Source organism: Rutidosis leptorrhynchoides, chromosome 1 (assembly GCF_046630445.1).
Source record: "Rutidosis leptorrhynchoides isolate AG116_Rl617_1_P2 chromosome 1, CSIRO_AGI_Rlap_v1, whole genome shotgun sequence".
In the NCBI taxonomy this organism is placed as follows: Eukaryota; Viridiplantae; Streptophyta; class Magnoliopsida; order Asterales; family Asteraceae; genus Rutidosis; species Rutidosis leptorrhynchoides.
This window is the reverse complement of record NC_092333.1, coordinates 108,352,207-108,424,295: the sequence shown is the minus strand read 5'-3', so window position 1 is coordinate 108,424,295 and position 72,089 is coordinate 108,352,207. Positions and strand designations below refer to the sequence as shown.

At 36.4% G+C, this 72,089-nt stretch overlaps 3 protein-coding genes across 3 annotated transcripts; all 3 read right to left on the bottom strand.

The window, feature by feature from the left end:
- Nucleotides 1–5,198: 5,198 nt before the first annotated feature.
- Nucleotides 5,199–6,908, bottom strand: LOC139888073 (uncharacterized). Its single transcript, XM_071871109.1, has one exon. The coding sequence runs from the start codon at nt 6,906–6,908 to the stop codon at nt 5,199–5,201; it is 1,710 nt and encodes a 569-aa protein (XP_071727210.1).
- A 27,055-nt stretch (nt 6,909–33,963) lies between these two features.
- Nucleotides 33,964–38,466, bottom strand: LOC139863913 (uncharacterized). The gene is made up of 3 exons (XM_071852516.1): nt 38,007–38,466; nt 36,970–37,332; nt 33,964–34,408 (listed from the first exon to the last, which is right to left on the bottom strand). The coding sequence occupies exons 1-3, from the start codon at nt 38,368–38,370 to the stop codon at nt 34,017–34,019; spliced, it is 1,119 nt and encodes a 372-aa protein (XP_071708617.1). The 5' UTR covers nt 38,371–38,466; the 3' UTR covers nt 33,964–34,016.
- A 2,694-nt stretch (nt 38,467–41,160) lies between these two features.
- Nucleotides 41,161–46,657, bottom strand: LOC139863908 (importin subunit alpha-2-like). Its single transcript, XM_071852511.1, has 11 exons — nt 46,274–46,657; nt 45,610–45,706; nt 45,426–45,517; nt 45,194–45,325; nt 44,939–45,124; nt 44,016–44,179; nt 43,852–43,930; nt 43,043–43,171; nt 42,807–42,934; nt 41,822–42,189; nt 41,161–41,735 (listed from the first exon to the last, which is right to left on the bottom strand). Exons 1-10 carry the CDS (start codon nt 46,487–46,489, stop codon nt 41,838–41,840), a joined length of 1,575 nt encoding a protein of 524 aa, XP_071708612.1. The 5' UTR covers nt 46,490–46,657; the 3' UTR covers nt 41,161–41,735; nt 41,822–41,837.
- Nucleotides 46,658–72,089: the final 25,432 nt, after the last annotated feature.

Below are 72,089 nucleotides of genomic sequence, written 5' to 3'. Positions count from 1 at the left end.
GGGTAGGTTAGAATCCCACCGGAGCAACAACTTACATTTTGTGAGAATTCGACTTCTGTGATTGTTTTGGGAGAATCCCCACTTTAGCAACACGAAAGTATGGATGTTTTTTTTTTTTTTTTTTTTTTTTTGATTGGTGTGTGTTTTCACAAACAAAACTCTCACTCACTAATTTATTTAATTAACTACTGTATTTAATTTTTTATCAAAGAAAAATAAAATGTCGTGTCAACTACATGTCTACTCCATACCTAGTATAATACAACGTTTTCAACTCACACTCCTATGTTGTAAAAAATACTTCTAACTCACACCATCATTCTCATAACAAAATGATCTAAGACCGGTCCCAACGGTTTCTTTTTCACTCGCCACTGGCCCACATGGCCTTCGTTACCTTGTTTGTGCCATAGGAACGAATTCGCCACCCCGCCGGGTTCGTTACTAGCTTTCACTATCGATTTGGCGAACTCTTTAAACTCACTTGGGAACCACTAGATCAGATTATGTTTGAAACGGCTATGCCACATCAGCTATAAATATTCAAATTGGATGGATATATATTTATGGGCAAATTTCACTAAAAGTTAACATATTTACCTCAATTTCTTATTTTATGTAATACATATTTATTTCAACGATTAATAATTGTTTTATTACAAGTTAATCAAAAATAGGAGTATCGTTATTTTAAGCTAAAACTTCATAAAAAAATTAAAGATACTCCATTTTTTTTAAGTAAGTCATATACAAGTTTGTTCATTGACACTTACTTGAGGATAACGAACATATGCAAGTCTGATAATTGATGCATACATGTGCCATTAATCTTCTACGATCATATTACGAACATAACGGAAAATTAAGTAACTATCTAGTTCGTAAAAATCATCATTCACGGGGTCTTTCATATCCTCAGGTAAGTGCTAATGATCACGTTTGCTTATGATTTACTTAAAAATTGGAGTATTATTAATTATTTGACGTAGTCCTAACTTAAAAATAACAATAACGATACTTCTCTTTTTGATTAGTATTTGATAAAAACAATTCTTTAAACGTTAATATAAACATAGATTATTGAGTTATAAATGTTACCTTTTAATAAAATTTGTCCTATATTTATATATATATATATATATGAAAGATGTAATATTATTTTTTAAATAATAATCAAACTCATTTTACACTATATAAATATAAAAACTTTTAATCATAATTAACAAAAACTTTTTAAATACTACCTACATCTAATATATATATATATATATATATATATATATATATATATATATATATATATATATATATATATATATATATATATATATATATATATATATATATATATATATGAGAAAACTTAGCACACATATCTAATCTATGATGCAAAGAATATATACTCACATAAAATTTCCCACACATAATTTGAAAATAATACATAATATTTGATACAACTACAACTCATGGTCGGATATTAGGACGAGTAACCTGTTACACATCACCCAATATATCCAATATATATATAGGGGTTCAAAAAATTTTGTTTAATATTACATACTTAGAGGAATATTCATTTCAATCCATAAATTAAGTTGAGATCAAAGGGACCAATGAGAGCGTGACATGTGACGCGAAATCACATGTGATTGAAAAAAAATTCCAAAAAATATTTTTTTTAGAAAAAAAATATTTTTTAAAAAAAAAAATTTTTGGGAATTTTTTTTTTTGAAAATTTTTTTTCCTCAAATTTTTTTCTACAATTACATGTGATTTACCTGCACAATCACATGTGATTGAATTGTATAATCACATGTGATTGAATTGTACAATCACATGTGATTGACATGTATAATCACATGTGATTGGATTTAACATGTATAATCACATGTGATTTTTTTTTTTTCGAAAAAAAAAAATTTTAATTTTTTTCTCCAATCACATGTGATTTTCGCGCCACATGTCGCGCTCTCATTGGTTCCTTGGATTTCAAGCAAATTAATGGATGCAAGTGATTATAACTCTACATACTTAAGTTCATTTGTTAATTAAGAGTATAAAATATATAAAAATATAAAAAGATTAATATCGACTTTACATAGATGACTTTATTATTAAATTTTTTTTTTAAAAAAAGAAGGCAACAAGCAATTTTTATTAATAGAATAATGTACAAGATAGCAATACAAGCATAGAGGACATGCATTTGCTACTCAGAGAAGGGACTACACAAATAAGCTGCTATGGAAATACATCAGGACAACACGAGATTTCTGTTTGACAACATCTTGTTATGTATGAAAAAAATTTCGTATATAAAAGGTTCACTTTTATTTATTGAACATGAACTATAAATATAAAATGACGACCCTGTTAAACCCCATAATATTCGTGATTGATTGAACGGAGTAATTTGATTGATTCCTAAACGGTATACAAGTTACAAATATATAGAGATAGTAAACCTAACAGCTAGCAGGCACGCAGGCCCATAATACAAAGACAAAGACATGGGCTCGCAGGCCCGTAATATAATCTGCTAACATCCCCCGCAGTTGGAGCGGGAGTATTGCGAACGCTTAAACTGGACCGAAACTCATCAAAAAGTGCGGAAGGAAGCCCTTTGGTGAAGATATCCGCGAACTGATAGCGAGAAGGTACGTGTAGCACGCGAACGTGACCTTTGAGCACAAGGTCGCGAACAAAATGAATGTCAATCTCGATGTGTTTGGTGCGTTGGTGCTGAACAGGGTTGCCAGACATGTAGACGGCACTGACATTGTCACAGTAGACGAGAGTGGCGGTGGTGAGTGGACAATGGAGCTCACGAAGAAGGTTTCGGAGCCAACAAGTCTCTGCAACGGCGTTGGCAACGCCACGGTACTCTGCCTCGGCACTAGAGCGTGACGGAGTGAGCTGTCGTTTGGAAGACCATGAGAGTAGGTTGTCCCCTAAAAACACACAATACCCAGAAGTGGAACGCCGAGTAGTCGGACAGCCGGCCCAATCAGCATCCGAGTAGGCAACAAGAGAAGCGGTGGACGAGGCATAAAGCTGAAGCCCAAGATCCATAGTACCCTGAACATATCGAATGATCCGCCGGAGAGCAGCCATGTGAGGCTCGCGAGGGTCGTGCATAAAAAGGCATATCTGCTGGACAGCATAAGAAATGTCTGGCCTAGTAAAGGTGAGGTACTGAAGGGCACCTGCAAGACTACGATAAAGAGTGGGATCCTTAACAGGAGGACCACTGGCGGAAAGTTTGGTGCCCGTGTCAATGGGAACCCGACTGGAGTTACAACCAACCATATCAGCGCGCTCAATGATCTCAGACGCGTACTTTTTCTGGGAGAGGAAGATCCCGGAAGGAGTACGTGTGACGGAGATACCCAGAAAGTAGTGGAGAGGTCCCACATCGGTCATGGAGAACTCGCGGTGTAGGGAGTCAATAATGCGCTGCAGAAGATGAGTTGAAGAGGCAGTCAGAATAATGTCATCAACATATAACAGAAGATAAGTGGTATCGGTGCCCTGTTTGTAAATGAACAGGGAGGTATCACATCTGCTGTGTTGGAAACCAATACGCTGAGCATATCCAGCAAACCTCTGGAACCAGGCACGAGGAGCCTGCTTTAGCCCGTATAGAGATTTCTGTAGAAGACAGACATAATCCGGGTGAGTAGAATCACGGAATCCTGGTGGCTGATGCATGTATACTGTCTCAGATAGATGGCCATGAAGGAACGCATTCTTGACATCTAGCTGGTGAATGGGCCAATGTCGTGATGCAGCAAGGCTGAGAACAGTCCGAATCGTAGCCGGTTTGACAACCGGGCTAAAGGTCTCATCGCAATCAATACCGACCTGTTGGCTGCGGCCGTTAGCAACAAGTCGTGCCTTATACCTGCTCAAGGAACCGTCAGCATTGAACTTGTGTTTGAAAAGCCACATGGAGCGAACCATGTTCGTGTCCGAAGGGCGAGGCACAAGTTTCCAAGTATCGTTTTTAATTAAAGCATTGTATTCTTCGGTCATTGCGTTGTGCCAATTGAGGTCGTTGAGAGCGTGGGAGTAAGATTTAGGTATGGGAGTAGGGGTAGAGACATGGAGGTTAATACGATCGACCGGTTTAGTGGTACCAACACGGTGTCGAGTGATCATGGGATGAGTTGAAGTGGCGGTTGGTGGAGGCGGGGAATTTGCAGGAGGGGAGGTTGGAGGAGTTTGAACTGGTGGGGGAGGAGATTGAGGAGGTGGAGACTGTGGAGGAGTGGGAGTTGGGGGAGGTGGTGGAGCGGGAGTTGTGTCTGTGGTGGGATAAGTACGAGAGTAAAGGTTAGGGGGCGGATCAAGGAAGTCATAGGTGGGAGGAGCAGAGGTGGCTAGAGAGCTATAGGGAAAGGAAGTCTCGTCGAAGGTAACATGTCGAGATAAGATGATTTTGTGGGTGGTGAGATCGAGGCATCGATAACCCCGATGGTTGGATGGATATCCGAGGAAGATGCAAGGTGTGGAGCGTGGGGCAAGCTTGTTGGTGGTGTTTAAGTGAGGGTAGCAAAGGCATCCAAAGACACGTAAAGTGAAGTAATGCGGAGGGGTTTTAAAGAGACGTGTATGGGGGATTTCGTGGTTTATGGCGGAGGATGGTAGAAGGTTGAGTATGTATGTGGCCATGTGGAGGGCTTCGACCCAAAAGGTTGGAGGGAGATGAGCTTGAAAGAGGAGAGTGCGGATAAGATTATTAATGGTGCTGATCATGCGTTCGGATTTGCCATTTTGTTGGGAAGTTTGGGTGCACGAGAGTCGTATTTGAATGCCATTGTTACGAAAAAGTTGGTGTATTTTGTTATTATCGAATTCCCCACCCTGATCACATTGAAAGGCTTTGATTTCATGGTTGAATTGAGTTTTTATGTAAGTACGAAATTGCACGAAAATAGTGAATACATCAGATTTGTTACGTAAAGGAAACACCCGTAAATAATGCGAAAAATGATCTAAGAATATGACATAATATTTATAACCACCAAGACTCGGAACTGGAGAAGTCCATAGATCCGAGTGAACAATATCAAACAAAGAAGTAACATTAGAAGTAGAACTAGTAAATGGAAGTTAACTAGTAAATGGAAGTTTAACGTGTTTGCCAAGCTGGCACGCATGAAAAAGTACATTATTATTTTTATTATCACATGAAATTAATTGCTAGAACAAAGACGACGAAAAACATCAGTGCTGGGGTGTCCAAGACGCTGATGCCAAATGCTGGAAGTAGTGATGAGAGCATGATGAGGAGAAGTAGCTGATGGAGTGGTAATAGGGTAGAGATCTCCGGTGTTGTCACATCGGAGGAGCAGGCGGTGTGTCAAGTAATCCTTCACAGAAAAACCAAATTCATCAAATGTAACAGACACTTTATTATCACGAGTAAAACGACGTACAGAAATAAGATTTTTAACAATGTTGGGAGTGACAAGTACGTTTGATAGGTGTAATGGACGGTTAATATTTGGCAAAACGCTATGGCCAGAGTTGGTTACGGGAATTGGATTCCCGTCACCAACGGCAACCGAAGGATATATACAATAATTAAATACAGTACTTAGATTATTAATGCTAGATGAAAGATGTGTGGACGCACCCGTGTCCATAGTCCATCCTGCGTTGCTGTAATCCGGAAGAGTAGTGGTACTAAATGCATTTGGAATTAAAGTCTCCTGACCATAAGTGGGCTGAGGTTGTAAGCCCGAAAAACCAGGCGGAATAGACCCAAATTGAGGCACGTTTCCATGAGGACTGGGCTGTCCGATCTGCGCAGGCCCAACAGTGTTCGGAGAGGGTGAGTACGGGCCCAGTAAGCTGGGTTGTGTGATATGGGCCTGAGGGGAATAAGGCCCGATGGAGTGCTGAGCAGTAGGCCGAAATAAATGTGACTGGGCTGGGGTAAAACGTTGGGTCGTATGATTAAAGTTATTAATCAAGTTCTGTTGAGCCTCAATGATTTTTAATAGATGGGCTTGAGAATTACCAGTAGGCCGATTAGGTGAAGAGGAAGTGTGCCCAGTAGCCCAATTGTTGTGATTTGACCCCGTTGTACCACTGCCCTGGTTGCTTCGATTGTGCAGCCGATTAACCCCGTGGTGTAAGTATCGACAATGTTCCCCAAACCTGCAGTACCCACGTAAATAACCCCGACACACTTGTTGCGAGTTGTTCGATGGTGGAGTTGAACGAGTGTTTCCAGCGAGTAGGACCGTCGGACTCGATGGCGTGGAGTTTGTATCAATCGAAGTATGAGTGGACCGATTCGAACGCATCTCTTCCAATGTTATCATTGACCGAACAGTTTCCAAACTTGGAAACGGATTGCTGTGGAGAATTATGTGAACCGCATGAGGGAATTTGTCGTTCAAACCGTTAACCGCATATGTTACGAGATCGTCCTCTTCAATAGTGGATCCAAGATTGCGTAATAAGGAAGACAGGGAAGCAAGCTTTCGAAAATAGGCTTCAACCGTCTGATTACCGATGTCGAGGGCTTTGAGTTGAGCTGTGAGTTCAACGGTTTTGGCTCGTTTATTGTCTTGAAAAACTTTTGCTAAAAATTCCCAAGCTTCATGGGCTGTCTTTGGTTGTGCGTTTAACACGCGTTCAAGAAGTGACCCAGAGATAGTGAGGAAGATCCAAGAACGAACAACGGAGTCGGCCTTGGACCATTCGGCAGTTGCACGTTCTTCACTCGTGGACGTGCCTTCGATAAAAGGGAGGACATCAAAACCGGTACAATGGGTGGTAAAAAGGGTGCTCCAATGACTATAATTAAGTTTAGCAAGGTCGAGTTTAATGGGGATTAAATGACTAACGGATGTAACCGTATAGATTTTATCATATTTTGAGGTGTTAGCCATGAATAACAATGATGAAGGGAAGAAGAAGAGGAATAGCAGGCGGCTAGGGTTGTGTGGAGAAGAAGAAGCTTGTTAGAATTTAGGAGAGAATTGGGGGTTGGCATCTGATACCATGTTAAACCCCATAATATTCGTGATTGATTGAACGGAGTAATTTGATTGATTCCTAAACGGTATACAAGTTACAAATATATAGAGATAGTAAACCTAACAGCTAGCAGGCACGCAGGCCCATAATACAAAGACAAAGACATGGGCTCGCAGACCCGTAATATAATCTGCTAACAGACCCTACTAAGACTCAAGTGAAGAAGCTCATAAATTTGAGTGTACAATTTTAAAAATATATAGAACTAACACTAGAGTCCGAGAGATAAAGGCAAAGTCTCACATGCTTAAAATGACAAACATGACAAATCATTAGAGACTTCGTTTAATTACATATAAAAGTATGATTAGAAATAAAATGGCAAAACATATCACTTCAAGGAGACCTAGTCATTGATGCTACGTTGAATAAGAGGTGATTTTTTTTTCGTACAACGATATCGGCATCAACCAGAGGGATCTAACCACCTTTGCGATCATATGCCACCCACACACACGTTAAAATAAAACCCAATTCACGACGATGTTGATAGTACCATCGAAGGTTGGGAAAACTCTTCCGAAACCTTCCCAAATTCGCATTGATGTTGACAGTAGCATCAAATGTTGAAAAATCCCGCTTAGAGTGATAATCGAACCTGGGTTGTCAGTACCCCAAGTTGAATCCCGCCTCATACCACCCAATCCAAGGCTTCCTTGGTTGAATAAGAGGTGATTTGGTTGGAGATTCAACTATGAGACAGACTTCGTGACTAGATACAAGTCTCTCGTGTTGTCACATTGGTGAAGGAGTTGATGAGTTGAATCGTCTTTCAAAGAAAAATTAAATTCGTCAAATTTTAGTGAGATTTTGTTAAGACGTGTAAATTGAAGGGATATAAATATGGTTTTTGACAATAATAAGTGTAACAAGAACATTATGTTGATGTAGGACAGTAGGAGGCGATGAAGAATTGACACAGTACTAACTACGTTACAACTAACACTGATGGGTGTCCCGTAACCAAAAACGGATATGGAATTATTAAACATAGTACTGAGTACTAAGTTAAGTATAGATGATGCGAGATTAGAAGATTCACATGAACTCATATTCAGAGTCTGCATTTCCAAAGTCTTGCATAGTCAAACGTTAGACACACGTTGAAATTTGGTTTTTTGGTTCACTGTTATATAAAAGTGGTTAAAAGAGTTTGATGCATTTTTCCATTAAAAAAAAAAGTAAAAGAGGTTGATGCATTTGGCAGGACCGACTCAACATTTAAAAGCCCTAGACGAAAATAAAAATGAGCTCACATATACGTTAAAAATTTTTACTACGCGTTCCAATTTATCTATTTATTTACTTACATTGTCTTTAACTATTAAAAACAAGGTATTTTAACTTTAATTGACAATATTTTATTTAATTTAATTAAATATATTGAAAAAAAATATTCTAAATATTCAAAATTTAAGTCCTTCTAACTCTTTGGGCTCTAAGCAGTTGCTTATTTTGCCTATATTCGAAGACACCTATTGTTGATGAAGCACAAGGTTACACTTTGCACGTCCAGTGCATAATACTCTTTAAGAGGATGGGTATTTGACTATAACAGGCCATTGTCACGGACTTATCTCGATAAGCTCACGTGCGTCACTTAGTCTCTACTAAGTCAGCCTTACTCGGACCTTATAACGATTCAAGTAACCAAAAGAGAAAATATTATAGAACAAGTGGAATTGAAGAAAATACTTATATTGCTTGAGAATGTTTTACAAGAGAGAATGTTTGAGATTTGAGGTGTGGTGTACCAAATGAGGCCACCCCTATTTATACTACTCATATCACAAAATGGATGGCTAGGATTAAATACAATGGATGACTAAGATCTAAGAACTAGAAGCTTCATGTATCTAGATATTTCCATGAACATTCTATACCATTCCATGGAAGAACTCATGGGAAAGTTCTAGTGAACTTCCATGAGTGTAACACCCGCGTTTTGGGCCTAGATGAAATGACCATTGTACCCTTAGGGTATGGTGTAATTAGTGATTTTAATAATTATATGTTTATAATTATTTGGTTATTTAGTTGAGACCAGTTTGTGACAAGGGTCACAGAACAGGTTCGCTTGTTGAATTTGAACTCCGTTAGGGCCTCCTAACGATGTACGAAAGATATTAGATAACTGGTAAATACCCGTGTGTCGTGGGGTATGGGTTTTAAACCCCTTAAGTGTATGTATCTGCTTCTTTCACCCATTTTTCTAGACTTTTCCTAATTAAGAACGTACCTAACTCCTTCATCCTCTCAAACCCTAAAGATCAAAGCTTGTTAGTTTGTTGAATTCGAGTTAGTAATCTGTTACTTGTGTGTTGGTGATCATCACAAGGTAAATGCTTCGTCGATTCATGCTTTGATTCTTGTTGAAATTGGGTTTTTTTTGTGTTCTTGACTAAAAGTGTGAAATTGAGCTTGGATCTTCATGTTTGATGTTTGTTATGCTTAATTGATGTTAGAAATAGGTTGTATATATGTTTAGTAACTTTCTTGTGCTTAAAATTTGGTCAAAAACACTTAGAAATCGAGTTTTTGGGGAAGAAATCACAAAATCAGCGAAATTGGTTCGAAACCCAGTTTGCTACGGTACCCGAGTTGCTACAGTACCTCGAGTTGCTACAGTACCGAGTTGCTACAGTGTCACTATTTGCTACAGTAGCACTGTTTGCTACAGTGTCACTATTTGCTACAGTGCCCGAGTTGCTACAGTACCCGAGTTGCTACAGTGACCGAGTTGCTGCAGTGTCACTATTTGCTACAGTGTCACTGTTTGCTACAGTACCTTTTATGAAATTGAAACGGGCGTAACTTTCAAAACGTAACTCCGTTTTTGATGAATAAACTATCGTTAGAATCGTAATAAAGAATACTTTTCAATGATGAACTTTTAATAAACTAGATCAAACTGTTTTTGGTCGGAAAAGGAGTTTTAGTGTGTATGTCGTGTTTTGCATGCACCTGTATGCCATTATTGAATGGAGTCATGATGTAGACTCATAAAATTATGAATATATGGTGTTATGACCTAATTTATAGTATAATTTGATTATACTATTGATTGAGATATGTATATTGACTTCGTTGTGTTGTTCTCAGGTGATAAGAACAAGGAAGAAGCTCAGAAGTAAGATAACTGAGCTGTAGCTGGTAATCGGTGAGTGGGATTATCTCCGGGTGTAGTATAGAGTAGCAAGTTGTGCTACTATGTTATACTGTTTTAGTTGCTATGCTTAGTAGATATGTTGTAATAATGATCATCGTAGAGTTGCCATGCTAGTCGTAGGGACAGTTGTTCGTAGTGGTAGTTGCTTAACAGTTGTGTGCACAAGTTGTAGTTGCCTGTTAGAACCTATTGTTGTTAGGTTCAGCTCAGAGAGGTCAACCTTGTTGTGGTTGGGTCCAGTTGGCTACTGTTTGTTGAGTATAGTACTGAATGACGCATCACCTGCGTGTGGATTTACTATGCTGGAGATTCAGTAGTAAGGACTTTCGGTAGACGCTAAACTGATCAGCTAGTGGTCGTGTGCTCGTACAAGTCGCCGAGTCTCTAGTTGGAGCTTAGTTGCTAGTTGATTGTTGCCAGTTGCTAGTTATTAGTTGTCAGTTGCCTGTTATGAATTGCTGTAGTTGTACAAGTTGGTACTTTATGCTAGATCTGTTAGATGATTCCATTCACTTAGCCTCGTGCTAACCCCCCTCACCTCCTCCCTTGCAGGTTTTCGATCTTAGTGCTGGTAGGGACGGGAGTTGGGTTGACGATATGTTTGACAAGACGAACTCTGATGTCTTAACTTTTATAAATATGTAACTAGTTGTTTAACGTAACACCGGTTGTTTGTAATAAGTAACTAGCTAATGATTTGTGATAATCATGTTCGTAATTAACTAAAGGTATTTATGTGAATTAAGACTTCCGCTGTGATTTAAAAAAAAAAAGCAGGGTGTTACAACTTGGTATCAGAGCATAGGTTTGGCCGCATGTACATTGTGTTGAATGTCATGTTCCCAAACCTTGTGTTGTGTCAAACATATATGAGAGAACGGGTTAAGTGAATGTAGGGATTACATGTGTTAGTTGATAGGTACTAACCTGTTTTCCACTAAGAGTTTGTGTGAGATGTTGTGGTAGTGCAGATATGGCAGATAATACAGGAAACGCAACTGGTCCGTCAGCCCCCAGAACATTCAGAGCCCCAGATGAAGACGGATATGTGTCAGAAGAGGATCCGCAGGAACAAATTTTAGATTTGCAAAGTAAGTTAAAGGAAACACGTGATCAAATAAGGGAATTAGAACAATGCCAGGTAACCGTGAATCCAAGTGGTAGTGTACCGAATCAGACGATTAGTGGGTATCCGGTGCAGTCAAATAATTATCAGCAAATTGGAAGTGCTTTCCAACAACAGCAATGGTTACCACCTCAATATCAGTTTCCTCAACAGTTTCAGATGCCACCTCAGTTTAATCAACAGTTCCCAAATCAGATGTGGGGTCCGTATCAGACTCCGATGTTTCAACAACCAAAGAAATGTACCTTCAAACAGTTTCTGAATTGTAATCCACCAGAGTACTCAGGAAGTTTTAACCCAACGGTAACACTTAACTGGTTAAGAGAGATAGAAAAGGTTTTTGAGGCCTCTCAGTGCGAACCAGAATTACAGGTTATTTATGCTAGTCGTATGTTGAAAAATAGGGCAATGGTTTGGTGGGATACGGTTATTTCTAGTATACCAAAAGAGCAAGTGAACATGATTACTTGGGAACAATTTTATAGTAAAGTTTGTGAGCAGTATTGTTCGTCTTATGACCTCAATCGAATTAAGACGGAATTTCTGGCAATGAAAATGACACCTCAGATGACGATAGATGAGGTGATTGAGCAGTATATGGATAAATTAAGGTTTGTGCAACAGTGGGTTCCAGATGAGCAGTCCAGAATTCAGCACTTTGTTAATATAATTTTACCGGAGTACAGAACAATGGTTAGGATGGCGACGACGTTATCGCAAGCGTTTGTTATGGCAAAGATGGTAGAGGATGACGTCAGAGCAGCAAGGAATAGAATAGTAGGTTATGAGATGCCACAACAAGATCAGGTGATGAGTCATTCAGACTCTAGGTCAAAGAAGTCTGTTAAGTTAAAACAGAAGAGTGGGTCAGAACATAGTGGGTCAGCATCAAGTCAGAATTCTTGGTGCTATAGTTGCAGATCATCTCATAGTGGTCCTTGTTCAGATTCAACCAAAAGATGTTTGAGATGTGGTATTGTGGGGCACGAGATTCGAATGTGTTCATTCCAAGAGGATGTATGTTGGAAATGTCATCAAGTGGGGCATAGGTTAGCTCAGTGTCCGTATGTAAGAGGATCAGGTTCTGGGGCGGGGCCAGGAGCGCAGTCGGGATCAGTAGGTGGATCTTCTGGTTCTCCAGTTGGGCAGAAAAGAAAGAATCCACCTACGGCAACAGCAAGAGCTTATCAAATGGTTGCAGATGCAGATGTTGATTATGATGTGAATGCAGGTATGATTCAAAATCCTCGTACTGTTTAGTTGTATATATGTATAATTGTGTATATATACATATATGTGTGTTTTAGATTGATAAATCTTGTTGGTAGTGTAAGATTTATTTTGTTATGCTATGTTGTTGTATGCTTAGTTGCGACCCTTGTGTGTCTGGTTGGGTAAGGGAGACCTTTAGGTTAATTTTGAGATTGAAAACTGTGACTTTGATAGAGATGTGTTGGGTACCCTGATGTAGTGGACTTTTTGTCGACATGAGATTATATGATAGTAACACTGTTGTAACAGATATGATAGAAAGAGGACTGTGCTGATTGGATAATTCCTTTGCTTAAACAGATGTATGATACTGCTAGTTGAGCGTATTTTTGACATTAATGAACATATGTTGCGATTTCCTATGCTTGTTGGATGTGTAGTAATGTTGGTAGATTATATTTGAGTATTTGATGGACAATGTTTTGAGTAACTATGATTGGACAGATGTTGTGATTGATTAGTCATAAAGTAGTTAAATTAATTACCGATGCTTATTGAGGAGATTGATTGGACATAAGTTAGTGAATGAGACAAGTAGAATTTTTCCGTTACGAGCAACTCAGAATGAAGGTATGATTTAGGATAATATGCTTGTGTCTGGCCAATAGAAGTATATTGTGATAAATCATACGGAATTTCTGGGAAGCTGAAGGAAAATTAGGCGGCCTGTGCTATATTGGATTGTGATGTGACTGGATATGAGATGAATAACCTGTGAAGTTCTGTTGACTTACGAGGCAATTTCGTAGACATAGGTATAGATTTTAGCATGATGACTAATTCTATTGCCTAAGCTTTGGATAATTGGGAAAAGTGGACAGTATAAAGAGTTGAATTGGATGACAGATCGTGAAATTTATGATGCGGAATGGCGAAGAAACACGAATTTGACTCTGATTATTTGACTTGATCGTGTAATTTGTGGGCTTAAGTGGATTAACGGACGTTGATCGATGAAGATATGACAACTTATTTTGTACCGGGAGTGTATTGACGTCAAGAATCTCATTTCCCTATGCAATTGTGGTGGATATTGTCGGTATTAGGGATAAGATTGATAAAGTTAACCGTGTGTTTTGGCGGTTCGAGTAACAATTTTTGGGTTTGTTGACCATAGTTGACCCGATTCCGAGGACGGAATCTCTTTTAAGGAGGGTAGATTTGTAACACCCGCGTTTTGGGCCTAGATGAAATGACCATTGTACCCTTAGGGTATGGTGTAATTAGTGATTTTAATAATTATATGTTTATAATTATTTGGTTATTTAGTTGAGACCAGTTTGCGACAAGGGTCACAGAACAGGTTCGTTTGTTGAATTTGGACTCCGTTAGGGCCTCCTAACGATGTACGAAAGATATTAGATAACTGGTAAATACCCGTGTGTCGTGGGGTATGGGTTTTAAATCCCTTAAGTGTATGTATCTGCTTCTTTCACCCATTTTTTTAGACTTTTCCTAATTAAGAACGTACCTAACTCCTTCATCCTCTCAAACCCTAAAGATCAAAGCTTGTTAGTTTGTTGAATTCGAGCTAGTAATCTGTTACTTGTGTGTTGGTGATCATCACAAGGTAAGTGCTTCGTCGATTCATGCTTTGATTCTTGTTGAAATTGGGTTTTTTTTGTGTTCTTGACTAAAAGTGTGAAATTGGGCTTGGATCTTCATGTTTGATGTTTGTTATGCTTAATTGATGTTAGAAATAGGTTGTATATATGTTTAGTAACTTTCTTGTGCTTAAAATTTGGTCAAAAAAACTTAGTTATGTTAGAAATAGGTTGTATATATGTTGCTGCAGTGTCACTATTTGCTACAGCGTCACTATTTGCTACAGTACCTTTTATGAAATTGAAACGGGCGTAACTTTCAAAACGTAACTCCATTTTTGATGAATAAACTATAGTTAGAATCGTAATAAAGAATACTTTTCAATGGTGAACTTTTAAGAAACTAGATCAAACTATTTTTGGGTCGGAAAAGGAGTTTTAGTGTGTATGTCGTGTTTTGCACGCACCTGTATGCCATTATTGAATGGAGTCATGATGTAGACTCATAAAATTATGAATATATGGTGTTATGACCTAGTTTATAGTATAATTTGATTATACTATTGATTGAGATATGTTTATTGACTTCGTTGTGTTGTTCTCAGGTGATAAGAACAAGGAAGAAGCTCAGAAGTAAGATAACTGAGCTGTAGCTGGTAATCGGTAAGTGGGATTATCTCCGGGTGTAGTATAGAGTAGCAAGTTGTGCTACTATGTTATACTGTTTTAGTTGCTATGCTTAGTAGATATGTTGTAATAATGATCATCGTAGGGTTGCCATGCTAGTCGTAGGGACAGTTGTTCGTAGTGGTAGTTGCTTAACAGTTGTGTGCACAAGTTGTAGTTGTCTGTTAGAACCTATTGTTGTTAGGTTCAGCTCAGAGAGGTCAACCTTGTTGTGGTTGGGTCCAGTTGGCTACTGTTTGTTGAGTATAGTACTGAATGACGCATCACCTGCGTGTGGATTTACTATACTGGAGATTCAGTAGTAAGGACTTTCGGTAGACGCTAGACTGATCAGCTAGTGGTCGTGTGCTCGTACAAGCCGCCGAGTCTCTAGTTGGAGCTTAGTTGCTAGTTGATTGTTGCCAGTTGATAGTTGCTAGTTATTAGTTGTCAGTTGCCTGTTATGGATTGTTGTAGTTGCTGTAGTTGTACAAGTTAGTACTGTATGCTAGATCTGTTAGATGATTCCATTCACTTAGCCTCGTGCTAACCCCCTTCACCTCCTCCCTTGCAGGTTTTCGATCTTAGTGCTGGTAGGGACGGGAGTTGGGTTGACGATATGTTTGACAAGACGAACTCTGATGTCTTAACTTTTATAAATATGTAACTAGTTGTTTAACGTTACACCGGTTGTTTGTAATAAGTAACTAGCTAATGATTTGTGATAATCATGTTCGTAATTAACTAAAGGTATTTATGTGAATTAAGACTTCCGCTGTGATTTAAAAAAAAAAAGCAGTGTGTTACAATGAGGTTCTCGGGCCTTCTTTGATTTTCACATATTGGGCCATAAACTTAGTGGGTTGGGCCATAAAATTTTTGGATTGTGACATTCTCCCCCACCTAAGCTCACGACGTCCTCGTCGTGTGATCCTCGTGATACTTCTTGATTTTGTCTGTGAACTACCACAATAAGTCTTCGGCCTCCCAGCTTGCTTCACTATCGGGTAAGTTACGCCACTTAACTAGGTATTCTCTATAGCTCGGCATACCTCGTCTTTGTACCGTTCAATGTAACAAGATATCTTCCATCTCACGATCAAACGAAGTCGCAACTGCCATTGGTGCTCGTTTGGAAACTCCTCGTTCTGGTTCTTCCTCGTCCCCATGATAAGGTTTTAGAAAACTTACGTGGAAGACTGGATGAATCTTTAACTTGGGCGGTAGTTGGACTCGATAAGATACGTTCCCAACACGTCCAATTACTGGGAATGGGCCTTCATATCTCCGGATCAATCCTTTGTGCACCTTCCTAAATGTTTTGAATTGTTGAGGTAAAAGCTTCACCATCACTTGGTCCCCAACTTTGAACTCAACATGTCGTCTTTTCTCATCCGCCCATTTCTTCATTTTCTTGGCCGCCTTATCTAGTGATGCTCGCACCAAGTCGGCTTGTTCGTGCCACTCCTTCATCGTTCTATAAGCGGCTGGGCTGCTTCCATCATATGAAGCGGCCAAAGCATTCGGGGTCAAAGGTTGGCGTCCTGTCACCAACTCAAAAGGACTCTTCCCCGTGGACTCACTCCTTTGCATGTTATAAGAGAACTGAGCAATATCAAGGAGCTTAGCCCAATCATGTTGATTTGCACTTACATAGTGTCGAAGATAGAGCTCCAATAGTGCATTCACCCTTTCTGTTTGTCCGTCCGTTTGGGGATGAAAACTCGTGGAGAAATTCAAGTCCGTCCCCATGATCTTGAACAACTCTGTCCAAAAACGCCCTGTGAACCTCGGATCTCGATCACTTACTATCACATGTGGTATCCCCCAATACTTCACCACATTCTTGAAAAATAGTTTTGCGGTTTCATCCGCGGTAACTTCGGATGATGCGGCTATGAAGGTACCATACTTAGAAAACCGGTCTACCACGACTATAATACTCCCACACCCTTCCGACTTGGGTAAGTAAGTAATGAAGTCCATGGAAACACTCTCCCATGGTCCTTTCGGTGTAGGTAGCGGCTGTAATAGTCCTCCTGGTTGGCGTTGCTCTATCTTGTCTTGTTGGCATATTAGGCATGTCCGCACGTACGTCTCTACGTCGTCTTCCATCCTTGGCCAATAATAAGTGCCTTCTACTAATGCCAGCGTCCTCTTGATACCTGGATGACCAGCCCACTTTGAATCATGACACTCCTTCAAGATTGTCCGTCTAAGATCACCCCACCTAGGCACATATAACCGGTCTCCTTTGGTGAATAATAGATCACCCTTGAGCCAAAACCTTCGCGTTTTCCCATCTCGAGCCAATCCAACAAGGTTTTTGGCTATAGAATCATGCTCTAATCTCTCCTTTATACGATCTTGAAGGAAGAATTGTGGTTTTGTGATCGCTGCAAACTCCGCCTTACAACTTAGGGCATCAGCTACCACATTGGCTTTCCCAGGTTTATACTCCAACACATAGTCAAATTCGGCTAGGAAGTCTTGCCAACGAGCTTGTTTGGGACTCAACTTTTTTTGAGTTTGAAAATAACTCGTTGCCACATTATCCGTCTTAATCACGAACCTTGATCCCAAAAGATAATGCCTCCATGTCCTCAAACAATGAACCACTGCCGTCATCTCCTTCTCCTGCACAGTGTACTTCCTTTCCGCCTCGTTAAGTTTTCGGCTTTCGAACGCGATTGGGTGACCCTCTTGCATTAGAACTCCTCCAATAGCAAAGTCCGATGCGTCTGTGTGTAACTCGAACGGAATGGTCACATCTGGAAGTCTCAACACCGGTTCTTCCATGACCGCTCCTTTCAACTCTTCGAATGCTGCTTGACATTTCTCATCCCACAACCAAGCTTTGTTCTTCTTTAACAATTCTGTCAATGGAGCCGCTTTCGCCGAGTATCCCTTGATAAAACGACGATAGTAGTTTACTAAACCAAGAAAAGATCGTAAATCAGTCACCTTCGTTGGTGCCTCCCACTCTTGAATTGCCTTGACCTTAGCCCCGTCCATGAGTAACTTCCCATTTTTAATTCGATGTCCAAGAAAATCCACCTCCTCTAATCCGAATGAACATTTCTCTAGCTTCACATACAACTCGTTGTCCCTTAGTACTTGGAATACTTGCTTCAAGTGCCTCACATGATCTTCCATGGTATCGATATACACGACTATGTCATCCAAGTTCACCACGACGAACTGGTCGAGGAAGTGGTGAAATAATTTGTTCATCAAAGTACAAAATGTGGCAGGGGGATTGGTTAAGCCAAAGGGCATGACTAGGAATTCATAAGCGCCATACCTCGTCACGCATGTGGTCTTAGCCTCATCTCCTTCGGCAATTCGGACTTGATAATATCCCGATCTCAAGTCTAACTTGGAGAAGTATCTCACCTTCCCAAGTTGATCGAACAAATCAGCAATAAGTGGGATCGGGTATTTGTTCTTGATAGTTACTGTGATGACCCGGAAATTTCTGACCAAATTTAAACTTAATCTTTGTAGGATTAACATTTCTGACACGATAAGCAAAGTCTGTAAAACTGAATCTCAAAATTTTTGAACTACTTTCATATATTCAAATACCTTTCGGTTATTCTTGACGATTCGTGAACAATTATATGTATATAGATACATATACATATATATATATATACTATAACTTGAAAATGTAACAATGTATTAATTGTTTGATACCGTACATTAAACTTATTGGTTTAAATATTTATTTGAATATATATGATAAGTAGAATATTAATTATATGAATAACTTGCGACGTATATTTAAAACGTGTTTATAAATGTTGAAAATATATATTAACTTGGTCATAAAATGATTTGTTATTATATATATATATTAACAAATAGCGAGACAATGATTTATAGAAGTAAATGACCAAAACACTCGAAAGTTTAAGATATACTTTGAATGATATAGTTTATTGATAATTTAACACTATATTTTGACAAAGGTACGAGTCACAAAACGTAAATTGCAAGTTTTATAAGCGTACGAAAATGCGTTCGAGAAACCGGAACCGGGACATAAGTCGAGTGACAACGTACGAGTCATCGGAACGAAAATTACAAGTCAACTATGCACATGAATTTAATATAATATATAATTAATTATTTAAATTATATATTTTATATATATTATATAATAATATGTCGACAAACAAGAAAACAAAAACATTTTGAGCTGGATCAGGCGGCCATGCGATAGCATGGAAAATACACTAAAAACTCATGCGATCGCATGGGCATCAGATTCCAAAAAGTTGCCTATAAAAGGCCAGTTTCTGCTCGAGTTTAAATTTCACATATACTACTCCCTCTAATATTATTATTATTTATTATTTATATTAATATTATTAATATTATTATTATTAATATTATTATTATTAAGATTATTATTATTATTTATTTTATTATTATTATTAGTAGTATTATTATTATTACTAATTATATCACTTAAAATACTACGACGAGGTCATGAGGGTGTCACTTTCAAAATGGGTTTTCAAGCGGGATAGAGCTAAGAAAACTATGGGTTATTACTAAGGAGGTTTTGAGTATTGTTCAAGTGTTTTGCTCGTGAGTCAAACTAGTATTTATCATCTCCGTTGCGTCTACATACTTTCCTACAATATTGAATCACAATATTGATACGTTGAGATCTACGATTAATTTTGCATTCCGAGTTTCGGTCACTTTTTGGTAAATGACCTTATGTGCTGCTAAGGTGAGTTTCATTTGCCCTTTTTACCCTTTTACATTTTTGGGCTGAGAATACATGCAAATGCTTTATTAACTGTTTTACAATATTTATATGCGTAAGTTTCATTTGAATCCCTTTTACTCTTTACGTTTTTGGGCTGAGAATACATGCAAATGCTTCATTAACTGTTTTACAATATTTATATGCGTGAGTTTCATTTGCTCCCTTTTTAATTGCTTTTGCAATCTATATTTTTGGGCTGAGAATACATGCACTTTATTTTAAACGCAATGGATACAAGTACATACTAAATTCTACACCGAGTTTGAACCGAAAATCCCTTAGCTTTGGTAACTAGTAACTGCCGGTTATAAGAACTGGTGGGCGCGAGTAGTTATATATGGATCCATAGGGCTTGATATCCCCGTCCGAGCTAGAGCACTAGCCTTTTAACGAACGTATGCTATTTGAGAAGCTTACACGTTGGTTTGCATGTATTATTAAAATGATTATACAAAGGGTACAAAATATATATACGTTAAGTTTAGTTACCAGGGTGCTCAATTTCGTAGAATATTTTGATAAACGTTTCTGGATGAAACAACTGAAATCTTGTGATCCATCTTTATATACAGATTATGCGAAACATATAAACTATGAACTCACCAACCTTTGTGTTGACACTTGTTAGCATGTTTATTCTCAGGTTCCCTAGAAGTCTTCTGCTGTTTGCTTATATGTTAGACAAGCTATGTGCATGGAGTCATACAGGGCATATTTTTCAAGGAAACGTTGCATTCACTAAATCATCACCATGTATCTTATTTTGACTGCATTGTCAACGGAATTACTATTGTAAACTATTATTTACGGTGATTGTCTATATGTAGAAATCATCAGATGTCGAAAACCTTTGATTTAAATATTCATTTATGGTGTGCCTTTTCAAAAGAATGCAATGTTTAGAAAAAGTATCATATAGAGGTCAAATACCTCGCAATGAAATCGATGAATGACGTGTTCATCCATATGGATTTGGAGCGATCGTCACAGTTGGTATCAGAGCGTTGGTCCTAGCGAACCAGGTCTTGCATGAGTGTGTCTAACTGATAGTGGTTAGGATGCATTAGTAAGTCTGGACTTCGACCGTGTCTGCATGTTAAAAGTTTTGCTTATCATTTCTTGTCAGAAATTACATGCTTATCATTATTAAGTCTTGACACGTTTTCCTGCATTTATTGCATAAATAGTGTATAGACAAAAATTCATATCTTAGCGTATCTGTTACTGTAAACTTTTCCTGACATCTTCCGAAAATTCCTCCGTGATTTATGGAATTTTGGTATTATATATACATATGTAAATTATGTATTGAAGAGTACCAATCTAAATTCTATAATCTAATTCATATCAAAAATCATCTCCCTAATTACACAAGATGGATCCCGTATCTAGTTCAAATTCCTTAAACTCCGACAGCTATTCCGATATGGATATTCACCTGAATTCCGAAGACAGTGTAACCGGAATGGATCAACCAATTAGCCATCATCTATTCTGGATGAATTGGGGATGGGTTCGTAGCCTACTTAATTATTGGAGACAAGAAGAAGGCGATCCCTTCCATCCACCACATTCACCTCTTGGTGAAGAACCTGAAGCACTTACCGGCGAACCCGTTCGTAACACCATTTTCACCCTCATTTCCAGAACAGCTCGCAACGACTACGTAATATCCAATATTCTAAATCTTATTCATCCACTTGTCCAAACCACCAATCATCCCAGTATAATAGAAGAAGTCAACGAGCTTCACGCTCGGGTAGTGGCTTTGGAGAATATGGTGCAAGGATTACAAACACCAGCAGCATAACCAGTACCACCATCATCAACACCAACAGTATCATTACCACCACCAATAACAACATCCCCATCACACGCCTCAACATCACAATCTGTACCTCGGATATCAACATCATACTCACCATAGATACCAAGGGGTACCAACAATAATAAATAATGAAGTATTGATTTCATTAGTGAAATACTCAGCGAAGATTATGTAATATCTAATGTTTTAGAGATTAATCATTTCTAAGTCAAGCCGAAAATCAAATGAGCTTAACATGATATTAACTCATTAAATCTGTATTACATCTGAAGAAAATATACATACATATATTTTCATAAAGACGAGAATAAAAATTCTTTTGTACAAAGTATTAATTGTGAAATCTTTAACGGGTAGGTAATACCCGGGAAATATTTAAGTTCGCAATTAATATGTTACACTGTACATTCTTCAACTTTGATTCAAAAATCATTAAGTATACTCACTATCTTCACAGTGATACACAATTATTTCATACAAATTCAATTACATATTCTGATATTGACGGATCAGAATCCAAGTCATAACTCTGAACCGGTGACGTCATTCTTAGATCTCTACATCTTTCAAAACTATACTTTGACTTCAAACTATGCAAGATCCTTTAGCATTGTTTTTACCAAAAATAACCTTGCAATTCCTTTTCAAAGTATCCAGTATTATCAACCATTCAACCAGTCAATGACGACCTTTCAGACTTATAATTTTGGCATATACGTTTTTGTTACTGGGGAACCTTTCATGTTGCACCACATTAACAGTAAAGGTACCAGCAAATTCATTAATCTGTGACGTAAAGTCTCTCCGAAAAACCATTATAATTGTTCATTGAAACCCTATCATGTACTCATCCACATCTTGTAACGATAATTGCCATACCAACTACCGGGAATTAGCAATCAGTATTTTGAATTTCGTAGCAATTCTATGCCAACAGTTATATATAAACATATAATGTCTATCTCCTAGACTTACAGACTTCGAATGTGAAGTTTCTGAAAAACACCCTAAACTATGAACTAGTTCTCTGAAATTGGAACAATGCTGATGAAGCAGCAAAAACTGTAAACGACCTTAACAGTCAAAAGTTTGATGATAAAGAATAGTATGGTGGTAAAGTTGAGAAAAAGAGAAGGTTTGGAATTGAAAAACGGATTGAGTAAAGTATGAAGGAGGCTGTGGACAAATCACAAAGACTAAACCTGCCTTCAAAGAATCCAAATGATTCAGTATCTACTGAAGATATTAACGAATACCTTGCTCCTGACTCTAAACCTTCACAGACAAATCTTCTTCACCATCCGTTGATATTAGAAATTCTAAGATATTATCATATCTTTCATTATAAATATCTTCGATATTTCTGAAGATATCTTCATAACTATCATTGTCCGAGATTATTTATCTCTTCACGCTATCTGTGTAATATCATAAAAGAAACTGTTTTAGTTTCTAGATTCTAAAAAATTCGAATTTAAAATACAAATGTTTTTGAAGTAGTAATTGGGAACTGAAGCATGAGTTAGTATAATATAATGACACCTGATCAACGTGATTATATTACAGTAAGTCATGCTGAGTTTCTAATGGAACGTGATAAAGGTTCACAGATCCCACCCTCATCATGAACCATGTTACATAACTCTTTTATTCTATATAATCTCTAAATATATCAAGAAAATATATTTCTTGATGATTCGGTCTTTTTCGGATATTCTGGTAATTTGATAAATGAAGATCGTGCCATTACAATTCCCTTCTTAGAACATTAACTATGTTCATTCAAAACTCCATACCTACGAATTCTGGACCATTATTCGCTTGACTTGAAGTCGGGAAGGAAAAATAAAAGCATGAAGCTCCGAAATATAATGGAGAATAAAAAGCCGGATAACAACCCCGAAATTACAAACCGTGTATATCAATGCGTATAGCAATATAAAGACACGGGAGAATGAAAAACACTATAACCCCAAGGTAATAGTAGAAGAAAATAAATTCCTCTGGTGGCAGATGAAAAAGAAGAATGAAGGATACGATAGCCAGGAAAATATCAAGAATCAGAACTGGATTAAGCATTTTCACAATCTATTGGGATGTATGAAATAAGAAAGAAGATTATAGGAGTGGTGAAAATAAATGAAACGGAATAGGTCAATTTATAGCGAAATATCAGACATAGCAATCGAGGCAGATTACGCATTTAATCAAAGAAACTCCTAATTTCCGCAAATTCCGAAGAATCAAAACTTATATAGATTATGAAGATTTTCTATTCCTTAAATTCCAAAAATCAATCATTAATACGTCAAAAGTTAAGATGAATCTCTATTCCCTCATTTCACTTTATTACGATAACTTCTCTCATACGCTTTGAGTAATTGGATTGTTTTATCCATATAATTCAACGGTGATAAAATTCTATTTATCAACTCATATACATCATGAAAACATTTTTATTGTTAGTCATGACGACCTCACTCAAATTTCGGGACGAAATTTCTTTAACGGGTAGGTACTGTGATGACCCGGAAATTTCTGACCAAATTTAAACTTAATCTTTGTATGATTAACATTTCTGACACGATAAGCAAAGTCTGTAAAACTGAATCTCAAAATTTTTGAACTACTTTCATATATTCAAATACCTTTCGGTTATTCTTGACGATTCACGAACAATTATATGTATATAGATACATATATATATATACTATAACTTGAAAATGTAACAATGTATTAATTGTTTGATACCGTACATTAAACTTATTGGTTTAAATATTTATTTGAATATATATGATAAGTTGGAATATTAATTATATGAATAACTTGCGACGTATATTTAAAACATGTTTATAAATGTTGAAAATATATATTAACTTGGTCATAAAATGATTTGTTATTATATATATATATTAACAAATAGCGAGACAATGATTTATAGAAGTAAATGACCAAAACACTCGAAAGTTTAAGATATACTTTGAATGATATAGTTTATTGATAATTTAAGACTATATTTTGACAAAGGTACGAGTCACAAAACGTAAATTGCAAGTTTTCTAAGCGTACGAAAATGCGTTCGAGAAACCGGAACAGGGACATAAGTCGAGTGACAACGTACGAGTCATCGGAACGAAAATTACAAGTCAACTATGCACATGAATTTAATATAATATATAATTAATTATTTAAATTATATATTTTATATATATTATATAATAATATGTCGACAAACAAGAAAATAAAAATATTTTGAGCTGGATCAGGCGGCCATGCGATCGCATGGAAAATACACTAAAAACCCATGCGATCGCATGGGCATCAGATTCTAAAAAGTTGCCTATAAAAGGCCAGTTTCTACTCGAGTTTAAATTTCACATATACTACTCCCTCTAATATTATTATTATTTATTATTTATATTAATATTATTAATATTATTAATATTAATATTATTATTATTAAGATTATTATTATTATTTATTTTATTATTATTATTAGTAGTATTATTATTATTACTAATTATATCACTTAAAATACTACGACGAGGTCATGAGGGTGTCACTTTCAAAATGGGTTTTCAAGCGGGATAGAGCTAAGAAAACTATGGGTTATTACTAAGGAGGTTTTGAGTATTGTTCAAGTGTTTTGCTCGTGAGTCAAACTAGTATTTATCATCTCCGTTGCGTCTACATACTTTCCTACAATATTGAATCACAATATTGATACGTTGAGATCTACGGTTAATTTTGCATTCCGAGTTTCGGTCACTTTTTGGTAAATGACCTTATGTGCTGCTAAGGTGAGTTTCATTTGCCCTTTTTACCCTTTTACATTTTTGGGCTGAGAATACATGCAAATGCTTTATTAACTGTTTTACAATATTTATATGCGTGAGTTTCATTTGAATCCCTTTTACTCTTTACGTTTTTGGGCTGAGAATACATGCAAATGCTTTATTAACTGTTTTACAATATTTATATGCGTGAGTTTCATTTGCTCCCTTTTTAATTGCTTTTGCAATCTATATTTTTGGGCTGAGAATACATGCACTTTATTTTAAACGCAATGGATACAAGTACATACTAAATTCTACACCGAGTTTGAACCGAAAATCCCTTAGCTTTGGTAACTAGTAACTGCCGGTTATAAGAACTGGTGGGCGCGAGTAGTTATATATGGATCCATAGGGCTTGATATCCCCGTCCGAGCTAGAGCACTAGCCTTTTAACGAACGTATGCTATTTGAGAAGCTTACACGTTGGTTTGCGTGTATTATTAAAATGATTATACAAAGGGTACAAAATATATATACGTTAAGTTTAGTTACCAGGGTGCTCAATTTCGTAGAATATTTTGATAAACGTTTCTGGATGAAACAACTGAAATCTTGTGATCCATCTTTATATACAGATTATGCGAAACATATAAACTATGAACTCACCAACCTTTGTGTTGACACTTGTTAGCATGTTTATTCTCAGGTTCCCTAGAAGTCTTCTGCTGTTTGCTTATATGTTAGACAAGCTATGTGCATGGAGTCATACAGGGCATATTTTTCAAGGAAACGTTGCATTCACTAAATCATCACCATGTATCTTATTTTGACTGCATTGTCAACGGAATTACTATTGTAAACTATTATTTACGGTGATTGTCTATATGTAGAAATCATCAGATGTCGAAAATCTTTGATTTAAATATTCATTTATGGTGTGCCTTTTCAAAAGAATGCAATGTTTAGAAAAAGTATCATATAGAGGTCAAATACCTCGCAATGAAATCGATGAATGACGTGTTCATCCATATAGATTTGGAACGATCGTCACAGTTACCTTGTTGAGTGCCCAGTAATCTATACACATCCTCAAGGACCCATCCTTCTTTCTTTGAAATAGCACCGGAGCACCATACGGGGATTTTGACGGTCGGATGTATCCCGCATCCAGCAACTCCTTGAGTTGTCTTCGCAACTCCTCTAACTCAGGTGGTGGCATTCGGTATGGGGCTTTGAAATGTGGTTTTGATCCCGACTCCAACTCGATCGCATGGTCAACCTCCCTTCTAGGTGGTAACTTCTTTGGTAACTCCTTGGGCATGACATCTTTGAACTCATCAAGGACCTTCTCAATTTCCTTGGGTACCTCTAGTTTTCCCTTATCTTCAACCGTCTCTTGCTTTGCTACCGCTAAATAGCATGTCTCATTCTTGTTGTACCCCTTCTTGAATTGCATGGCCGAAAGTGACTTGGATGCACTCTTGCTTCCACGTTCGGTTGACACCATACAAGTCTTCTCACCATCCAAGATACACATTGAATTAGAAAACGGCATAGGGAAACCGCGTACCTTATCTAGGAACTCCATCCCAAGTACCAACTTGAAGTCATCCATAGGCACGACTGAGAGATCAATCATTCCTTCTCATTCTCCAATCTTCACATATACGTCTTTAGCCACCCCACTAATCGGTCTGGCACTCGTGTTCACCGTCTTCATCATGCCACTCTCTTTTGTTTCCTTAAGTCCTAGCCTTTTGGCTTCATCGGTGGAGATAAAGTTATGAGCTGATCCCGTATCCACCAAAGCTCGTACCCGATCTCCACAAATGTTAATATCTACAAATTGGAGTCCTTTAGCCACTACCTTGGGTATCTCCGTCTTGGCCTTGATTGCATTGAGGATATGCATTGATCCTATGCACCGCTCCTCATCCTAACAACCCGCCTTTTGAGCTTCCATAGCATGAAGGCTAGCTTTCTTCGGACAATCTCGGGCTCTATGCGGTTCATCACATATAAAACATCCATCATTTTTGTAAGAAGTTTTTATGCTCTTGTTATTCCCGGTTGGTGGCTTACGTGTATTATCATTCCTTGATTGGGCGGGCTTATCTCCCCCACCTTTCTCATGGCTCACCCTTTTATCTTTTGACTTGAACGAATCTTTCATATTAGCATGGTCGACTAATGCCTCCGCTTGAGCAATTGCGGTGGCAAGGTCTTGGACTCCTCGTCTCTCCAACTCCGTTTTAGCCCAAGGTTGCAAACCATCGAGAAAATAGAAGAGAAGAATATCATCAGGAATATCTGGGACCTCCAGGCTAAGGTTCGTGAATTCTTTAATATACTCCCGAATCGTCCCGGAATGATGTAATTTACGTAGACGACTCATCGCATCCTTTTGAGCATTCTTGGGGTAGAATTGATTCTTAAGTTCATTAAGGAAATCATCCCAAGTATCAATAGTAACCGTACCTTTCTCAATATCTCCATATCGACGACGCCACCATAACGCTGCGGTATCCTTCAGGTAACGGGTTGCCGTCTTGATCTTCATTGCATCATCCACTATGTTGACTCCCTCCAAGTATTGTTCCATCTCCCATATAAAATCATCAACCGCTCGGGCTTCCCGCTTCCCCACGAACGGTGACGGCTTGGGAACGTCCACCTTCAGAGCATTGCATCCAGTGTTGCCACCCCCACTAGCCATGAATCTCAAACAAGAGTTCATGTTGGTTTGTAAATCCACGAGGCGTTGGTGAATAATGCAGACCTCCCCCTCCATTTCGCCTCGCAACTTCGTAATCTTACCCATGAGCATACCCCTTAAGTCATGGATCTCACGTCGCATGTCAACGTCTAGCACGTTGATTGCACTCTTGCAATCATCTTTCAATTCATCAAAGTCCCCGTCCAAACCATCCAAACGTTGGTGGACGTCTTCGACCTTTGCTTTCACGTCGTCCATGGATGTCTCTACATCCATGATCCTCTTGTCCAAATTTGCGACAAAGTCTTTGGACATACCTCGGTTCTTCTTGGCTCCTTGGCGAGTCTCTACCCGACCACGAGTCTCATCACCCATCACACCACTTGTTGCGCTCACATTCTTCTCGGTCTCGGTTGCCATCTCCTTGAATCGACCTTGCTCTTGATACCAAATGTCACGGACTTATCTCGATAAGCTCACGTGCGGCACTTAGTCTCTACTAAGTCAGCCTTACTCGGACCTTATAACGATTCAAGTAACCAAAAGAGAAAATATTATAGAACAAGTGGAATTGAAGAAAATACTTATATTGCTTGAGAATGCTTTACAAGAGAGAATGTTTGAGATTTGAGGTGTGGTGTACCAAATGAGGCCACCCCTATTTGTACTACTCATATCACAAAATGGATGGCTAGGATTAAATACAATGGATGGCTAAGATCTAAGAACTAGAAGCTTCATGTATCTAGATATTTCCATGGACATTCTATACCATTCCATGGAAGAACTCATGGGAAAGTTCTAGTGAACTTCCACGATGTTCTTGGGCCTTCTTTGATTTTCACATATTGGGCCATAAACTTAGTGGGTTGAGCCATAAAATTGTTGGATTGTGACACCATGGAAAGCTGTTGGATTTTCCATTTAAGCCACAAAAAGATTTTAAGGAATTGTGTTAATTCAATAATAAAAATACTACTTCCTCCGTCCCAAAACAAGTGTCATATTAGACTTTTTGTGATCTTCTTTTGAAACTTTGACTTTAAATATGTTATTTGTGTTATATAATATTTGATAAAAGTTATATCAATGAAAACACATTTTAAAATCGAATTTATTCATATAATTTTCGTCAATTATTATATAACACAAATAAAAATATTTAAAGTCAAAATATCACTAGATTGACCTTGAAAAGTCAAACATGACACTTATTTTGAGACGGATGGAGTACTAATTATAACCCGCGACATAAGCGAATTAATATCAAAAATTAATAATTAATTTTAAATCATTGATAAGTAATAATATTTTAGAAATTAAATAATGGACACTGAAATAGACAACTAATGATATTTTTCAGCATTTTCTCAGCAATACAATTTTAGTGTTTATTTAAGACTTTAAACAAGACACTAAAATACACTATTACTACACCCCGTACTCTAAAGATCTATATTAAAAACACCTGCTTCAAGAAAAAATAATTGTAACTACCGAGACTTTGATTGAATGGTATGAGAAGCTGAACTTTGAGGACTTTATCCGGGGTTCGAATCCTATGAGAGGCAAACTTTGACAATTTTTCCGGGTTTAAATCTCCTCGGGGGGTTTCCTTTCCCGATTTTCGTGTGGGTTTTCTCCATAGCGTGTGTGGGTGGCAATGATCACGAAGGCGGTTTAGTCTCTTCTGGGTGATGAAGAAATAGCTGTTAAAAAAGAAGAAGATATGTACATAAAATATAATGATAGTTATTAGAATCGAAAAAAGGGAAAAGATTCTCTCCATTTGCATGGCTCACCTTTTCTATTTATTTATATTGAGATTAAATTGTATTTGCATATAAAAAGTTACATGATGAGTCATGTTACTCGAGAGAATCCCATTTAAAAAAAATGTTATATCCAAACAATTTTGTTCGGAGTCGGTTCAGTGTTAGTTCAATATGTATGTTTATGTTTAGTTATGTCAGTCTCGCAATTGTTGTTACAATTATGTCGGTTCATCTTGATTGAAGAATATGCGCACATATAAATCCTCGTTACAATTAGGATGGTTCATCTTGATTGTAGAATATGCACACATATAAGTCATTTGACATCCGATTACTATCTATTTAAAACATTCTATTGTTGACGAAATGACTTCTGACCTAGCTGTATTAAAGAGTCTCATTAACTTTGAAGTTATGAGTTTGATTCCCGTTGTAGACATAATGAATGTGTGTGTTTATCGTTTAAAAAAAAAATCATATCTATTGTTGACACAACTCTGAACACCTCAAATGTTTTCTTCGAACTATATATAATCGCAATTGGTAAGTTTTTGTATATGTATATTTGAGGATCACAAATTTCCAATTGATGAACATTGTAGTGTATTTATTTACAACACAAAACATATACATGCTGTTTAATTACAATGATCAAGATAATAATCAAATTATATTACATTACATTATTACCATACTATCTAAAAGACAAAACCCTATAGCATTATTCATCAATAGTAACCAGGAGTATTTTCGTCATTTCACCTTTTTTTGAATCTCCAACGATAAAAGAAACAACTTTCGTAAAAGAACCAACCCTTTAATGTTACCAAAAGAGGTTGAAAAAAATATTATTTTTTATAAAAAAATCAACTACCTTTTTTTTTCCCTTCCTCAACGATAAAAGAGGCAACTTTCATAAAAGGAACAACCCTTCAATGCTACCAAAAGATGTCGAAATTTTTTTTTTTTTACAAAATAGATCAACTAACTTAAAAAAAAAAGGAACGCTAAAAGAAGTAACTTTCACAAAAGGAACAACCCTTCAATGTTAGATGTTGAAAAAAATTCTTTTTTACAAAATAGATCAAAACTTTTTTTTTTAACTCGCATTCAAAATGGAGCCCCCGGCGCGAAGTGGGGGCTCCAGAACTAGTTATGTAACATAACATAATTATATATATATATATATATATATTCTTATAAAAGCCAAATGACATGACATCATTAATAAGCAATTACTATGCATAAAAAAATATCAAAAATAAAATCAAAAAAATCTTAGCCACTCTAATGATGTCATTAATAGTAATCAATTAAAATTTAAAAATAAAATTTATTTATTTATTATTATTTATTTTTTTTTACAATTAGAAAATCTAAGTAATTGAAAGTGTGCTTTTGCACGCCATTAGTATATCACGGGCTTTTTCATCTTCCCAAAAAATTAGCCAGGATTTTCTCAGGCACTTTTTTTCAATGGCATTAAAAATTCAAAATTTGAACAAAAGACCATATCATTTTCATATATTCTCACTCTTATCTTGCTGAGAGTTTTTCTTTACAATTCTTCATCTTCTTCACTTTTTTTTTTTTTTTTTTTTTTAATTTGAATTGTTACATAACTGAAAGGAATAGGATGCAGATAATACTTTTCTCTACCATTTTCATCCCTTCAAAACCACCCGGAAGATCTTCCTAAAAGCACAAATTAAAACCCTAAAATGGTTTTCTTTCAATATTTGCATTATTTCATTCTTCCTTTGGTTGCATTCTACATCTGAAGATATTTTTTCACGTATAATTTTTTTTTTTCCAGATTCAATCAGTAGGTGGGTTTGAATCGTGATTATCTTAGGTCATCCTACCATCAATGTATAACCATATGGATTTATTTCATCAGCATTAATACATCCATACATTACATAATAACTCGATCCCTAATCTTGATCATCATCCTCTCAACCGTCTCTATTGAATTTGATTTGATTTTAAGCTCTTACTCACGATGTAGTCAATGGTCACCCCAAAGTTCTTCCAGGTAGATTATTCCTTTCTAATGAATTTATTGTGAACATTTATTTTGTTGTTTTTGATTTTGTTTATTTTCAATGATTTCACATAAAGTTGTTGATACTAATAGTTTGATAATGGTGGCTTCCTGCGATTTTAGTTTTTTAACAGGATATCGATCATTAATTTTAATTTTAGATAGAGAAATTAATGGAATCTATACATGTAAGATGCATGGAGTAATACATGATGAAGAAAGATTGTTTTGATTGCTTACTTTTCGATCTTCTTGAACTGCTTCAGTTCTTCTATGTGTTAAAATTAAGTTATATTATTGTCAAAATAGTCAAAAGATATGTATCATGTTCATGCACACAACGTGCTCGATGTAATGACAAAGATGAATTTTCTTTGTGTTAGCTTACCACCTTTGTTGATTGCATTGAAGTGGTGTGTTTCTCTATACTAATGTGCATATTCTTATGCTTTTTGTTTGAAGGTACCGGAGTAAGCAATGAAGTGGATTTGTTAAGCACTTAGCAGATAGCAAATAGTGATGATACTGTTATGGGCTTTCAGGTTCTTAAAATGATGGTTATTACTTACAACTAACAAGGTTTATGCTGGTCAGTTATCAGTTCTTTGTTTGATTTACAACTAGGTATATGTAATTCTGCATTTGATTTATTTCATAGCCTGAGGTAAAATCATTTCTTCGGTGTGCTTAACCTTGGTGCAACAACACATGGGGTAAGAAATTAAATTATTAAAATATGAAGGTATTGTGACTATTTGCTGTTGATATGAGGCTATGACTATGAATAGCCATGACATAAAGTTCAAGTTTACTTTAATCAGAATGAAAGACAAGGTATATATATGTAAACATAGAATTCATCACCAACATCCATCTATATCAAAACAAAATGACTAAATGACTGAATGTCTTTGAGTGGATCCGCTTACAAACATTTCCCATTGTACATACAGTTGGTTATTTGGTAGATACGTTTGGTTTTATTAGCCTAAAAGGATAAAGATATTACTGCATGTGCAGAATGCAAATACATCTTTGTGAACTTTTTCGTAAGTTGTGTGTATGTCTAAGGTAGTTTGTTTCGATCTTTGAATATTTCGGGTATGTATTTGTTCGATCTTTTTTATTAAATTTTGATTTGGTAATATTAGATTTTATCATTTCGATTCTCTAATTGATAGTAACTATTAAAAGCTCTATATACCATGACTAATAATATATTTTTGAGGAATCAATGATACTAAAGTCGATTATGACTTTACCTACGAGCCTCTAGAACATATCATGTTCAACTGATCCACAGTTAAAATATTATATATAATTATATATTAATAAACTATTCATTAGTTTGTTTTTATTGACAAAATTGCAAAATTGTTTTTTTGTGTGTGCTGAAGATGAAATACAACTCGGTGGAAAAAAAATGGTGGTGATAGGAGTGAATGTACCAAGAGTTGAACTTTATGACAGATGTGAAATATATCTAAAGTGAAAAGAGGTAGGTTTAGGTTATTGACTTCATGTAATTTTGAATTTGTTACGTATTTATGCTGACTTCATATGTTTTGAGTAGTCTCATTATATTATGCTTATTTGACAATGTATTTTCTGTGACGCTACGACTACGAATAGCTTGTGTATACCAATTACTCACCATATGTATGTTGCTGGTGTAATACTGTATTTGGAAGGAGATAATGAAGTGAATTGAAAATCGTTGGCCTTGCAAAGAGTCGTATCAACACCAATGGTAGTGTGATATTATAGTTCTCCCTTTTAATCAACTCATCTATCTATATTGTTGCATTATTTGAAGGCTTCCACTTTTTGATAGACACTTCGATATGTTGAATAGGGTTGTCATGATATGTTGAATGTTGTCAAATATAAATATAAATTCATATTGATAGATGTATTATTATTAATTATTATTTTACTTAAAGTTGGTATAGCTTTCACAAGAAAATGAAAAATGCACATTATTTCTCCAATTTTACCATATGCCCTTTATTTGATTCTATGAGTTGATTCTACAGTCAATTTATTATTAATTGCTACAATAATATTGTGCAACAATTTTTCAAAAAATTCTTTTATCAAACCCGTGTAATCACGGGTCATTAACAAGTATATATATATATATATATATATATATATATATATATATATATATATATATATATATATATATATAGAAACATCTTTAATAAAATCTTTTAAAATTGAACTTCTATGGCTAAGACGAAAAGTGAATATTAACGCTTTTTTTTAGGTACTATTTTCACGAATTTATCCACTTTTTTCTTATCACCCCACTCTTGAAAGATACGGGAAAGCATAGCAAAGAAGTAAGCAAGTGAACACATGACTCGCGACAAAAAATCCACAATCCAATCTTTATATGTCTTCTTCGGAGAATGTGTTCGATCTGATTGTAACAGAACTCGATAAATGGCTTCGGTCAATGCAAAATATGTTACTGGATCACATTCTTCGGCTAATATACCTTGTTCTGTAAGACATGCTATGTCGTATACACCAGTTGTTACTTGTATACCAAGATAACTACATATTTTGATTCGAGCATTTAGCCTCTCATCGGGTTGTAGCATATCACCATGTGTTAGGATCACCAACGGGTCCGCGTCTATCATTAGACAACAAAGTTAGAAACGTAGTTAGACACTCGAAATTATGTAACTAATTATATGAGCAAAATTTTTATTACTTGCTAGAAGCAACACTTGTCACTTCTAAACATAGATAAGTTAAAGTGAACCCTAAAACATACGTAGTACTTTTTATTCGGGTAAAATGTGTTTTATTTATCATAAATCATAAAAATTAATTATTCAATAATGATTTTGACAAGTTTTACTTGAACGAGACCGGAGTCGGAGTGGGGGCAAGGTTGGAGAGCTCGGATTTCGGGGATATCTCGTTTGGAAATTTTAAATAGATCTCGGCATCTCGGAAAAATCTCGGAGAGATCTCGAACGTTGACTTTTTAGTTTTTTAAGATAACTATATATAAATAAATATATGTATGTATATTTGTATACATTTTCACGAGATTTTACAAAAAAAAAAATTCAAGAAATGAGTGAGTAAATCAGAGATTTGACAAGAAAATCCGAGAAATTAGCGAAAAAATTCGGGAAATCGTGGTTTTGATCAAGTTTGACCCCGTTGACTGAGAAATCTCGAGAAATGGACATCTCTACTCGGCTGGCTTAAAAAAAATAACGAGATTTACAAGACTGAGTAGGGGTCATGTACTCTTACGACTAAATTTTTTTTTGTGTATATCTATATGAACTTGGTATAATTGAATATGAATTTATCATCGCGCTTGACCCTGGTCGTCTTTTGTTGTTATGCCTGTATTCTCGTTTATTCTTTTCTTTTTGAGGGAAAAGAATTTGTTATATAGAATCTGTTATTTATTTATTATATATATATATATATATATATATATATATATATATATATATATATATATTTTTTTTTTTTTTTAAAACAAAAATTTGAAGTTAGATTTCGGAGAAGGGAACGGGTGTCATTTGAAGACCAACTCGATTTAACCGATCTGAGCTATTTGAGTCTAGATTAAATTATTTTTTACCCGAGTTGGAGTAAGTGACAAATTCATATTTTTTTATCCGAGACATAACTTTTTCCTTAAAATGAATCATAGTAGCAATGAGCGGTTAGGATCTGCGTGTTGCTGCAAATAATGGTTATAACGATGTTGATACGATAAATGATTTCACTCTAAATCATGACAATAGTTGAAACAAATAATAATAATAATAATAATAATAATAATAATAATAATAATATCTTGACAATGTCCCCTGAACCTAATTAGAAATTTACAGTAGAAGGTGCTTACATCAGGGTAACGTCTGAGTTCTTGGTGTCGGAAGTTTATATGCTATGGGTAGCTAACGTGCTCGTATAAGGATTCCCAGTTATATAAAAAAAAAAACAATGCTAATGATAATTTTTTTAAGAATTTAATGCTTTAAAAAACAAATAAAGAATGGCCAAAAATGGGTCACGTGGTAACAATGACAAAAAAACAGGCCACATGATAATCACATGTTTAAATCCAACCAGATAGAATCCTTAATTGTATCTTTGGGTCGAAAACGCTTTATTTTCAAAAAATTTATCGTTTCTACATGAGTTTTTATTTATTGAAAAATGTAAATATTATAAAATGCATAATTACTTAAAAGTCCTTCATTATTATTATATACACATATAATAATTATTGTCGTTCTCTTTTATCAATTTACAACTATAAGCTCTAATTACTTTAACAAACACTATTAAAAAACCTCCAACTTTAAGCTTTAAAAATAATTAAGCTCCAGCTTCAACGATAAACTTTAGCTATAAGTTCAAACTAGCTACACCTAAACACACCTTAAATATGTGTATGTTAATAAGATGAAATTTTCAAATCTTTTAATGTTCAATTTCATAACTTTTGTAAAGACATAACATTTGATTTTGAATATTAGTATAGTATAAATGTATAATAAAGATGTCTATTGTTCACCAGGTTAGTAATATTTGAATTGTTTTAGCTTATCGATAAGTATATATATAAACTATAAATTTGTTAAAATAAAGGTTAAGTTCGACTTTTTATAGTTTAGGACTTAAAGTGATGATGAATTTAAAATGAAGGGCCTTATATGAAATTGAATATAATGGGGTCAATAAGTTCCCTTCCATTTTTTTTTGGAAATGGTTATAATATATTTAAATGTTAGAAGAATAGAAATGTTGAAATTTATTTTACAAAAATAGTAAAACCGGAGTTCGGAACTCCGGCTTGTCACTTTTTGTCTGAAACCGGAGTTTGGAACCCCGGTTTGATTTTCTCTCTCCTGAGGTGGTTGCACCATATGAAGACACTCCTGCTGCAAAATAGTGACAAGTGATTTCTCTTTTCACAAACCGGAGTTCCAAACTCCGGTTTCAGACAAAAAGTAACAAGTCGGAGTTCCGAACTCCGATTTTACTATTTTTGTAACATAAATTTTAACATTTCTATTTTTGTAACATTTAACTGTATTATAACCATTTCTAAAAAAAATCTTTTAGAGATAGATATAGATATAGATATATATTATACATTAGTTGGATATCGATAATACATGAAACTAATAATGCATGGCTAGTTGTACTTACTTGAGGTCCTTAATGATGGACAACGAAAGAGCGATTTAATGGCTACAAGTGGCTTAAAATCCCCACCACAATAAAACGCCTTGTGAACGTCGGTCAGGTTGACCACCACCATCACATAGTTGACTTTTCGCTTTACAAATCCATCGGACCACCATTTTAACCTCTTGTCAACCTCATCTCCACCATAACCACACGGTTGATTATGGCGGACTCCGTCCGTCATCCACCCTTTCACCTCCTCTAAACCTTCTTCCATTTGATCAAAATCTAATCCTCTTGAATCGTAAATGCAGAAACCATTTCGTGTTGATCGTAATACGTTATGTTCTTCAAGAACCAATGTCGAATAATTAGATGATTCATCTACAAACAATTTTCAAAAAGAAGGTTTAATTATGCAATATGCATGATTGATCCAACCCTGAAAGATAAAAATAACTAGATAAAGTTATCTTGTACTTTTAATATATGAATGTAAAGTAAAATTGATAACTAAAAAGTAACGACTAAAACTGAAAAAAGTACATTAACTGTTATTTTCTTATATATATATAGAGTATATTTATATTTATACAGAGTATATATTTTGGAATGAAAAGAACACAATAAAACTATAAATAAATAAATCAAATTTTTAATTTCTATTGATTAAAACAAAAGGTTAAGTGCTTATACTTTGTTTATTTAACATGCATGGTTCGTAGTACAATTATAGCAAGTGACTAAACTTTGTAAAACATAAAAACAAGCCATTAAAAGGCATAGTTCATTAAAGCACCAATTCAACATATTTCCCAAAAGTTATCAATAAAATTAATCAAATTAATGGGTTAAGTAGTAACAAGTGCTTACCATGGTAAAAAATTGCTAATAAACCAAATACAGTTAGTTAAATTTAACCCTCTCAAAAAATTATCATCAGAAAATCAACATAATGACTAAATTTTTGGATTTTAAACAATATCCATTGTTAGTCACAAACAAAAACAAACAATATACAAAATTATATAAACATAAAAGAAGAATTAAGAGCATACTTGAAGTTTGAGAGAAGGGGATGAGTCCAGATCTGCCAAGAACACTATACATAAGATTAACAAGTGAACTTTTACCAGAACCAATTAATCCAACTAATAAAACAGTAATCACTTGTGGTATATCCATATCTTCCTTATCAATAATTCCACCAATAGGAAGCCAAAAATCACCTGATTTGTAGACCATGAGCTTATGTTTAAGTTCATCAGCTCCATGTTCACTAATCATGCATAATCTTTCCATTTCTTTTTTTACTTTTATTGAGGATGATTGGTCTTCTGCAGATTTAGATTCTGGATTAATAGACTTCCACCAATTGAATGACTGTTGATCATTTTTTTGTTTGGATGGTGATGATGTCATTGTGTTGTTGAGTTCCTCTGTATTTGCTGTTTTAAGGAGGAGGCAGTGTGTGAATGTCACTAATGTAGTCGCTCAAAAATCAAAATGTATCTTCTTGAGATAACATATATAATAAGATATTTTGTTTTTTTAAAAATCATAATCATAGTTAAGAAGACTTGTAGTGATAATAGTGACATGATAAGGTTGTCAATGATGTGATAAATGTGTGGGAGATAAGATTGGAGTGAAAAATGTTATGAAAGAGAGTGACATAATTGTTATATTGTGCCCATATATAAATGTACAATTTTGATAAATTTATTAAAAGGTATGACACATATATCACTGCCCATTTAAAAACAATAACATTCATTCCTTCCATTCTATATTAATAGTCTCATAAAGCACACATATTTTAAAAAATCTCATCTATACAATTTTTATATAGTTTAATGATTTCGACCCCAACAAATAAATTCAAGCTCCATCTTTCATCACTATCAGACACAATCATTCATCACCATCAAAAACCTTCATCCTCGTCACGAACAACTCAAGTCGATCATTCACAACACCATTAGCTAGTTATTAACAAAGAAACTTTTACTGTAAGTATCATGGAAAAAGGTAATGCATCGTTTATTGTTTGCACTTCCACGCAGCGGCAAAGCCACATTGACAGGTGTGATGACATAGGTCACCACCCAAATATGGATGGTCAATGTTAAACGGAGTATAAATTTTGCATTAATATAAATATAAATATAAACTTCATATGGTGACATCTGTATGCTCATTATTTCATATTTTGTAGCCCCATATTGATCGGCTCTCGATTACAATAGTGATTTTTAGAACAATCAATGTATTAGCTAGATATCACTTATATAATTCGTTTGTCAAAAACTAAATTCGTATAAGGAGATATCTACTGTAATTCTGTAACTTTCGACTCTTTAATGAGCTAAATATGCAACTATTATAGTATCTAAATATTCCCACAACTGATTTACCATTTTTATATTTTGAGGGACATTAATTTTTATGTTTGATACTTTATAATTGATTTTAGAATAACGATATGCATGATCTCAATAAAAAAATAGCATGATCTCGGTTAGTAAAAAATGAATTACTATATTTCATATTTCCATATATTATATGTAGATTTGATAAATCTACAACATTTTTACGTCATTGCCCATAATACCCTCATGTGTGTAAAACAAATAGATGGAGGTGAGAGAAAATATAGAGGTTATTTTAGGAAATTGTGTGCAAATTTAGTGGATTTATCATATTTGAGTGTGGATATATCATCTCCCTTACGGGGAAACTTGTTATTATGTCAATGATGTTTAGACTTTCGGCTGTAGAGTATAAAATTGTTAAAATCTAGCTAAAGGAAAATGAAATTGGTGTTATTGTGTGACATCAGTGATTAAATATTCTGGCTTTGACCTTGCTTAACGTCCCACAAAACGGAAGACCACGGCGTCTCAATGTCTCAGAAGGAGCGTTCTGCATTGTGATTGCTCCACTCTCTCTCAAAACGCCTCTTTACAAATTGTTTAACGGATAAAATAGTTGCAGTCAACATCATCACTGTTGTTGGATGTTGTCGAGCATTCAATAACCAGATAAGCATTTGGTGTCCTAAATTCTTGATATTCAGCTTTCTTCAACAGAGACAAGCAGCCGTTTTTAAAGGCTAATAGCACACTACTTCGTTGTTAATAGCTAGCATATATTAGTTTACATTTATTAATTAATCAAACATAAAGGTTGCAAAATTCACTATTCGGAGATTAACCGGTCGGGACTTTAGAATGAGTGATCAGCAATTCAAGGATTAATCGAATTGTACTTTTGCATTTAAATATTAAACATTAAAAATTATATGTGTAAATATAGAAAAAAAAATCATAGAGATAACATAAAGTTTAACATAATTGTATAAAATCGTTCAAAAAGTTTGAAGTTCTAGTTTAAATTCATATTAAAATGCTAACCATTTTTGATTTTGACCGACTTTAATTATCAAATTCAATTTTGACCTATCAATCAACGTTGACCGGTTAAATAAACGAATTTTGAAAAAAACGGAACGAATCACTCTTAGAAACGAGTAATCGGGAATTAATCTAAGAGTAATCGGATTTTTTAAAACCGTGGTTACAATGTTATGCGATAGAGTAAACCATGTGTGCGCGTACGTTACCTATAGGCTATAATCATAATAATTACAACTGTAGAGATTATATAAAAGCCAAACGACAGGCTTAAAGTAGTAACATGGTAAGCTACTTTGGTCACATTAAAAAGGGATTAATTCTATGATACTTCACTTACCGAACTACAGTAATTAATATTCAACATGAGAGTATAATTTTAAAATAAATTCTCACACGATACTTCCATTTATTCCGCCATAATAGTTTTGAGTTTTAAAATATAATTGTATGACGACAAATGTGTCATAAATTGGTTTACATATAGCTGTTAAATTTGTGTCACATGGGTTACCAAGTGTAACAAAGATCATAAACGTGTTACTAAGGGCTGCTATCATTTAAGGGGTTTATGGGTTATCACACAATTACAAAAGTTTTCAATAATGAACTTTCTACAGTTACACGTTCAAATGTTATATGAACTTATAAAATTTTACTTGAATTGTCGATTAATGGTTCATTTATTTATAGTGAGCTTTTCATCTCTGTTTTGACTTCAATCAACAGACTACGAGCTTCAACAAACACACATATTTCAAATGAAATGGAAACAAGAAAAAAAGAAGCATTACCAAACAGCTTAAAGACCCAAATAATTCATGCACCATAGAGTGTCAATAGTTTCACCATTATTATAACCAGCTGTAACTTTATCCAGATCACACATATTGCCATTACACAATGGCATAACGTCTAGATCATTTGAATAAAGACTCGGCAACCATAAACTCTAAAAACAAAATCCTTGAACCACAAAAAAAAAAAGACGACATTAACACCTCGCACATTGTTCCACGACATCCAACGTCTCGAGGCGAAAAAACCAAACAATTACCCCCACCCACCCCATAGACCTTTCCATTATTGACCTGGACCGTCATTATATAAACCAATATCCGCCAAGCCTTTCCTTTATTGACCTGGACTGTCATTATATGACCTGACCTGACCCGACCCGACCTGAACTGCCATTATACGACCTGACCACACTACACATGAGCCGACGAGACTTTACCTGACCCATATGCCCATGTATTAGCTTGAGAAACCCCTGACTTCACTGAACCAGAGCTGACCAGACGACATCACTACACCAGAGCTGACCAGACTTGACCTCACTACACCCTTGTGAAATCCTGCAAAATCCCGCTGCACAATCGGAAATCAAACCATCTCAGGGTTGACAACAACATACAAATAAAAAGTTGACCAAACGTAGCATCTTATTGTATTACCTTAGCGGCTTAGCCGTTAAAATTTGAATCCACCTGGCGGAACATTGGTTCCACCGAAGTTGAAACCACCATCAACCACAGCCTCCTCTTCTTCCTCTCCCAACCAATATGTCTCAAGAATTTTAACCGCCTTTTCATAGATTTCGTTATTATCATGAGACTGTAAGTTTTCAATCTTTTCCAACCCTTCTGCATCATCGATCAACTGGGCACAGAAATTAATCTCTCCAGTGTTGACCGAGTTTTTCTCATCTTCTCCTACCTTCAAGATGTTCTCGAGCCCTTCCAAACTCACAGTTATAATCCTTGGGTCGGGGCATACAAGGAGATCACATAACGGTTTGATACAGCCCTGATTCACTAAATACCTATAAATCACAAAAAGTTCAATAAGTCAATTTATCTATCGAGTAAGATTAGTTACAAGTGGTGGTTTCAACACGTTCACTTAAAAAAAAAAGTGCATCTTGTTAGCTGTGTTACGTCTCCAACAAATAAGATTAGGATATTTGATTAAAGGGGGGAACGGTTCAAAAAAGATTGAAGTCACTCATTTTTAATGGACTCACACTGTGCTAGAGAATAGCAACGGATAGTTATTTTTCGTGTCTGTTTAGTCTTAATTATATAAGGTGATCATGAGAACCAACATGTGGATGTCGAGTTAGGGTTACAGGTTCTTCGGTTTCTGGAGTTTAATTAGGGTTATACAGTACCTACTATCCTATCAATCATGTTGATAGGACTACATATTCAATCACACCACAGTAATTTTAGACTACTAAGTTATAGTTAAGATGGTCTTGTGGTTAAACACGTAATTCAAATATTCATAACCTATAGTTACCCAAAAAAAAGACGTGTAGGCGTAACAGTTCAGCCCAACCCTGCCTGCTTCAACCCATAAAAGCCTGATCAATTTAAACATTAATCATTTCTGACTCATTACCCACCGTGGGACTAAAAAGTAGTAAAGAATGCGTACTTGATTTGTTCATTACTACCACCAGAAGTGGCATTTGATATCGCCCAGGCAGCCTCTTTCTTTATATCGAATTCAGCTGTCAGAAGCAGATTGACCAGGGGAGCAATTAACCCAGCTTCAATTACAGACTGAAATTGCTCAAAACACAATAAAATCATTAAATATATGGAATATTTTTTTATAGCAATGCTCAAAAGTATGAAAAGACGAACTGCAGGATTCTAATCGTTTAAGACCTGTATTTGTTCTTTGTTTCCAGCAGTGATGTTAGAGATTGTCCAGCAGGCTTCTTTCTTGATGCTCTTTTTGTGATTATGGGTCAACAAGTTTAGCAGACACGGGAGTGCACCATGCTCAATAATACACTGCGTGAATAAAGTAACATAAATTTCAATTTTAATATAATACAAATGTCCATGATAAACAACAGCTATTTGGTTGTAAGAATAAAGATACTACCTGTCTGGCAAAAACCTAAGATTAATAATTAACTGATTAAGAAAAAGAAATAGCAATATTGTTACGTGTAACACAAATTTCAATATTATACAGATACAAATAATCAGTCAAAGCTGCCACATCCAATCAACCCTTGTATGTTAAACCGAACTTCTGAAACTACTCCTAAAAGAACTATTTGATACATCGATATGGAAGCATTATTAATTACGAATGAAAGGACTTGGAAGAAAATTACTCTAGAAACCTTAGTGGTTCATTCACTTGTAAACAAAAAGATGATTTTATTTTTAACATACATTCTAAATGAAGATAACGATCTGTGCAGCGTGCACCTTTTTGCTGTTTACAAATCTCTAACTTGTTATTTGTTGGATTTAGCATTCAGGATAAATATATACAGAAAAATGCAAGTTCATACAGAAGGATCCACCATTTAGATAAACAGGAAGATATGTAATAATTTGTCAAATTATATAACGAACTACCAAAACCACAAAGTCCTATTAGATCACAGGGCATAACAGATAGATGTTGTCAAACGCAAAGTCATATATTAATCATAAACTGTGAAGCAAACTTGTACCTGGGTTTGGAGATCATCACCAGTCACTATGTTCCCAACAGTTCTAAGTGCAGGAATGAGTACCGAGGGAGAGGGGTGGCTGAAAATTGGATAAAGAATTAATAAAATCCAAATCATTTTAATGAAGAAATAATAAATACTAATCACCAAAAATCACAACTTACAGGAGGAGCTCCACAAGACGTTGACAGACACCAGACTCAATAACAGCTTGAATTTTGTCATTAGTACCATCAGACAGATACGAAAGAGCCCAACATGCATCAGCCAACACCTCTTCATCATTTGAATGAACGAGACGTTCAAGGGCAGGAAGTGCAGGTCGTGTCTACATATCAAAGAGGACATCATGGTTATTTAAAACCTCTACAGAGGTTGAATACATATATAGCTATAAAGGGAACGGGTCAAATGCGCCGAATTGACAAACTGGTTGAAACTTGAAAGTGTATTTTAGTACATGATACGACTTCCTAAATAGATTTACGTAAAATTTTAAATTCTATTGATTTGTTTTAAAATCATATTTACTGCATTAATCATCCATTACAAACTCACAAGACAGACAAAGGTGTTTCTTGGGGTCAACCCTACCAGTCTTCAAGGTTGCGAAGCTCACTATTCACGGATTTATTCGGATTGGACTTTTTTACATATTTAAATAAAAAATTTCAGGTACATGTGTAAATATAGAAGAAATCCATATATGAAAACATTAACGTTAACATAATTGTATAAAAACATTAAAACGATCGTTAATTTGTTCATAAACTCTAGAATTCTAGTTTAAATTTAAATTCATATTAAAATGTTGACCAAAATGACTTTGACTGACATTGACCAACGAATGTGATTTTGATCAATTAACCGACGTTGACCGATTAAATAAAAGATTTAAAAAAAACCGAATCGGTCTGTTCTTAATAATGAGTAACGTGGATTGAACAGGAGTAATCGGGTTTCTTACAAAAGTGCCAGTCTTAACTTCTAGAAACGAGTTAACCATTTTGGCCCATTACCTAAGTCAAACACCGCACCCTCCCTGTTACGTCTAAATAATAACAAAACTTTAGGACATAAGAAACACCTCTTCAAATGAAGGCTGTGGTTTTCCCCGGCAGAAATTTGATAGTGTCCATGTGGCGTTTCTTAGCATGGAAAGCTTAGCATGCTCATTAAACTGGGACAGCAAGGGAAGCAAAGCACCTTGGCCAAGAACGAGATCACGGCACCTGGGTGAATCACCAGCTACATTTCCCAAGGCCCAAACAGCCTACAGCAGTATAACTTTGTCAAATAGACGAAACAGAAAACTACATAGTTTATGTGTAACACATCATACCTGCTCGCGCACATCATCACTCGGAGAACTAAGAAGCTTCACAAAGATTGGGATGGCCCCATGATTAACTACAACGTTTGTATTATCAGAAGTTCCAGAAGCAATGTTTGTGAGCGCCCAAGCAGCTTCAAACTGTGGATGTTAAGAGTTTCAAGATAAGGTTTAAGAAAGCAAATAAAAAGATAATACAAACAGTACGCATCGTTCAAATCAATGCATCAACAAAGCTGACCTGGAGCTGTGGGAAAGCCTCTCTCATCAAGAACTCAACAAAGCGAGGTACCACACCGGATTGTATAACTTCCTCAATCGGCGGGCTCCGCTCTGAGAAACAAAGTTCAATTACTTCTACATGTGGTCGCAAATATAATCGCCACTGTCAACTAAATATAAATTAGAAAATTCAAAGTGTATACCTACTGAAAGCAGTTTACGAAACTGAGTGGTTGCTTCCAGCTGCATATTGTGATCATTTGAAAATACTCCAGCAACCATAGCAGGAAGGCTTCCTAACTGCAAAATGTCACTTCAACGGTTCAAACGACAACCATATGTAATACAAAATGTATATCTAACAATGTTATTCATGAATTACACAAACAACAGCAGTTTCTATCTCATATAAGTAATGCATGACAGATTGATCTTAATACCAAAAGTTTTGAACAAAAAAACTCATGATACATGATACATCAGATAATACAAGCATCATATCCACACAAATTTTTAATCTAGCATAAGTTAATAACTGATATAAGCTGTAATGAAGTTTTTAAAACCATAACATAGTAAACAGTAATCCAGATCAGGTATAACTAATCAATAAACTTATTTTAATCCTAATTCTACATATACATATAATAACTGATACATAGCATAATAGAACATATTATGAAGTTATTATAATCCAGATCAGGTCTAACTAATCAATAAACTTATTATAATCCTACTATCTATATTATACATATACATATAGTCATACATCAGAATAGAACATATTATGAAGTTATAATACAAGCAATCAATCGATCGTTGAAAATATTCAATATGAAATAAAATCGAATCGGAGATAGAGTAAACCTTTTGTTCATCGGTGGCGTTAGTAACCGGAGCATCAGTAGACAACGGCTGTGATGACGGCAACACTTGACGCTTCTTAAGCAAGTTTTCTTCTCTCTTATTCTTACGGATCTCAACCATATTGTCTTCTCTCCGCCGCCGTCCTTCATCCGCATCGACGGCAACTTTGTATCGGTTCCGACGAACCTCAGTCCTGGCGCTAGGTCTTAGAGACATGATCCGATTGCTGATACAGTTCGATTTGAAGTCCGAACCCTAGGATAATCAATTTATATGTCGAATTGGATTGATACAGAAGATAACTTCTTTGATTAGGGTAAATCGATGAAGTATGTGTGCGTGTGTATTATGTAGAGTCAAAAAACAGGAGAAATTAGACAGAAAAAGACGGGACGGATCGTTTTTGATTGGAGTATTAAAATAGGGTTTTTTGAAATTAAAATACCCTGCGATTTTGGTCCGGTGGATTACGGACTTACGGTAACGGCCCATCATTATAAAATAAAATAAATTTAGAAATTATTGCGGTTTAAAAAATTATATAAAAATTTAGAAAAATGATTAAATTTAAACATACTTTATAGACACCAATTCTTATATTTATAACTTTTTTCTTTTTTTTATTGAAAAATATATTTAGGTGTAAGTTTGGCCAAATTTATAAAAAAAAACTAGTGAAATGGGCGTAGAATCACAGATTTATTTAAACGAAACAGTTTAATGAAATGTTTTAGGTATTAAGTGAACGTAAATGTTAAAGTCATGTAGTTTAATGTCCAGTGGAACCACATATTCCAACTAAGAAACTTTTCGTTATTTTTACAAACATACTGATATACTTAACTTAGTCATAATAAATTAACTACATTCTATTCTCCCACCACTTTCTCCAATTTTCATCACAATTATTATTTTTCTTATTATAAAAGCTACATTACAACATTTTATTGAAACATGTATTTCGCATACATATATAACGTAATTAATCCCGTAAAGAAAACCTATATTTGAATAATAATAATAATATAATAATACTCCCTCTGTCGCACTACAAGTTTCCCTTACTTTTTGCACAAAGTTTTAGAAAATTCCACTAACTTCATTCTCCACCGATCATAAATCTTCTCTCTTTAAAATAACCTTTTCTGATTGGTTGAAACATCAAGTGGATACTTAAAATGGAACAACCCAAAACAGAAAGGTGGATACTTAAGATGGGACGGATGTAGTAATAAAGTTTGCTCTAAAATTGAGTATTTATATTTTTAATAATTATTATTAGTAATAACAAATGCCTCTTTAGTTTTTTTTTAAAAAAAAACTAAAATACAATTATTATATGAAGGTTGTACAATATGCTTCAAAGTTTGTACATGTATTCATGGTGTGTTTTGTAAAAGATTGTACAATTTGTTTTAAAGTTTGTACATATGGTCATGGGGTGCTTTACCATAAGATTATACATAATGCTTCAAATATTGTACATATGGTCATAGGTTATTTTATTATAAGGTTACATAATGCTTCATATATTATACAATTAACATGTTAATATTTTTATTAAAAAATAATTAATTATTCTAATGTCATCATCATGAAGGACTTAGAAATTTGTCTTTCTTTTTAATTTTTTTCAAACTTGAATAATCCTTATTTATAACATTATCATTTTAGAGATTTATATTATACTATAATATAGATTTTATACGTACAATTGAATAATAGTTAAATGTAACGATTCTTTAAATAATTATTAAAATTAATTTATATGTAAATGAAACATTCACTAAACATGCATTTAAAATCATTAGTATTATTCATGCCCTCGTGAATTCCATAAACTGATTATAGTGAGAATCACTTTATATTTTTTTAAAGCTAGTACATATCAATTTATGATAATATTTAGAGTGTTGCTAAATTTATAGGCATGAATCGTTAACTAACAATATAACATCAAATTACATTATGGATAACAATAAATCTTTATTATTAATTGCTACATATACGGAATCTTTACATATAGCTAAGTGAATTTCAATTAACTTAAGTAAATAAATAAAATATTTAATTAATGTTAATGACATCATCAAGATGGCTTAGATTTTTTTCTTTTTATTTTTATTTTTTCTCAACAAATGAATTAGCCTAATAATAACATCATCATTATAGGATTTTAATAGGATTTTAATAGAAACTATAGATAGGTTAAATCTTTTTCAAGTTGAATCAAATTTATTTTATATATTTTGTAATTTAAATAACAAATAAAATAATTATAAATAAGTTAAATAATGAGTATAAGTTAAAAATATCAAAAATAATTAAATAAAGAATTAGGCATTGAAATTAAACACTAAACCATTTTTCCACTTTTGTTTTCACTATTAAATTTCAGTGTCATGAAAAACAAACAAGTTTTCACTATTAAATTTCAGTGTCATGAAAAACAAACAAAGTAGACACGTTGTCTTGGAAAAGAACTTAAATTAGACATTGTGTTCATTGTCACGACTCCTAGTGCTCTAAGAGCACCAGTAGTCGTGGGGTTTTTTCGTCGTTAAGCAAATCTGACGTCGTATAGCCCCGACGTTAAGCCGACGTCGCCCTTCACCGTCGGGTTCCACCATTGCCTGTGCCACGTTGAATATTGCTTCCCTTTCTTTCTTTTTTCTTTCATTATTTTTGATGCATTATTCGTATTTTTTTGTTATTGTACTTGCAGGTGTAAATGATGAAGAGGAATATGGTTGGGTATTGGTGGCTCAAGATATGGACTAATTTAGGTTTAAGTTTGGGGCAATTTTTATAAAAGGTAGGCCAAAATCTTTTTCAAATTAGGTCAAATTTATTTCATATATATTTTTGTTTAGCAACGATTAAGAGATGAATTTGTGTTTTTATTGATTTGGAACAATTACACAAATTGGGGAAAATGGGAGGAAAACCTAAGAACAAACAGTTACACCTTGATGAATCTGGAAATTATGACTAAAGGCTTAGTTGACTAGATGAGATGATGGTATTTATACTCTAATACCCTCACACTTACAAAACTTTAATTCGGGTCAACAAAAGTGAAAACGTACATCATATTTATATACTTAAGATTCTCCCTCTTGATGTGCGTTTTGAAGAAACGTCTTTCTTAAATTTAAAGTCTTGGGAATCTTGTGTAATCATTTTCTCTTCTGGTGTACAATGTATGCCTCTGTCTATAAGAATCTTGATCTTCTAACTTTCTTCTCTTTGACGAATCTACGATCTCACTTCACAAATGAATCATACGTTTTTGATAAAGTTTGAAATTGCATGAAACTTCTTTTTTGTTGGAAGCTTCCTCTTTTATTTTATTTATAAATGATTCTCCAAGCAACGCATAATGCACGTTTTTTGTCTTTGTTGACACTAAGAAGTTCTTCTTGATGGAACGTCTTAGTTCAACTTTGGATATTGTTGTGTTGATTATTCATAGAAACTTTGAAATCTAATTTGTTGAGGAGAGACAAAAGTAGATAGAAGCTTGATGAATTGAATTTGTTTTACTTCCCCTAGAAAGTAGCGTATTTGTTTTTCTCCCCCTTCATCTGACATTGGTTGTTTTTCACTACTTTGATGGATTTGTTGCGGAAGCTTGAGTAGTGAGTAGGTAGAAACTTCTTAAAACTTGAATCTTAAGTAGTGAAATCTCTGAATCTCGAATCTTAAATTGATCCTTCTTTGTTGTATCATGTCACATCGAAATTTTGCAATCGTTATTGAACTTGAGCACATGTCAACCATAAATCATTCTCCCCTACATGATGAATGTGTGCACCATGATCATCATTTATAGTTGATTAAGGCTAACAAAATTTTGAATAGCTAAAGTTGTGCTCTTTGCGTGATGATGACAATGAAATTTTTTAAACTCTACTCTATCATTATATGCAAAATATGTCAAATCCAAAGTTTCATGCAAAACAGAAAGCGTAAATAGCTGACAGAATATGTTTAGATGCACAGAAATTTTGTTATATAAATGATAAATAAAATGATTTTTTTGAATTAAATAGTATTAATTAAATTATATCAAAAGTATTAAAAATAATTAAATAATGAATTAGACATAAACTATTTTCACATATCTGCCTCTAGTGTTAAATTTCAGTGTCTTAGAACACTGAAATTAGACATTTTGTTGGAATTGATTTGAAATATTTGGTTTAAATGATGAGGTTTTGGAGCTAAAAGGATGATTGTTGAAAGAGGTTAAAGTTCTAGTTCGTGCGTCTCCACCATTTTTGGCCATAACTCGCTCATAAAGACTCGAATTAAGGTGAATCAAAAGTCCAGATGTCCCTCAGAGCTCTACAACTTTCATTTTTGAGGTTGCTAAGAATCATAGGCAAGAGCCGCTTTGGAGGGAGAAAGAGCCGCTTCAACGTTGGACAGACAATTTCAAACTTTTAAAGAAAGCGCCGCTTCGAAGGAAAGAGCCGCTTTGGTGGCCCGTTAGCCCTGACACATGCGCGGAAAAACCTATTTAAGCCCACTTGTCAACCTTGCTTCATAATGTTCTAACATTGACCGTTTGGAGTCACACCCTAGGCGGTTTTGGGGAGTTCTTGAGGGTTTTTCAAGGTGTTTAACACCCTCAGATCATAGCTGATCAAGCTACAAACGTCGATTCAAGTGAAGATCAATCAAGTTTTAGGCCGAATTGTTTGTCTATGAATAATTTAACTTTTAATTTTGGTTTGATTTTGTTGATTGTCATGATTGTTGGCTAGTTTAATTGTGTTTACTTAAACTAAATACTTGTTAATGATTGGATTACTTTTGTACTACGTATTAGTTAATTTTGTATTGCATGATTTAATGCTTGTATAAAAAAACCAGTTTTGTACCTGTTAGTACCGATTCGACTTAATTGGTTTCTATGCTTATATTTATGAATTGACAACTCAAAGAATAGGTTTAGTAATTTACAATTGGTGACATAAATTGTTCGTCCATCTCGGTCAGGGAGACGAATTAAATTCAATCGAGAAAACATGTAGAAGTGAATTGTATTCGATGACCATTAAGCAGTATTTTTAAACCTAAACTAAATGAAACAATAAAATGATGTAAGAAAGCAAAATATCATATCAACACGAATATGTTCACTTAGACTCTATTCACTTGTATCATGAATTTTAAGGTTAAGACCTAGTCAATTTTCTATTACGCGTGAAGTCATCTAGCTAGGTCAATCCGTACGGTCGTGGTAAAGTTACCTAGACTAACAATCAACAAACTTAATGATTTAAACTCATCGCGTCGTACGGTTGTGGTCACAACTAATGCAGACTACTACATATGCGGCGGCGGGTTCCCAGAGAAGAGGGGACAACTTCTTTCTCCTTTGCATTGCTCAATCTTCCTTTTCTGATTGAAAATAGCAAGCCACTCCACTACTGGTACAGAGGCCAGATAGAAGGTTGCTTATATGTTCAGGCTCGAAAATATATCTTTTACCTCTCTTCCCTGTCTCCATTCTGATTGATTCGCTTCTTCCTTCGTGCAAGCCTTTGGTTCGCCCCTTGTTGTGTTGCATTTTCTGCTCCTCCACTTCAGTCTGCCTTCTTCGGATAGCCGGGGTTCGAAGTTGATTTCCGATTTTAATGTCAACTCCAGGTTTTGGGCGGCCCATCTGGTTAGTTCAGCTATTACTGCTGGAAGCCCTTGCGGTTGTTCATTTGCTTTAGGGTTTAGGGTTTAGGGTTCAAGATACGAAATGAGCAGCCATTTTTCGTGACATCATATCCCTATTAGGTAAGTCAATCCCGCTTACCGGCTCAATATATCTCTCAATAGATTTGCTTGCCACAATGACCGGACAGGATAGGAGATCGCCCAACCTTTCAATTTATCTTTCTGAAGCAACTATAACGGATGGGCAGCTTCCCTACCCACTGGGGATTTTTTTTCCCCGCTCCAACTTCGGATTCTTGGAAAGAATCCCCGGTTCTATGATTTAAGGTTAGGAGTTTCATTCTTAGCAAGATCCCCAGCTATTGAATCTGTTGTCGCCGGCGGGGCTACTTCTTCTTCTTTCAAAATGAGAAGAATAGCGTAGTCAAAGTAGGCCAAGTCGGTAGCCTTTTCTGAAACTCTTGGGAGAAGGGCTTTAGGATTAGAAAAAGGCCTAACTGCTGTTGAAGGAATAGAGGCTGTTTCGGCTCTTGGAGTAAGGGGAGAAGGGCTGAGTGCCGGTGAAATGCTTTTTGAGACTTACCCCACTCAATGGAAATTGATTTAGGCAAGATCCCACGTCCAAGATTCTGATTCTGATTCTGATTCTGCTTTCACTCTTATCAGGAGGCCACCAAACCAAAGGGGAGGTCTTTGCTTGCTTTTCCTGTTAGAAACTAAAACAGTATGGATGAAGTAAGAAAACGTACATACGGAATGAGAAAGAAAAACTTGGTTACGGGAACCGAAGGTTAGGACAACTACTTTAGTATAGCTACACCTAAAAAGTGTATTCCTACCCTTTCCCCTTTCTGTCAATGTTACCAATTCCCAGAAGACTAATGTACCCTCGTGTATACAGTTGCCCAATTTCTTCCTCTGACTTCTTTAGCCACTTCCGGCTTCCCCGCTTCCGCATCTGTCATACTCGGGAGAGCTTTCTTCGTGACGGAGCATTTAGCAATGCTAGCAGCCTGGTGAGGGCTGGCTGTCTGGGGACATTTTAAGGTAGGGCCTGCTGGGCTTGCTTCTCATGAGATTGGGTAAGGGAATCAGAAATGGGCTCATAAACCGGGCATGCTTTTGGGCACACGGAAAAGGGGAAGTGGATGGAGGGTGCTTCTCAGCTAGAGTTGGGGGTGGGGTCGCTATAAACCCCCCCTTCACCCCTGCCCCCTAAAGTGGTAAAGAAGGCTCCTTGGGGTCTCTCTTTCTATCTGACAGGACAAACATATAGGAAGGGGTGGTTCTTTCATTGCAAGAAGTCTAACTAGAAAAGGATCTCCCTATTACTTTGAGAAGAGAATTGTTGGTTTGATCGACGAACTACATGGGAAAATGGACCTTCTTTCTTTTTAGAAAGCATTTTTGGAAAGTAACAATTCCATTCAGTTCGGTTTCGGAAAACTTTCCGCCGGGGCCTAACATCAAAGGCGCAGGTTGATCTCTCTGGTTGAGGCTGCAATTCATTTTGACACGTGGGAAGGGCTTACTCTACTAGTGTCTCGGCTTGGTATCGCTCCCTTTCCGTACTATTCCTCCCCACTAAAAAAAGAGCGATTGAGAATCTCGAGAACCTTTCTGAACGTCTGTCTTCGCGGGGCGATTTAAAAAGGAGTATATCTTTCTTATAGTGCCTTCCATTCCACTATTCTGATCGAGAAAGAATCTCTTCTGAACGACCAAGTCATAATGAGATTAAAAACCGATGCTTCCTTGGCCGTGTGGAACATGGATTAGCATTATGTCATTCCTACAAGTGATCCCCCATCCAGGATTGGAAGAAGTGCTATATGAGGACTTCGAGATCAGATATAATATGTTCCTTTCCATTCCTCGTGAGCCACTGATTTCTCTGAAACAAGAGATCAAAGTGATCTTCCTCCTTTTTCCCAATAAGTCGACAGCCTTACACCATTGGGAGACTTCGAATAAACTGGATTACATATAGGATAGACCGGTGCTAAAACCTTTTCTCAAGATATCTTCTAAACTGTTGGGGTCCTTGCTCTGGATGTTGTTCGTACGGTATGAAAGCAGTTGGTTACGTAGTTTTAGAATTCTGCTGATCCCAAGTAGTCCATCTCCATCATTGCATATGGCAATATAGAAAGTAAAGAGGAAAAAGCATGACTAGAAGAATTGTGTGAAATAAGTGAATTTATCCAGTTGAGGCATCTTGATTGAGAATAAAGGATTGCCCCCATACAGAAAGAGAGGCCTTCCTGTATGAGTAGTGAAGAACTAAACGAGAACTTTTATTGGTTGTTGACCAACGGAAAGAAATGGGATTGTGTCAATAGGCCCCTATTCCGACGAAAAACAACCCATTTTCTTTTTGTTTAGCCTGTTCCTATCAGAAAAATTACGATTTCAGAGAAGAGGAAAAAAGTCCTCCGTCATAGGTGGCCGAGGGTACCTTCCTAGAGGTTCTTTTTTAATTTGAATCAGGTCTCCTCACTTATGTTTATGCTTATGATAATATATGCCGATCCCTAATCTAACAAATAGATTTTGACCCAATCTCCCATTTGTGAAGCAGATCATGAGTGTATTCCGCCTACATTTGATAGGTTCTTTGATTCTGTAAGTTTGTCTTGTTTAGATTGCACGAGAGCGCCTTTTTGACTTTATATAAAAAATATAGATTTACAATAATAGGTAACCTTCATCAATAAACCTTGCATAAGAGATAGATCCTGCTGACTTGAGCTGAGCACGAATTTCATTTGTATTTGAGCGTAAAAGCAGCTGCTTTGAAGGTTGGAAACCTACTGGTTCAGCCAAAACCTATGAAAAGATGCTAGAACTATAATATCGATCGGTTGCTAGAATTAGCATTATGAGCTGCTCGAATATGAGCTGCATTCATATGAGTTGTTAAGTACGATATATGAGCTGTCTCAACTGGATCAATAGCGCTTTGTTTTCCACCCAATTCCTCTTTCTCATTAAGAAACTAATCTTCCCTGGTCTAAGGCAACAGGAACAGGATGTGAGGTTTTGCCGATTTCAGAATGTGATTTTTCTTTTTCTATAGCTGAAATGAACATTCTTTTGATAGGGAGGACAAGTCCAACATTTTCCTTCCCGCCGTCAGTTTGCTTCCTTTGTCTCACGCAGGAAAGCATGAACTCCAGTTAGTCTGATGCGTAGAATCAGCTTCTGAGAATCTTCTTCCGAGAATGGAATATGGAAGAGATGGCTTCGACCACTATTGCTAGGAAGGCTTTGTAGGCTTTTACTTTCTATCAATAGATGGGCTAGCAGAAGCAGGAGAGCTCAGGGGTTCCTTAGATGCATTTACAGGCGGGGAATGCATTGTTTTGCCTTCCCGGCTGGGCTTCGAATGGAGGTTATTGGCAAGCGGAGGAATGAATAGCAGGAGAGTTATTTAGTTCATTTTATGATGTTAGCTCTCTAGGAGCGGAAACGTGTAACATCCCATTTTCAGGTACTTATCTAAAGGTACATACTTAATCATTGTTACGCTTATAACCCGTTCGTTTATGTGAAGAATTAAATGAAGTATTAATTGATGTGTATATATATATATATATATATATATATATATATATATATATGTATTTGAGAACGCATGCATGTATAAGTTTATATATGGGTTTTGATAGCGTTAAGTCTTGTGAGACTAAAAGTTGAAGTTTAGACGTGTATAAGAAGCGAGAACGAAGCGTACAAGTCGAATATTTAATTGTTAGTTTGTTGCCAAGAGAATGGTCAGGCCACGCCTAATGGCGCGCCGCGATGACCATTGTCGCGCCGCGGCATATCAAACAAACCAGAGTCAGGAGGCATGTTAAGAAGGGCCGAGTTTTCCTTTAAATGTCGCGCCGCAGAGAATAAGGTCTCGCCGCGACAAATAACTAGAATCCGAGTCAGGAGTGAATTAAGACAGCTCGTAAAATACGTTAATTGCCGCGCCGCGACAATTGGGGTCGCGCCGCGAGCCACTGGGTGAACTGGTTCCGGATTTTTGTTTTAAAATAAGTGGTTCAAGGGCAAATTCGTCTTTTTACATGTAGAGCTGATTGGAGCATTTAATCTCCACCACTTATCTCATTTAATTCATTTCTTTTCCATTTTCTTTCTTCAATTTCCCTCAAAACTTAAAAACCCATTTGATTCCAAGTGAGATTTGAGAGTGGAGATTGGTGAATCAAACCTTGGAGCAAGAATTAAAGTTGTTCTCCATGTTCTTAGCTACAAGTGGATAGTGTTGGTAAGTCTTAACTCTATGTTTTCAGTTTTAATTAGTTTATGCTAGGGTTTGGTTCATTTGGAACTTGTAAGACCCATTTGGTGGTAATATGGGTGGATTTGGGTTAGATTGATGAAAGTAAACCCTTATAGCCATAATCTAGGGTTTGGTCTCATGAAATGAGATTTGTAAGGTGTTAATGGTGTTGTTAGGCATTACCACACTTGTTAATGGTGTTGTTAGGCATTACCACACTTGTTAAATGTTGAAAGGATTGTAAATGGGTCATGTTTGACTAAGTTTGAAAGAGTAAGGGTTAAAATGGGTCAAAAGAGTAATGTTGGCCTAGTTTGGGTGAAAATGGGTATGAATTATCCTAAGTTTGTGTTAGTTAAAGTTAGTAGACATTAAATCACTAGTTTTAGTGATTGAGTATGAGTCTTGGCCATTTATGGGCGGTTTTGGGTGTAAGTAAGTTATTTAATGCTTTTGGGTCATTAAATGCTCAAGAGTGAGTATTGTGGTTATTTCCACTAGTTGTGTATTGAATGTGTACTTATGTATTAGGTACTTTGCTCGAAGCATACGGAAGCATTAAATCACCACCGAGGTGTTAAGGTGAGTGGAATAATTATATGCGTGCATATATGACGTATTTATTTGTGTAGTATGAGTTGTGAAGTGTCGAAGTGTTAAGACACCGCTTTTCGCGTGGCGAGTGAAGTGTCGATGTGTTAAGACACCACTCGGGAGTGAAGCATCGATGTGTTAAGATGCCACTTCGGGAGATGTAACGAGTGAAGTGTCGATGTGCTAAGACACCACTCGGGGTGAAGTGTCGAAGTGTTAAGGCACCACCCTGGGTGAAGTATCGAAGTGTTAAGATGCCACCCGTGAGGTTAGTGTACGAGGTGTTAAGTGTACTAATGGTTGTTATGAACTGCGACGGTCCTTTAAATACCGTTCCCTCGTTCGATTGGTTAACCATGGTTGTGTGTGTGTGGATTGTAGCATATTATATTGTTTATAGTATATGCTATTGTTATGCTAGCTCGTATGGTGGCAGGTTAGTATTATACTTGTGATGGTATGATATTTATATTGCTATCATGTATGCGGTAAATGCGTAAGTGATTGCAAGTAAGTAGGTTGTATATGTAATCGTATAATTGTTGCACTCACTAAGCATTAGCTTACCCCTCTCATTGTTTATCTTTTTAGATGCAGGTGCGGACAAAGGGAAGGGGGTTATTGGATACTAGTTCCCCTGTTGGATTGATGTGAAGTTTTTGAAGTTGGCCTAGCGTTTTGGGTAGTTTAGCCCCAAACCATGCTCGAAGTGTTGTTTGGATTAAAACTATCATTTTTGAATGGGTCAAACTTGAATTACATTTGTTGATGGCCTTCGTGCCTTTTGTAAAACGTTAAACTTGTTGTATGTTCTAATGGAACGTGGGGAATGGTTTACATTATTTAATTGGCGCGTAAATGTGTATTATTTAAAAAAAAAAATTATCGTATGGAGTATGGGTTGGGTTGTTTTAAGTGGTATCAGAGCATGGTCTAAGGGATTTAGGTGACTTGAGATAGGTGCCTAGACTTAGACTTTATTGTGTGTGCGCTTTATGCGGAACTTGTAGGATTTCGGGTCGGATCGGGTTTTGGTTAGTGCATAGGTCTATGTGAACTAACCTTGCGCTATTTATTTTGTGATGTATTTGAAATCCATCAAGCAAGATAGACGTTGTACTAGCAAGTTAATGCGAGGTGCTCGCGTAACAATGACTAGCTACCATTGTTACGGGTGCAAATCTTGTCGAACAAGCGATGTACGACGATTGTTGAGCAAGATGGGGCGGTAAGGTGTATATGTGTATATATGCATGTCATGTCTTTTCATTCGTTGTTTAACCTCTTTTGTTTTATAGAATGAAGATGTGAAATGGACACGACACCGATAATGGGGGCACAAGTGAGGACCCCGAATTCACGGCCAAAGTTGAGGCCATTTTGAAAAGTCATCATGCGTCTTTCCTTGAAGATGTTAAGAAAATGTTTCTAGATACGATTGACGAGCAATTAGTCAACGTAGTAAAGGAGCAAATTAAAGTTGTCCTTCAAGGGGACAATGTCGGGAGACGAGACTTTTTCTATAAGAATTTTAAAGATGCTTAACCTCCTACTTTTGAGGGCGAAAGAGACCCATTGAAGAGTGCCCGGTGGATCTCCAATATGGAGGGGGCTTTTCGAACTTGTGAATGCCCTCTTGATAAAAAGGCGAGGTATGGTAGTAGCATGTTAAGAGGTGATGCTAAGTTGTGGTGGGATGCGAAAATCCAAGTTTATGGTGAAGAGCAATGCATGGATTTTACTTGGGACGAGTTTAAGGCGGAGTTTTTCCAAGAGTACCGAACTTCGGCCGATCTTACTAGGCTTAAGGACGAGTTGCGTTCCTTGAGGCAAGGGTCGATGGATTTGAACACTCTTAAATCCGTTTACTTCTCAAAAACCCAATTTTGCCCGGAGTATGTCGGGAATGATAAAATGTTGAAGGAAGACTTTTACCGAATCTTGAATGACAATTATCAAGAAAAGATTAGTATGAACGTGGTGAAGAGTTTTGATGAGTTGTTTGATATGGCCAAAGGTTTCGAGTCGCTCATCTTGACAAAGAGTGGCTTTACCTTAGGCAAAAATAAGTTTGAAGCCACTAGTCATTCGAACTTTTCTAACAAGAAGCACAAGAAGGGCTCCGAGAGTGGTAGTAGTGTGAGGAAGGGTGCTTCCGGTGATTTTACTTATGCTTGCTACAATTGTGGGCAAAGGGGGTACATGGCTCGTGAGTGCCCGAAACCATCATCCACAACCAAGCTCACTTGTTTTAATTGCGGTAAAGAAGGGCATAAGAAGCCGGAGTGTCCCGATTTACGGGGCGATCATGCTAAGAGGTTAGAGAAGGCGGCGGGCACGGCAAAGGGGCGAAATTACTTGATGACCAATGATGAGGCCAAGCATTCCAGTGAAGTTATCTCAGGTACTTTCATGGTTAACTCTAATCCGGCACGGATACTTTTTGATAGTGGTGCTAATTTGTCGTTTGTGTCTCCAAGATTTGTGCCTAAGTTAAATAAACCGCTAGATAAGTTAAGTCATCCGGTAGAATTCGAAATAGCGGATGGTAAGACGGTACTAGGGGTTGATGTTTGTAATGATTGTAATGTTATGTTTGGTACCGAAACGTTTAAGATCGATCTCATTCCGATGACTTTGGGTGATTTTGATATTGTTGTTGGTATGGATTGGCTCGATCGTAATAGAGCCGATATTGCATGTCATGATAAATTCATTCGTGTGAAGACCCCAAGTGGGGGAGAGTTAATTATTCATGGCGATAAGCGAAGAATACTTGTGCCGATATGCACTTTTGCACGGGCACATCGTTCCCTTGTTAGTGGTGACATGGCTTTCCTTGCCCATGTTGTTGATACTCGTGATGAGCCACCACCCATTCGTGAAATTCCGGTGGTAAATGAATTTGAAGACGTTTTTCCGGATGAGTTACCGGGTGTTCCGGCGGAGAGACAAATTGAATTTCGCATCGAGTTGGTTCCGGGGGCTACCCCTATTGCTAAAACTCCTTATCGTTTAGCGCCAACGGAAATGCAAGAATTATTAAATCAAACCCAAGAGTTGCTTGAAAAGGGTTTTATTCGACCGAGTTCCTCGCCATGGGGTACTCCGGTTTTATTTGTGAAGAAGAAAGACGGTAGTATGCGGATGTGCATCGATTATCGGGAGTTGAACAAAGTGACGATCAAGAATCGTTATCCATTGCCTCGTATTGACGATTTGTTTGACCAACTCCAAGGTGCAACGTATTTTTCTAAGATTGACTTACGGTCCGGCTATCATCAAGTATGGGTCCGTGAGGAAGACATAGAGAAAACGGCTTTTCGAACGCGTTATGGGCATTTTGAGTTTGTAGTTATGCCTTTTGGTCTTACGAATGCACCGGCGGCATTCATGGATCTTATGAACCGAGTGTGCCAACCTATGTTGGACAAGTCGGTAATTGTGTTCATTGACGACATACTTGTTTATTCTAAGAGTATGAAGGAACATGAGCACCATTTGCGTGAAGTGTTGAAGACATTGCGGAAGGAGAAGTTGTATGCTAAATTCTCCAAATGTGAATTTTGGCTAAGGGAAGTTCAATTCTTGGCCATATTGTGAATAAAGAAGGTATCCAAGTAGATCCGGGGAAGATTGAGACGGTGAAGAGTTGGGGGTAACCGACTACGCCTACGAAAATTGGAAGTTTTCTCGGATTGGCCAGTTATTATCGTCGGTTTATCCAAGACTTTTCTAAGATTGCTTCTCCTCTGACGAAGTTGACAAGGAAGAACGTGAGGTTTAATTGGGAAAACGAGCAAGAAATTGCTTTACAATTATTAAAGGAGAAATTATGTCAAGCTCCGGTGTTTGTGTTGCCGGAAGGTGTAGAAGATATGACGGTTTATTGTGATGCATCTTTAAATGGGATCGGTTGTGTTCTAATGCAAAGAGGTAAAGTCATCGCTTATGCCTCTCGAAAATTAAAGGAACACGAGACGAGATATCCGACTCATGATCTTGAGTTGGAGGCGGTTGTACATGCGTTGAAAATTTGGCGCCACTACTTGTACGGTGTTAAGTGTACGATTTATTCGAATCATAAAAGTTTGAAACATCTTTTCGATCAACGAGATTTGAATTATCGTCAACGTAGATGGATGGATGTGGTGAAAGATTATGATTGTGAGATACTTTATCATCCGGGTAAGGCGAACGTGGTCGCGGATGCGTTAAGTCAAAAGAGTCAACATCCGACAATACGAGTAGGATCGTTACGCATGATTATTACTAACGATTTCCTTGTGAAGCTTGGTGAGATTCAAATAGAAGCGTATGTTCACAACAAGCGTGAGGAACGAATCGTGGGGCAAACGGAGTCCATTACTTTAGCCCCGTACGGCTTGTTATCTTTTCATGGGAGAGTGTGGGTGCCTAAGATGGGTGGTTACCGACAAGTGCTCCTTGATGAAGCACATAAGTCAAAGTATTCCATTCATCCGGGTGCAACGAAAATGTACCTCGATTTAAAGAAGGAGTATTGGTGGCCGGGCATGAAACGTGATGTTGTTAAGTATGTTGAATAATGCGTCACGTGTTTGCAAGTTAAAGCCGAACATCAAAAGCCGTACGGTAAGTTACAACCATTGGAAGTCCCGAAATGGAAATGGGAGGACATTACCATGGACTTCATTACAAAGTTACCAAAGACGGCGAGTACCCAGTATGATACGATTTGGGTGATAGTTGATAGATTGACGAAGAGTGCTTTGTTTCTTCCCATTCAGGAAACGATATCGTCGGAGACTTTGTCGAAGTTGTTTATCAAGGAGGTGATATTGAGACATGGGGTTCCTATATCTATTGTTTCGGATCGAGATACTCGTTTCACTTCTCGGTTTTGGAATAAGTTTCATGAAGATATGGGTACTCAATTGAAAATGAGCACGGCGTATCATCCTCAAATGGACGATCAAACCGAGCGTACGAACCAAAAGTTGGAGGATATGTTAAGGGCGTGTGTTATTGATTTCGGTGGTAGTTGGGACGAGCACTTACCATTGGTGGAATTCTCGTACAATAATAGTTACCACACTAGTATTGGGATGCCACCTTATGAGATGCTTTATGGTCGTAGGTGTCGAACTCCTATTTGTTGGAGTGAAGTGGGACAACGAGAAATCGGGAGTACCGATTTGGTCCTAGATACGAATAGTAAAATTAAGATGATTCGGGCTCGACTTAAGGCGGCGCAGGATAGACAAAAATCTTATGCCGATTAAGGGAGGCGAACGATTGAGTTTCAAGAAGGCGCCATGGTGATGCTTAAAGTTTCGCTATGGAAGGGAGTTATTCGGTTTCGAAAATGAGCAAAGTCAGCTCCTCGGTTTATTGGTCCTTTCAAGGTTTTGACCCGTGTTGGTGAGGTTGCTTATCGGCTAGAGTTGCCCGAAGAGCTTGCAGGGATTCATAATATGTTTCATGCTTCCCATCTCCGTAAGTGTCTTGCTGATGACTCGACTTGGGTGCCGTTAAATGAGATTACCTTGAACAACAAGCTAGAGTATGTTGAAGAACCGATAGCTATTCTCGATGAAAAGGTTAAATTGTTGCGTACCAAAGAAGTGAGGACCTTTAAAGTTCAATGGCGACATCAAAAGGGTTCCGAGTTTACATGGGAACACGAAGAGTTTATTTTGGTTTATCTTCCGGCATGTCATGCGGCTTGGATCTCGAGGACGCGCTCCGATTCAAGTGGTGGAGAGTTGTAACATCCCGTTTTCCCGTACTTATCTAAAGGTACATACTTAATCATTGTTACGCTTATTACCCGTTCGTTTATGTGAAGAATTAAATGAAGTATTAATTGATGTGTATATATATATATATATATATGTATTTGAGAACGCATGCATGTATAAGTTTATACATGGGTTTTGATAGCGTTAAGTCTTGTGAGACTAAAAGTTGAAGTTTAGACGTGTATAGGAAGCGAGAACGAAGCGTACAAGTCGAATATTTAATTGTTAGTTTGTTGCCGAGAGAATGGTCAGGCCACGCCTAATGGCGCGCCGCGATGACCATTGTCGCGCCGCGGCATATCAAACAAACCAGAGTCAGGAGGCATGTTAAGAAGGGCCAAGTTTTCCTTTAAATGTCGCGCCACGGAGAATAAGGTCGTGCCGCGACAAATAACTAGAATCTGAGTCAGGAGTGAATTAAGACAGCTCGTAAAATATGTTAATTGCCGCGCCGCGACAATTGGGGTCGCGCCGCGACAATTGGGGTCGCGCCGCGACCCACTGGGTGAACTGGTTCCGGATTTTTGTTTTAAAATAAGTGGTTCAAGGGTAAATTCGTCTTTTTACATGTAGAGCTGATTGGAGCATTTAATCTCCACCACTTATCTCATTTAATTCATTTTTTTTCCATTTTCTTTCTCCAATTTCTCTCAAAACTTAAAAACTCATTTGATTCCAAGTGAGATTTGAGAGTGGAGATTGGTGAATCAAACCTTGGAGCAAGAATTAAAGTTGTTCTCCTTGTTCTTACCTACAAGTGGATAGTGTTGGTAAGTCTTAACTCTATGTTTTGAGTTTTAATTAGTTTATGCTAGGGTTTGGTTCATTTGGAACTTGTAAGACCCATTTGGTGGTAATATGGGTGGATTTGGGTTAGATTGATGAAAGTAAACCCTAATAGCCATAATCTAGGGTTTGGTCTCATGAAATGAGATTTGTAAGGTGTTAATGGTGTTGTTAGGCATTACCACACTTGTTAAATGTTGAAAGAATTGTAAATGGGTCATGTTTGACTAAGTTTGAAAGAGTAAGGGTTAAAATGGGTCAAAAGAGTAATGTTGGCCTAGTTTGGGTGAAATGGGTATGAATTACCCTAAGTTTGTGTTAGTTAAAGTTAGTTGATATTAAATCACTAGTTTTAGTGATTGAGTATGAGTCTTGACCATTTATGGGCGGTTTTGGGTGTAAGTAAGTTATTTAATGCTTTTGGGTTATTAAATACTCAAGAGTGGGTATTGTGGTTAATTCCACTAGTTGTGTATTGAATGTGTACTTATGTATTAGGTACTTTGCTTGAAGCATACGAAAGCATTAAATCACCACCGAGGTGTTAAAGTGAGTGGAATAATTATATGCGTGCATATATGACGTATTTATTTGTGTAGTATGAGTTGTGAAGTGTCGAAGTGTTAAGACACCGCTTCTTACGTGGCGAGTGAAGTGTCAATGTTTTTAGACACCACTCGGGAGTGAAGCATCGATGTGTTAAGATGCCACTTCGGGAGATGTAACGAGTGAAGTGTCGATGTGCTAAGACACCACTCGGGGTGAAGTGTCGAAGTGTTAAGGCACCACCCGGGGTGAAGTATCGAAGTGTTAAGATGCCACCCGTGGGGTTAGTGTACGAGGTGTTAAGTGCACTAATGGTTGTTATGAACTCCGACGGTCCTTTAAATACTGTTCCCTTGTTCGATTGGTTAACCATGGTTGTGTGTGTGTGGATTGTAGCATATTATATTGTTTATACTATATGCTATTGTTATGCTAGCTCGTATGGTGGAAGGTTAGTATTATACTTGTGATGGTATGATATTTATATTGCTAACATATATGCAGTAAATGCGTAAGTGATTGCAAGTAAGTAGGTTGTATATGTAACCGTATAATTGTTGCACTCACTAAGCATTAGCTTACCCCTCCCGTTATTTATCTTTTTAGATGCAGGTGCGGACAAAGGGAAGTGGGTTATTGGATACTAGTTCCCCGTGTTGGATTGATGTGAAGCTTTTGAAGTTGGCCTAGCGTTTTGGGTAGTTTAGCCCCAAACCATGCTCGAAGTGTTGTTTGGATTAAAACTATCGTTTTTGAATGGGTCAAACTTGAATTACATTTGTTGATGGCCTTCGTGCCTTTTGTAAAACGTTAAACTTGTTGTATGTTTTAATGGAACGTGGGGAATGGTTTACATTATTTAATTGGCGTAAATGTGTATTATTTTTTTAAAATTTTTTTTATCGTATGGAGTACGGGTTGGGTTGTTTTAAAACGGGACCTGACGGTACGGAACTAGATATTCAGAAGAGGCAGAGTGAAGTTCTGGTCTTTCTCCCCACCCCTTTGTGCCCAGGTTCTCCTTTCGTGCCTTATGATCCACTCGTTGGGGGAGGAAGAGAAGGTTTTCCTATCGAGCTAGATCTCTATTTCAAATCTATTGTGTTAGGAAGGCTTGCCTCGAGAGGATGATCGGCGTAAACTAATCGAAAGAAAGAAATCTATCGATCCTCCATCGCTCGAGCAACTCCCTTCCTCTCAAACAAAGAACTAGCCATGTTCCACCAATCTTCGGTTGAGCTTCACATAGTCCACTCTCGTTTCTACAACTCCTGCCCGTAGGCTTAGTAAAGGGAGTGCAGCTATGAGTTCCGCTTTGTCCGTTCACTCTGGTTCACAAGTGCTTGTGCCAATAGGATAGCAGCTTTCTTCACTCCGCTCGGTTCTGTTGGTTTATTTCCAATAGGAGGCGGTGCTGTTGATGAAAGTGGAATTGTGTGAAAGAATTTCCGATACATGCCATCTTCTTTAAAGACCTTTTCGACTAACTCAATTGTTCCAGAGCCTGTGGTTGTAGGTGAACCAGTGCTTTACGGATGTTGAAAGAGAAGCCTTCAAGCCACAATCCCTTTAATTATTAGGGAATTGGAGGCCTTCACCGGTATTTATCCAATAAAACTACTATGGGCTTGATTCCAATTACACTACACTTAGTAAAGAAATTGGGTAAGTAGGCAAGTCAAAATCTGACACCAGCCATACATAAAAACTTCTTGTTAGTAGTCTTTCGCGTGGCAGATAGCATAGCCAGCTCTACTACTAACCTAACTCCTTCTTACCTAAGCAACTATGTGTTACCTAAGTAAGCAACTATGTGCTTTAGTGACCGGAGCAGGAAGCTTTGAATTGTCGGATTGATGATGTGCACTCAAATGAAACTACTTCCACTTGAGAAAGCAAGAAGACGACTTGAACTATGTGGACCAAATAACGCACCAACCAAGAGCAGTCAACACCCATTTTTGACCAACTAACATGTTCTTATGAACATCTATACACTAACACATTTATAATCTAGTGATTTACACCCAAAACCGTGACCAAAACCGTCATCAAACCCTAACCCACCAATAACAGGTCAAAACCCATCTACTAACTACAACAAACCCATTTCACAACCATTAGAGGGTTTCTAACAAAAATCAAGCTCAAACCCCAATTGGAATATCAAATCAAATAATGAATTTCGGAGTTAGAACTTACCATCACTATCACAACGTAGCCGTAAACGAGGAGAACAACATTAACTCTTGAGACTCGACTTGAATCACCCTTCTTCTTCTTCTCCAAAACCTCAATTCTCTCTCTAGAAACCTCTTATTCTCTCACTAGGGTTTCAAATGAATGGGAAGGAAGAAATGAGAAGGAAGAAATGAGAAGGAAATGAGTTAGGATATGGTTTTGGATCAGTTTTGAGGTCCCCAAACCGTCTATATGCGAAAGGACTATAATACCCCTCATTTAAACCCCTTTAAAAATGCTGAAAAACGCATCAGGGGCAATCGGAGCGCCGCTCAAAAGGGTGAAGCGCCGCTCCAACCTTTCATTAATCACATCTTAATTTGCTTTGTTGAATTGCATTCATACTTTCCTTGAAACGATACTTAAATATTACCATTTTATATATTATTGCACAATCGAGTACACTGCTTGTAGTTGTGTTTTAGTCACCTTTTTGGTATTTTCTTGTAACACCTCGTTTTTCTGTTGCACGTTATTCTGGATGTTGTTTGAGTTACAAGGTGTGTAACGTAATTTTTTCAACCCCGAATAAAGTTTGAGTTGATGTTTCAAAGCCTTACCATTGGAAAGAATATCTTATTACGTTTCCAACGATATTTGATTCATAGAAAATGGAGTTACGGTCGAAAAGTTATGGCCAAAATCACTAGTCGTTAGTGATTTTGGGCGTTTTGGGACTTATGTCAAAATGGGTTGACTTTGATTGGGTCAAATTTGGTAATGACACTAGTTTTGGTTAAATGGATGTTAAACACTTTTGTTAAGTGTTAAATGGCATTTTTGAATGAATGTAAATCGTGGGAAGTGATTTTGGGTTAAAATGTTATTTTAACATAAGTCAAACGTGGTCAAACGCAATATGGGTTAATATTGCGCATGTGGGGTTTTGGTGTAAATGATGTTTGAAATGATTACTACCTACGTACTAATTTAGTGTTAAGACCTAGGTTTGGTCTATTTAGTGTCGAGTACAATTTGGGTTAAATTATACTTTGTTGAGTGGGTTTGAATTACCACCCGAAGTAGTAATTGGTTTGTGTCCATTAGGTGTTAAATGGGCGGGTTTTGGTGAGCAAGGTGAAATCCCTCGACTAAGGGATGTGAGTGTCGGGTTCTCTTTTAGAGAATTGTTATTTATGTGCATATTATGCCTATGGGTGATGTAGGTGGTTGCTTGCTCGGATATGATGACGAAGATCATAATACACTACTTGTGCGGGCATTCCAATGTGAGTGGAATAAGTATGCATGTATGTATATAGTGTATTTATTTGTGAATGTTATGGTAGGAACCAACGAGCCGGTAGTACCATAACATGTATGTGACGAGTGTCATGATGTGAACCACGAGCCGGTAACATCTTAGTATTTGGGTTGATGCGAGCACCACGAGCCGATAGCATCAAAGTATGAACCACGAGCCGGTAGCACTATAAAATGAGGTGTGAACCATGAGCCGGTAGCACTATAAAATGAGGTGTAAACCACGAGCCGGTAGCGCCAAAGTGTGAACCAAGGAGCCGGTAGCACTATAAAAGAGTATGACTCAAATGCGTAGTGGCGTGAACCAAGGAGCCGGTAGCGTCATAGCATTACGTATAGTGTGAACCATGAGCCGGTAGCACCATAGCGTTTATGGTTAACCATATGGTTTGTATATGTGCTGTAGTGTAGCATATTATATTGTTTGAGTATATGCTATTGGTTATGCTAGCTTGCGATATTGGAGGTTATTAGCTTTATACTTGAGATGGTTTGCTAATTATATTGCTAGCATGTATGCGGTATGTGAGTAAGTGTATGCAAGTAAGTAGATTTATATGCATGTGTATACTTATTGCACTCACTAAGCTTTCATAGCTTACTCTCTCGTTGTTTACATTTTTATAGATTCGCGTGGAGGTGGTGGCTCGGGTAAGCATGGGAACTAATGGATTGCGTAGGTTGCTTTAGAAGACGTGTTTTTGGACTGATTAGGATGGGGTAGCGTATCCCCAATCGCCATGCTCGGTGAAAGGACCCGTTCATATACATTATAAACGATTCACAATAGTTGATTTCATTGCGAGGTACTTGACCTCTATATGATACATTTTACAAACATTGCGTTCGTTTTGAAAAGACAAACTTTCTTACTTCGAAAGTTGACGACATGTATACCATTTCATAATATATCAAACTATAAGTGACCTGATAATAATCTTGATGAACTCAATGACTCGAATGCAACGTCTTTTGAAATATGTCATGAATGACTCCAAGTAATATCTCTAAAATGAGTAAATGCACAGTGGAATATTTCTTTCATACCTGAGAATAAACATTCTTTCAAGTGTCAACCAAAAGGTTGGTGAGTTCATAGGTTTATCATAAACAATAAAATTCATAATTGTGATAGACCACAAGATTTAAATACAGTACACCTATCTCGTGTACAAAACCATTTCATAATGCTTAGCAGAGTAGGTTCGTATCCTTTTCTCCCCCGAAGGTTACCTCGCGATTTTTAAATAACCGTACACATATCTCGTGCACAAAAATAATACATATAACCTGTGTATAAAAATCATTCTCTCGATACATAACATTCAATTTGATTTCATTGCTCAAAATGGTAACCGACCTTAACATATAATGCGCATCAATAATATCCCCAAAACAGAACATCTCGTCTGTATAATATATAAACTTCGAAGTACTAAACACCACGCCCACTAGCTCTTCCGTCTAGTGAACATTCTGGGTGAGGGTGTTAAACCCGGTAGCTACCTTTAGGATTCGCGTGAATTAGGGCCATACCTGATTCTAATTCTTAGGTTACCAAGCAATAATAATCAGGGGAAAATATATTCATCAATTGGTGGCAATTATCATGTCCACCTAATTCAATAATAATCCACAGAACTTCTGTCTGCATAATAATTCATTCGAGGAATGTTTTTTTGTGTCTATCTCGTTAAACATTTATAAAAGCATTTCATGTATTCACAGTTCAAAATATATTTCAAATTCATTTAATAAAGCAGTTATAAAACAGCGCATGTATTCTCAGTCCCAAAAATATAAAGAGTAAAAGGGAATCAAATGAACTCACTATACGATATTTTGTAGTAAAAATATTCATACGACGGAACTGAACAATGCATGGTTGCCCTCGGATTCACGAACCTCACTAATATAGGCCTTTAAAAAAAATATCGCCTCCGTCTGGACTCAAACCCGTGACCTCTCGCTCAATCGTTAACACCTCAAACCACTCATCCAATTCTGTCTTTCCAATGTTATATGAAACCCAATTATATTTAACCCACACTCTTCGGCCCAACAGAAAAACATTGGCCCAACAATAATGAATCGGCCCAACAGTAATTTAAAAACCCAAAATGAAAGACATCCCAATTAACATCAAATGGCAAGGTTCACGGCCCTTTGTGTTTTCTGTCTGATTGTTTAAAAAAAACGCAGCAACCAACTTGTCATCAGGCATCATCATAATTATCGTTTACAAAAAAAAAATATCATCCTTCATGTATCGACTTCATCTGTATCTCATAATATCGTCTTCTAAAATTATTAATATACCGTATATCATCGTTATTTTATATGGCATGACAACCATTATAAATCTTTTTGACATATACCCTACCTAGTCTAATTCTGGTGGTTAACTCTTCTTTTTAACCCAACAGCCATGACCCACTCAATTAGTAAAAGGAAATGGGAGGTAGTAATAATGAATTGAACAAGTAACAATTTAGTGAGCCTTGTTGGGGAATTTAAAATAAATTTCGATTGTAAACAAAAAGCGAACAGGTGCTGCAGTGTTCTCGACGTGGGGTATTATTGAAAACAGAAATAATTCCTTCTATTGATTTATTCGGTGGTGGGTGTGTATGATTTGATGAATTGGTATTGTGGGGTTCGACTTTAAGCAAAAGCTTTACCTACTTACTAAAAAAAATGGCACGTCCCTTTTATTGTTCCATATTGGTCGGCCATCAATGCCCAATTGATCCACCTGTTTATTTGATAACTCGTCACCTTTTAATATCTTATAACTAAATTGCCAACACTTTATACTAACATATTCCACTTGCACAAAAGAAATATATATAAGGGTCCACGAGAATTACTAACATTTCGTGTGTTTGGCTTTGATTTTATTCGACAGCAACAGAAATAAAAGGAGAAAAAGTGTAGCAGGTTTGAAATGGATTTACGAATGGTGAAGGTGTTTGATGTGTCCAGCAAACAGAAGAAATCGATGGTGAATGTTGGGTGGTTTTCAATTTGAAACAAATATAGTAATAGGCAGTAGTATGTAATCGTTGATGGTGGTTTTGTTGGGTTTTTCGAACCAAAGAACAAGGGTGCAAGGTGTGTTGGGTCATGGTTACAGCAGCATGATAGCTGTAAATTTGTAGTTGCTTTGATTTAAGCAATATCACAAGTATAGTTGTAACAAGCAAAAGGATTTGATGGTGGTGAAGGTTTCATCAAAAAGGTGATGGTGATCAATGTTCTTGTGGAGATGGTGGCTCTCGTGGGTGAAGGTTTCGATGATGAAGAAGGTGGTTACCGAGTGTGGTGTTATGTGTTTGTATATATCGAACAAGAATAGATGCAGGAGGTGATCGAGGATAAGAGTAGAGAATATGGGTTTTGGTTTGATATATTTTCATATGCAGATATCTAATTCTAATCTATATATAATAACTTAATAATAATATTATAATAAAATATCATGATACAAGTTGAGAGAAATAGTAATCGAAGTAATAATTGTAATAGTTCAGCTGCCTAAATGTTTGGATTCATATTACCGACAGTTTTCCCGGACTATTATTTCGTACTCCGTTGTTACTCAGTGGCGAATAAAAGTCTTCGGAAAAATCTCAAATTTTTACATTAATTATATTTATTTATTTTGGTCATTATGGTATAAAATTCGATCATTAATTTATTAAATAAAAATTACATCAACTGTCCCTCTCGATTCTGGGTAAAATATAAAAAGTGCTAAAATTTAATAACTAGATCCTAAATACATTTTTAGTAAGCCTAAAATTTATAGAACTCATTTTCGGATCACCGTTTATTTTAAAATCATATAAGTTTGTTTTTAACTTGTTTAATATCCATCGAATGATGAACGAGTGCTACTATCGTTTACTAAATGCATTCGAAACCAAATATATATATTCGATATACTTTATGTATATAGATTTATTTTAACAATAAATTTTATTATTAATTGCTTCATTTTTCATACTTATTTCTAACAATTCAGTTGTATATTATTTTACATATTTATTTATAATAATAATTTCATACAGCGATTAATAACATTTATTATGTACATATATTTATTTATATTTATATACATATCTACTCACAAATAGTTGTTCGTGAATCGTCGGGGATGGTCAAAGGTCAATTGAATATATGAAACATTTCAAAAAAATTTTGATACTCAACTTTACAGACTTTGCTTATCGTGTCGAAATCATAATAAGATTAAGTTTGAATTTGGTCGGAAATTTCCGGTTCGTCACACTCGGTCTATGTTTGGTATTAAACAAAAATGGGTCGAAATGGTCACTTTGTCGTAATTTGGGTCGATGTGGGCCCAGTGTTGTAAAACTTGTTTTATTATGAAAACGAGTTAGTTTTTCTTACTTTAATGCGTTGTGAAAACCGTTTCGTCTAAAAGTGCCTGGAAGCGGGAGATCTTTTCGCGTGAAAATGACATTTTGAACAGCAGGCTTTGGAGCGGCGCGCCCCATATTGGAGCGGCGCTCTATTTGGGTAAAATCAGATTTTTGTAAAAAAAAAAAAAATAAGCGTGTTTCGGTTAGATAACGGGTTGGGTTGTTACATTTCTTGTTATTAA

Coding starts and splice junctions, on each gene's coding strand:
- LOC139863908 (XM_071852511.1), bottom strand. CDS start 46,489: ATGTCTCTAAGACCTAGCGCCAGGACTGAGGTTCGTCGGAACCGATAC. Junction 43,931..44,015: donor CGTCTTGTGGAGCTCCTCCT/GTAAGTTGTGAT, acceptor TCCAATTTTCAG/CCACCCCTCTCCCTCGGTAC. Junction 43,172..43,851: donor GTGATGATCTCCAAACCCAG/GTACAAGTTTGC, acceptor TTATTCACGCAG/TGTATTATTGAGCATGGTGC.
- LOC139863913 (XM_071852516.1), bottom strand. CDS start 38,370: ATGACATCATCACCATCCAAACAAAAAAATGATCAACAGTCATTCAAT. Junction 37,333..38,006: donor CCCCTTCTCTCAAACTTCAA/GTATGCTCTTAA, acceptor AATTGTTTGTAG/ATGAATCATCTAATTATTCG. Junction 34,409..36,969: donor TCCATCATTAAGGACCTCAA/GTAAGTACAACT, acceptor GTCTAATGATAG/ACGCGGACCCGTTGGTGATC.
- LOC139888073 (XM_071871109.1), bottom strand. CDS start 6,908: ATGGCTAACACCTCAAAATATGATAAAATCTATACGGTTACATCCGTT.